The sequence below is a fragment of the Ixodes scapularis genome, unplaced genomic scaffold (assembly GCF_016920785.2).
Source record: "Ixodes scapularis isolate PalLabHiFi unplaced genomic scaffold, ASM1692078v2 PGA_scaffold7__128_contigs__length_106722199, whole genome shotgun sequence".
NCBI classification, from domain to species: Eukaryota; Metazoa; Arthropoda; class Arachnida; order Ixodida; family Ixodidae; genus Ixodes; species Ixodes scapularis.
Genome location: NW_024609882.1, coordinates 74,234,365 through 74,306,453, shown reverse-complemented (window position 1 = coordinate 74,306,453; position 72,089 = coordinate 74,234,365). Strand labels below are relative to the sequence as shown.

The 72,089-nt window shown below is 42.3% G+C and overlaps 1 protein-coding gene across 1 annotated transcript; it reads left to right on the top strand.

Annotated features, from left to right (window-relative positions):
- The first annotated feature begins 11,823 nt into the window (after window positions 1-11,823).
- LOC120842841 lies at window positions 11,824-65,673 on the top strand. The gene is made up of 5 exons (XM_040214027.1): window positions 11,824-11,875; window positions 22,985-23,073; window positions 51,337-51,438; window positions 51,784-51,840; window positions 65,560-65,673. The coding sequence occupies exons 1-5, from the start codon at window positions 11,824-11,826 to the stop codon at window positions 65,671-65,673; spliced, it is 414 nt and encodes a 137-aa protein (XP_040069961.1).
- The last annotated feature ends 6,416 nt before the right edge of the window (window positions 65,674-72,089 follow it).

Genomic DNA, 72,089 nt, shown 5'->3' with positions numbered 1-72,089 from the left:
CTACTCGTCCGTCGTTTTTAGCGCTTTTAACCCCTAACATGTTCAACCAACGAGCCCAAGTCCAAACCCTTCTAGAATCTGTGGTTTAAGGAGACTGAGTTTCATTCTTCACTTCCTCGATGGGTAACGGCTTACGGTAAAGGGCTGGCTTTCGCTGGGGAAGATTGATGAATGTAGGAAGAAAGAAATGGCACTAAAAGCCGATTAACAATTGATAGAAGAGAACTAGCAAAGTGTGATAATAATCAAAATTCGGTGATGTACATGATCAAAGGAGAGGAAATACTTATAGCAAATGGAAAGGGAAATAGTGTAAACGTCTCCACAAAGGGTGGCGCAAGTTATAACCATAAGCAAGGGTATAATTATTACCATTTATTATCTGTATTTGTCTTATGATAACATACATGTTTTACTGGATGTGCTCTGGTTGTTTTCACAATCTCTCAAACAGAAGCGGCGGTCCACTGAGTCTCAGCTTTTTTGTCGAGAAAATCGGACGCCGCGAAAGTATAAAATATCAGCTAGGGATTGAGATGACGAGTGTGATCTTGCTTTCACGACCAGTAGCTGAGTGAGGGAAGAAGCGTCGTCTCAAATTATTCCGCAGAATATGACATTCACAGAATAAAGATATAAGTGCTATCGCATTTCGACCTACTCAGCAGGGAAGCACCACAGAAAGTGCCCGTTTGTTAATCGAGACTTTACTCCCATCGTAGATCATATTGGTGTAGGTCCTCAAATCTGAATTTACATTGTGCTCAAAGTTGAAATAAAAATATTGATAAACCTCTCTTTTTTTATTAATCCAATAAACCATTGTTGCCTTTTTTTTTAAATCGGACTCATGGTCCGCACGGTGAAAATAATCATAATAAACGTTCCATTTTCCAATGAATCTGGACAGACTATAAGAGATTCCCAGTTTAAAAAGTGGAATAAAATACATGTTTAGAGTCACTTTTTGTGTTTATTTTATTTTATTGTCATCCCACCTATCACAAAAGTACAATTACAAAGCGATTCGCAAGCACAGGGATTCCGCGCATTGCGATTATAATATGATACAATTATATTATAATACACTGCATACGAGGGTGGAATCAAGCTATCTAGGAAAAATGTAAAAAAAAAAAGAAACATTATGAGCAAATCCACGTTCTGCTTCAGCGCGCGGGCGTGGGCGCACATGTGCTTAGCGAAGAATAGCTTCTTCTAGTGTATTATGGCGAAGTTTAGGGGCATATTTTGTAAGAATGGTTTCCGTACATGGGGGCCGATCACGAGAATACTGGCGGTACATGTTTGATGCTTCACTACATATAGCACGTTTGGCACATTTCCCACGCTTCGCTACCGGTAGCGCATTTCGGTTTCCTACAACGCTTCGCTTGATAATTACTACCCAAAGGAAAATATACTTAATATGCAATCGACCCATTGCTGCCACGCTACCATTTTCTTCAAGGTCAGATTTGCTTCAGCTTATATTTTGTAATCACCCCACTATGAGTGTTGGCGCGAGACATTCGGCAATTTGACGACCTTTAAAATATGGTTCCAGCTTAAGCGATACTCTTCAAACGCGAAAATAGTTTAGATATAAATTGAAGAGCTATCGGCGCTGCCGATCAAAATATGTATGGAAGTGCTCTAGAGTAAATATGATGCATCTACATTTATTTGGTTTGATGACTTGGGTTACGCGCACTGTTTTGTCATTTAATTTATGTTTATCTTTTTTTATTTGCACAGCCAATGAGTGCGGATTAATGTTACTCAATTACGTGTTTTTAACTTACGCTTATAGGCGAAACAAACCATGAGATACAAATTATGGCGAAATGTATTGTCGAAAAGATTGGCAGAGCTTCCTTCCGCACTGCCTAATCCGGTTGTTTTCAACAGTCCCTTCGGAGGAGCAGATGACGTTTCGTCGGGAAGAGTAAGCGTTAAGCACCCTTTCGAGAGCCGCTCTATAAGACGGCTCAGATGCTATCGCATTCCAGCAACAGGCAGTAAAGTGATTTCGGTAAAAATTGTTAATTTTTATTTGTTTAAAAATCTAAGGAGAGTTAACGCGTCATTCTTTCTGTTTCTTTTTTCAATTCAGATTCTTCGGGTTATTGTGCGGCGTTGCCGTTGTGTAACAATTGACGGCTCCATTGGCGTCATCTCGACGATAATGCTGCGATTTGTGATCAATTTTCAATCCGGTAATGTCTACGGTTAACAGACTGAAATTTCCAATATGTTTCTCCGGACACGTTTTGAAAAAAATGGTACAAAAGACACTAACTTCTGATGGCCTACATTGTAATCTAGCTGGATATATAAACTATTATATTCATCACTTCGCGAGGGCTAAAAATGGCCTCATATTTAGAAACATGTATTTTTTTTATCAAACCCTAAACGTTTTCCGGTGCATAAAAAATGTATTTTTTGTTTAGTGGACAGTCGATCACGAACCGTCTTCACGGTTTCGTCGCTTTTCGTTAACATTGAGATTTCACTGAAACGTGATCATGGAAATTGAGAGAGATCACAGTCTCGTTGGGCGATTACACCTAGATTCATCTCACAATCACCGTCTTTAGGGATTACATTTTATGCTGTTACACAATGTGCTCATGGGCTGAATGCCATGCAAGAAGGGAAATGCTCGAGTGTGACGAAACGCGTTACACGTAGGCCTAGGCACAAAAAGCATAGTCCAAAGCACGCAATGCAAAATGATCAAAATCACACAGAGGTCATACTCAGTCAAAACTTACTGTACATTGTCATGACTAAAGAAAACTATTTAACATCCAGCGAGGTTCTTCATGAAGCTCTGTTGCAATCAAAACCTGGACCTTGGTATCTGCGCCACAAGGAGGACATAATTGAAAGATGAAGAAAAATGCGAAATAAAACTTGCCGCCGATGTTCACATGCGCTAGCAGGCGATTTTCCGTAGCGAGGGACACTTCAAACACCATACTTCGCCTAGCGTACTTTTTCCGTAGGCATCCGTCGGCGGAGTGTCATACTTGGAAGAGCGTACCGAATCAGCGCGCAAAATTCGCCGGAGAATCATATTCAATTCATCATATTTAGACCGAAGACGTCTATCGGAAACAGGTCACACTAAATCCAGCTTATTAACTCCGCAGACGACAGTCGGGCGAGAGTCGCACTTAATCTGCATATTTTATCCGCAAGAGTCAACCGGCGATGTCTTGCATAGTCTGCATGCGACCGCCGTTGTTGTTTTATACTAGTCCAGCATACTTTTTCCACAGATCAGTGGGGGCAGCGAGTCATATTTAGTTCAGTATACTTACAACGCAATAGAATTCCGACGGCGAGTCATACTTTGTCATTGTTAATTATTCGACAGGCGACTGGCAGCAGTGTGTAATACTTTGTCCAGCATACCTAGTCCGCGTGCGATCGTTGGCTGCCTGTCACGCTTATTTCAGCACATGCACTACACAGCTAACCAACGGTGCAAGTACTTAGTCCGCAGGCAACTGTTGGGGGCGATTCATACTCAGTCCAAAGCGCCGTGTCATTCTTACTTCAGCACGGTCTGTCGGGAGGTGACCGTCGCGGGTTACGCATACTTAAACCATCTTACATAGTGTGGAGGCGACATTCAAATGCTAAGCACAATTAGTACATCATCTTAGTCGGTCGGCGGATCTTGGGCTGTAATATATATTTGTTCCAGCTTTTTATATTCTATTTGACTTTTATTGCGACCACAGACGACGCTACAATCGGGTGGTTGATTTAATTAATCAGCGGCTAAATTGTATTCTCACGGAGCTTGTTTTCTTTGTGGGGATTGTATCGTCAACTCAGCCAATTAGGCAATGAAAAAATGCAGGATCACGGCGCCTTCACTGTGCGTGAATTGTTTACTCTTCGATTAGAAAAGTTGGAATATTACGAGGGCCGTGCCGATCAACCTCATTCAATCACAGGGGAAACGCTTCGATATTGATAAGAGAAGAAAAAAGGGCAATTGGCCTGGTTCCTGAGGAAAGTAGCAGCCTCTTGCGCAGTTCAGTGTATACTCTGGGCTCGGTTAACGTAGAATGGATCTGCAGATTGAGATAAATTTATGTATAGATTGGATTTTTCATGTTAAAAGACAACTTTATTTCGTTCTTTTCCTTAATTAAATAAAACTGGCTAGGGTTTTATTGCCATTTAGAAACAAGAAAGCGGAACCGTAACCACAACGAACCAAGAGATAGAGCAGTGGGCATATGATGTGGCATCTTCAGGCAGCACTCGAATGATAGCGTAGAATGCGGGACAAGCCATCGTGCCACGCGATGGCTTCATTTACTGCAAGAGGTTTCTGGCAATACACGAGCACCGAGAATTCAAGGTCCTAAACGCACAAGTTATAAAATAAACAGAACTATATACGACTCCTAATTAAAGAGTGCTCGCGACACACTTAACTCTTGAATAGATTTACCGTTTTGGAAACCCGGAGATCAGAAAAGGCCTTGGGGGTACAGCTTTCGGAACAACCCAAACTTCACGTTACCAAGCGTAGCAAATAATAAGGCGTGTATTATACACGTAGGACGCATTCTGCTCTCCCAAGGTTTATGAAAAAATTGAAGGTTTAAATTTTTAATTTTCCAATATATATTCTTCCTTCTACCACAGTCGCAAAGCCGCTGTGCTGAAACTTTAATGTCAAATAAATGTCTCTTAACTGACAAAAATATCAGGGTCTGGTCTAAGTAGGTGAACTGCTACAAATATCATAAAGAAATTCCTGGATGCGATGAAGCGCTTTATTTAAAATGTAAGAACTTGAAGGTTTGGGAAATTATACAGTGGTTTCGGGAGGGGTAAGCTGGGGACGTTGAGACGGGATTTTGGAGGATGGTTCATTGCGTGCTCTAACCCACCATCACTCAACTTTGGGTGCAATGTCTAGCTACGCAAGAAGACAAAGAAACACGCGCATCTTTGTGTCCTTTTTCAACAGCTGGCGAGGTATTGATTGCTCTGATGCTATCTGAAGATGTTACTTCAGCTTTGAAACCTACAGTGAAGGCTAGGATGCGCGTGTATGGTCAAAATACAACTCTGCATTTTTTTAAAGTAAACGTCTTCGACAGAAATCTGTCTGGTTTGGGGAACAATTCAAAAAAAGGAAAACTCAAACCAAAAGTTTAGAAACAAAGGGTTTCCAGCGTTTCGGGGTCGACTTCTTTTTCAAGGGTGACTGAAAATGGAATGGGACACCGCGAGCTTTGATCTCTCCTTCCTCTTCTACCGATGTGATATTTTGTGAACGTGAGGCAGGCCATGGACGAAAGTAGATGGTAAGGCCCCGAGGGACCTGTTAATATTCCCCGGTGTGTTCAGGACATGCCACGACTCCAAGAACAGGCGTTTTCGAATATGTGAATCCGTGTATATCACGTGTGCGTTCCCGAAGTCAATCCGATGATCAAATAGCTCACAATGTTTCGCGACGGCGATACGCTCGCGATCGAAATTGCGCGCATCATTCTGGTGCTGGCGCATGCGTTCGGGAAAATATTTAGTTTCACCGATGTAGGCGGCGGGGCACTCTGCACACGGTATCTTTGTCACAGAAACCGGCTGTTCTAGAAACCGACTGGGGTCGTGCTGACGTCTGCGGAAGAATAATGGCCAGTGAAGTAAACGACCGCCTTGGGCGGATGAGGTCGCAGCCAGGCGCGTGTCAGGTTACGCAGGGAGCGCTTCGTTGAAGCGACCGCATGTTCGGTGTTTCTTCGTATACACAACCTAGAGTGGTTTTGGGGGGTACACAGGTCTCTGCAGCCCCAGATTTACGAGGCGAGCTGGCGGCTCGCTGTTTGTATGTGTTTTTGGTCAGCGCTCGAATTGCCTGGCGGGTCTTAGTGTTTAGACGAACCCTGCTTTAGGGTCAGGGGTCAGACCGAGGGGGCAACAACCTACCGTGGGAACAAAGAGAGTGCGGGAACCGCGGGGTCGCCAGGACTGACAGTGCGAGAGAGAACTCTAAGGCGGACGGACGCATCGCGACGTCGAGGGATGCGGCGAGACCCTGTCGACGGCCCCACGCCAGGCACCGGACGAAGCTTCCAGTGAGTGTGCGACCGCAAAAAGTGGGCGTGCGGGGCCAGTGAGCCGCGCCCACGGTGTGCCAAGCCACCCGCCGGAATTTCTCCACCTCGGACGGAGCGCGCAGGGAGACGCCAGCACCTCTACGCCAGATGAGACTTTTTCTTTGCACTCACCTATTCTCCTATTCTAGTTTACCATTAGGACTCTCTTAAACTTAGTATTTTTCTAGTACTGTCTAAGCAACCCCGAGCATGAAATTGTAAACCGTTATACTGTGTGTACCTGTGCTATCTGCCGTTTGATGTCTACGTGATTTTTGCATATTATATAGCGCCTAATTATCTACTAAACCCCTGTCAAATTAAACGTCATTTATATATCCGACAAACGCCTCCGTCTCTTTTTTTGGTAAGACTCTCCACAAGAGCGTGGCCCTATCGCTCGGTCAGCGGTCCCCTTCTTTCACACCGTCACTCGGGAGGCCTACCGCCTTCCTGTGACAATCTTATAGACCATGCCCTGTGCTTTCTTTTTTGGGAGGCGATCTTTTGGCCTTGGCAAAAGCCGTCCTAATGTTGACACTGGCTTGTGCCCAACTTGGATCCCTCCTTTTCGGAGCACGCCCGCCAGAGTCTCGCTCGCCTCTTTACATAGGGGACGTTGATGCGCGCGATGGGGCGGGGCTGTGTGTCACCCGACGATCCATGGTTATTGCGCGTGCAGCACTGTCGACGGGCGACGTGTTAAACAAAACTCATTGAATAGCCGTTTTTTTAATAGCTCTGGTGAAAAGGCAAGCAGACAAGCTGGGATTCACAATCTACAGGAAGCCAACACACACCGGACGCTACCTTGATTTTGGCTCAAACCACCCAACGAGTCACAAGACGTCGGTGGTTTCTACTCTCTTGTCTAGAGCAATGACGATCTGCTCGTCGGAAAGAGACAGAAGAAAGGAGAAACAGACCATACTTGTTTACCTCCAAAAAAGGCGGCTATTGAAGGAGTTCTGTTCAACGCGTCGCCCGTCATATACGTGAAGGCAACTTGGGCCTCGCTGAATGAGTTTTAATTTAATCTGAGCATCAAGTTGTCACCGCGCCTAGTCGTAACCGCCGATTGTTTGGCCAACTAGGCTTTGCAATTGAGAAAATGCGCCACCGCCACGGTGCATTCTTCTAAGCGGCGGTTGGCTGTCGAACGCTCATGTGTATGCCCTCGAAAACAAATATCACGACTTTGCTCACTTCATTCCCAATGTTACTTATTATCGTAAACTCCTAACACTACTCCTATAGCTATTATCACTACTACTACTACTACTCCTACTAAAACTGCTACTACTACTATTATTACTACTGCTACTACTACTACTACTACTACGACTACTACTACTACTAATACTACTATTACTGCTACTACCATTTGAACTACTATGACAGGGCTAGCATTCTTCGGCAAGTAAACATAATCTCGAATACAACAAGCACACCAGCCGAATGCTCGAGACCTATCCCTCGACCGTTACCGACAAGGCTGATTGTGGTTTGGGAAAGCACAGATTGTTAGTAGATTAAGAATATGAAGCTCACAGGAACTTACAAGGTTGGACGCCAAATAAAGTCGAGTATATATTTGTTCATTGTCTCTGCCTAGAGTGACTTGTAGAAGCAACACGCCGTCGACAGCGCCGAACCAAGCCGCAAACGTAACACGTCCCTGAGTGTGAACATAGGATTCCCATTATTCCCAAAGGGGAGCCGGAGAAGGCGCAAGGGGGTGCGTTTTTTTCCGCAAGGTCTATTGATAAAAACGTGTTTATTCAGACATGATTAAAACAATTTGCCCCTCTCCCAACAATACCAAGGACCAGTCGCTTCGAAGCTGGTCAAGCTCCGTTGCTGCACTAGGAAAAGTGCAGTTCTACTGACAGGATATACTGTGTTTTTATGTAGACAGAAGGCAGAAGAAAAACATGGGCTACGGACTCGCGCCCCTAGGACCAGAACAAGGCACGCTGAATACAAAATTTCAACAGTCTAATTCTAGCAAATACTTCTACAGTTTCATTTTAGCTAGAACCAAATACAAGAAATATGATTCGCCGAGGTTCTGCACTATTAGGCACCCATGAAAACTTTTCTTCGTCACATGAATGTTATCAAATAAAACGCTTGTTCAATCTCGTTACGGAAGGAAGCAATCTTAGCTAAACTAGTTGGGACAAAATAAAAAGTGAACCAAGAGCAACTACCTTAACACCCAACCCTTATCTCCCCTTTTTTAAACTTCAAACCCTGAAGTCGTTGGTGTGGAGTGGTGTGAAGTATTGTTAATTTACGCTAAACCATCTAGGGTACGCAGCCGTCACGTTCAGATGCCTAAAGATCTACCAAATATAGTTCGAGTCTAATAATTATGATAACAAAGACCTACCGGACGTGCGATATGGGTGAAGCCATCTGCAATGAATGACCTTCGTTATTTGCTCAACCACTTGGTAGGCTTCTGATGTCAAACCCAAAATGAAAGCAGAAATCGCAGGTGTTGCACGATCACAAAAAATTACGATGTTTTACGGACGTGGATGTAATTATTGCCCGGTACAGGTTTCATAATTCAGCTGGAGTATCACGGTGTGGAGTCTGAAAATTACCTCAAATTTTTTTAAGTTAGTACATGATACAATCATAGTAGATCTACGAAACGCTTTTTTGACACATTAACTCAGCGAGATCGAAAAGAAGGCACGTTTTAAATCTGGTAAAGATTAAGTTTAAGGTATACTATGAATACATCTGGTAGCATGTACGTGACACTGTCTAATCTTTTTCATGTATGATTATTCGGCGCAACGCGGTAAACGTTTTGGGGGAAAACATTAATTCTCTCAATTTGCATAATTATAATAGCGCTATACGTACTTCACTCTATCAGGTTTCGCGTGAGGGTTGCGCAAATCGATTACTAGCCTTTTTATCTTTCACCTGCTTCTGTTTGAATGTGCACCGATTTTATTATTGCCGAGTGATGGCGACGCTAGAGAGGATTGCCGTACAACCGTATGGAGTCTACCAACTGCCAAAGTTATTTTCTATATGCTTCTCTGATAATAAATGAAGCACGACGACCATGGTTAAAGCGAGTGCAATTAAATCTTGCGTGGTGGCGTTGTAGTGACCTCGCGCTACTAGCCAGCCAGGGAAATTGTGCCATAGTTTGGTGTTGTGCTAAAAATTCTAATAACGGATTGGGTTTATGTTCGAACCAAGCGGGCAACCTCATGTGTGGACCTCGGCAGGGAAGCGGATGTTGGGCAGAAGGACCGACAGGAGCGTTTGGAGCTAGGACGTCTTCAATAGCCAAGCAGTGTTCATTGACATATCTACAGCCCTATTGAAAAAACCAGCTTAAGCTGGTCCCAGCTTCAACCTGGGTTATTGCCCCAGCATGCCCAGTTTGGTTGATCTGGTCCCAACTTCAAGCTGGGTTATTGCCCCAGCATGCCCAGTTTAACACGCTGGTCATGCTGGATAAACTGGTGGTGCTGGTGGACTTCACAACCAGTTTAACCTTTTTAAATTAATACACACTTTTTTCGCACTTGCGGCCTGCTCACATAAGCTCAGATGCTACATATCCTCGGCGCTGGCTCAGTACTAACCGACGCAGAGACAGTAGTTCTCAGTGCAAAGCAATATTAATAAAAGCAGATTGCTTATCTCTCAACACGAAAAATACGAGACACACGCCAAAAACAGGCAATAGCAAAAGAAAATACTACACTGATGAGAGAAGCGAACCTGGGTCCTGCCAGTAATGGGGGCGAGGCGGCCTTTTGCGTGGTCGCCAGAGGCGACGAAATCCCTGTGGCTGATGGCATTGGCGATACTCCTCGGCACCACCGTCATTCACGAGCACACACACGTTCTTAGACACGAAGCTACGCCTCAGTTGGGACGTCCGACCTCTTCTCGCACTAAACTAACTGCCGCTCGCTTTCTCCTCAAAACCCACTTCGCTTGCTCCGTCGTTCAAGTAGTCTCCAAATAAAGGCGCACACAGCCGTCCCTTCGAAAATTTGCCCAAGCCAGCCAAACGTACCTCAAATTCTCCGTTCCTACGACTCTCTCTCTCTCTTCTCGCACACAATAGCAGCTGGAAGCGCGCCTGAAACGCCCGGTCGTCTACCAAAAACGAGAGGACAAAAAACAGGACGTGGCCTCGTTCCATCTTAAGCCGACCTTGGCGCGCGCGCTCCCAGCAATACCATTTCGACCATCTCTAGCGGACCTTGGCGTGCGCGCTCCCAGCAAGACCAGTTTGACCACCACAATTATGAGTTCGACCAGCTTCACCAGCTTGTCTCCCAGCTTGACCACATTGGCTCTATGGAAGACCAGTTTGACCAGTTACGACCAGACTGAGGCCCAGCTACGCCAGATACCAGATTAAATCTAAAACGAGATTCTAGTTAGACCATGCTGGTCTTTACCTAAACCAGAATGACCAGCTTAAATTCGAGCTTGCCCAGCTTAAACCAGCTTAATTGCTAGTTAAACCAGTTTGACTACCACTTTAACCAGTTGGTCCAGCGTAGTTATCAGCTTGACCAGTTTGATTTTCATGCTGGTTTTTCCTATAGGGAGACGTAAGGATCCTATCAGAGAGGTCTACGTAGCGAAAGTTTCCTTCTTTTCGAAATGTCCGGTCTTTCTCCGTCCCTAAGTAGAAACCCCCATAGGTTAAGATGGCCGGTCGGCCAATTCCAGTAATTGGGCCAGTTTAGGCATCCCCCTACATTCCATTCTTTCTCACTCATACTGGGAGGCTGCAGAAACTGCATCACCTACATCCTTTGGTCCATATGCCGTGCACTCGCTGAGAGCACCTTTAGAATGTCGTTGGAATGCCGGATGAGAGAGGCTGGTCATTACAACCGTCGTTAGGCGCTGAGGCTTACTGTAACTTGATTACAGGTTCAAAGGAGAACATTAACATATTCAGCTTCTAGTGAACAAGTGTCACTAGAATCAATATGATTGTAAGGAATAGATTGTCCTTTTTATAGGGAGGCGCCTGAATGACTATCACATGGCAGTGTTGAGTTGTAATATGTAGGCTAGTATAATAGTTTAGAACTTCTCAGTGAAATCATTTTTTTTATCGCAAGTATATCACAGCACTATTGTATCCCTTTCAAAAGCACACGCATTTTCGTCATTTCGCTGAATACCTCGGCAGGATTCAACACGCTGGGGTGTCGACAGTGCTGCTTCGGTCTGTGTCTAGAGGTGCCTCGAGTTGAGGTCAAAATTAATCAAAGAGCCATTTGTTTTTAGAACGAGGATCACCTGTCGGTGCAAGCCCAGATGGGAATGATGGTCTTTGTTTAACATATCAATGCATTGTGCATGAAAACTTAGTATTCACATCTGCGGCGATTGAAAATGTATAAGGTTTTTATTTTACTTATAAGCCTTTTTTGTATGAATTTATTTTTCCAGATGTGTTTTTGACTAAAAGTAAACTTAAAATGCTAAATTTGGAAATTTGGCAGAGGTCTGCAAGCGGTACACAGGTTGATGGCTAGCAAATTGCAGGGGGACAGGAATCCGCTTAGCCATCTCGCCCTGAGTTCTCAGTATTTGCTAAGCATGAGCTTTCTTTTTTTCAGAATCCAACGGTTGGGGCTTAACTGTTCCTAAGAAATAAACAGAAATGCTACTCATACTTTTTACCACGGCGCTCATTGTAACTGAAACAACCAATGGTAAGAAAGACAAAACAAATTGCTTCTTGTTTCTAACAAAACTGAGTTCTCCATAATGTATTTTCTTTCCCTGAACCTTTTTTTTTTTTAGTGTACTGTGGCCAAAGAAAAAACTGCTTGTGTGCATGGTTCTGCAAACTGTGTTTCCTCCCTTCCGAGATATAGCATGAATAAAGACGCAAAAAAGTTTACTAAAGTAGACGATGACCTTCGCAGATAAATTCGCCATAGACAGAGAGGACTGAAGAATGGTGTAACTTATCATAGCAGCTCTTTTGATGACCTCTAGATAATACAGGACGAGACCGAAGAAATACGATAGGAGATACTATACCTTGCACAACAAATCAGATGCTGAAAAGAGCGAACCAGCAGCTAAATAACAATCTGGATTAATTAGAACAACAGAACAGGGTAAACAGTCTGGAGGTCAAGCCAGCCCGGATAACGGGGTGAACAAAATGACTCCATAAAGAAAAAATTGGTGCCCTTGTGGGTGAACTTTTGAGAACGCTGGTATTGATATTTCCCATTGGATTCCCGCTCACAAAAACCACGAGAAAACATCATCTTACGTTTCTTTCAGCTATCAAAATAAACGCGTTACGTGCAAAGTGTAATAACAAATGCTGCTGACGCTATCGGATATTTATGCAGTCGGATTTGCCACTCCCTAGCATGTTAACGAACATTTGACGAGGCAAAACAAGCAGTTCTTGGTGCAGGAACCTTGGCTTGGCCCGAAAGCGAGAGACTCGCTGGAGAGCTGTCTGGGCAGTTAGAGGAAAGGTGTATACACTAAGAAATCACACATTGGTAAACATCAAAATTGCAGGCCAAAGCGATATCGAATAAATAATCACGTAATTCACTCTGACCGAGAAACTTTACCATTCGATAGCCTTGCATATACTTCGCGATTGCTACGTTTTCGTTTGATTATAATTGCTATACAGAGTCCTTAATTAAGCGAACATTTTATGATACTGATTATAGCTTAAGTTTTATTTGCTTTAAAATAAAAATAAAACATCAGCAATAAACTAGATTATCTTACCTTGCTCCCCGAGCCGTTGTTACTTAATGTCGACGTTCTGGTTTCTACGCAGAGATGGTTGCCCAAATACGTTGAACATAAGGTTTTGCATAAGTTGGTTCACGGATCAATAGACAGTTCTACTTTGCTTGCTTCTTGACATTTTCGCATTCCTGTTAACACAAGTTCCAGAAATCGTAGAGTGTTTTATCCAGACCACCTTAACTTGTCACCTGCATCACGAATTCATCATGTCCTTAACACGAAGTATTGCGGCATTGATATTTTTGTACAACTTTGCCCTATATGTTTTACACATGTGCATGATTTTAAAATCGGCTTGATTATGAATGTATTTTTTGTAACGGAAATGTAAGTTTTACATTGTGCTTTACCGCAAAGGCCAGCCGGCTGTTGGTAAGCACGCAAAATAAATATTGTATTGTATTGTATTGTGTCCTTGTTTTACTGGTTATAGCTCTGCAAATCTAGGAAGAACAAAAAAAGGAGGTGGTGTTTCCATTTATTTGTTAACAACAGTTTCATGGCATGCACTAGATGAGTTTTCTATAATCACTACTAATTTGAAATGCCTTGTCTTTTAAGCTGGAAACGTCGTATGTGTACTATGCAGGTTTCCTGCTGGAAGCTAAGCCGTTTTTTGTTCTATTTTCTTGAGGACATTCCTGAATTTGTTGCTTCCACTTCCAAACTTATTTTATTTATGAGTGATGAAAACTTGAATCCAATTGGAAGTTGAAATTACTTTAATAAAAAAAGTGTCTTGTCCACTCGTGGTTGTTTGAATACGGTGACACCGCCCAGCATATAGACTGTGCAAACTTGCGGCAATTTTCAATGATTGTATTCCTAATATAAGACTTAATAAGGTCTCCGTTTGCATTTTCGCAATTGGACTCAGTGACCACTTACCAATAAAATATACAATGCATCGTTGACAGCTTTTCGCGTCTTATACGTTAAAATAGACTGGAGCAATGGATATTTAGATAACGACCTTAATTTTGTGTACGCCACTTTCTTAAAACAGTCAGCAGAGTTAGGACACAGCTTTCACGCAGGCAACTAGTTAAAGTAAAAAATAGCCTGCGAAAACCCTTGATCACCACTACCTAAAACAGACGAATGAAAGAAAAAATATATTGCGCCATGCAGGGATGGGCAAGATACATGCAAATATGCATCGAAACACAAATACACAATACTTCTTCAAAAATGTATTTAATTACAAATCTAATTACATTTCCAAAAAAGCATTTAAGTACAAGATACAAATAGAACCAAATGCATTTGGTCTCCTCCAAATACTTTTCCAAATACATTCTTCACAATTTGCGTAATTGAGTTCAAGGCATCCGCAACGGTTTTCTGGGTATCTTATTGTAATTTTGCATCGCACACTCGGGAGTTAGTGTGCAAGGCTCTAGTAACGTAATAGAAATATAATTTAAAAAAAAAATGTAATCAGCTAGGACGAAATAGGTGAAATAAGTACAGAGCTTCAAGCAGCTTTTTTTGTCCATTACACTTTGGCATAGACCACCCAAAAACCGAGACGACCAAGACGCGCAGCACTAGCTAGAGAATCTGTTATTGTTGCAACTCGCACCAGTTACGAAAATCTGGACGACCCGCGCATTTAGAATGTTCCAGGCAAAAATATGGATAGAAATCAAGCTGGAAAGCATCACAAGTTGTCCCAGGCACTTATTTAGCCAATCTGCCTGTGAACGTCGATTTCGTCACTATTCTTGCCCTAGACTAGCACCATAATCACAAAGTCACTAAACGTTTGTACTTGATTGAGGGACACTGCATTCGGTGCAGAACATAGTTTTCTTCCTGCTCTGGACAGTGACTTTAAATTAGAGCGAGGTATTTTGTGCCACAAAATTGTATTTAATTACAATTGCATTTGAAATACCCATGTTTTAGTATTTAAATACACACGTCAAATACATTACCCAATTTTAATGAAATACAAATGCAAAATACACACAGTATTTGAAATATGTATTTCAAATACTTGTACTTGAAATACTGCCCATCCCTGGTGCCATGATTTCTTCCAGTCTAGGGATCCAGATATTCTTGCAGCATTAAAAAATATCAAAATAAACATACTCCTGCTTAAAAAAACGCGAAATGAGAATATCACCAACGCCTGTTCTGTCGTATTTAGAATGACCCCAAAGAGATATGGGATGCCGTTAACACACTAGCAAAGAAGCTTATTCATTTCCTGGAAACACATGACGTCAATGGTGATGAGAGTTGGTCTGGACTTTGCAATATAATAAACGAATATTTCTTAAAAGCTTGGCTACCCTTATTAACTAAAAATGAACCCTGACGCTGCCTTAAAATACCATATATTACTATAGAAACTAAATAATATAAACGTCATTTTCTCCTCAATCAATACACACACCTATAAGGGGAGATAAAAATGAACTAGCCTGCTGTGCAGGCGGTTTAAAACAATGATTTATTAAATATGTGTCCCAAGGTATCAGTAGCAGTTTAGCTCATTTCATTATTTGTACTTTTGAAGCTGGTGAATATCGCTTATGCTTAAAATTGCTAGAGTTTCACCGGTATTCAAAGAAGGCAAGGCATATATACAAAATCTACTGACCAAATTTGACTTTCCACATATTTCATTAATAGTTTGAAGACAGTTCCTTAGAACAGATTACAAAAGTTATCCTCAACGAATCATGTTTTAAATAAATTTCTATCTAATTTTCAAAAAGGTAAATCAATGGAAATTGAGGTTCTTCAGGCAAAACAACAATAGAAAAAACATTTAAAATAAAACGTACACACAAAATGTTATCTATATTTTAAAAAAGACTACGGCACTATACAGCCGACAATATTATTACATAATCTTCAACTGCACAGTATAAGTCAATTAGCTCTGGTTTTGATAACAAAAGTATGTACAAAACCGCTGTCAATTTGTTAAAAATGCTTAAAGGTGTATGTATTTATTACATCACATGAGTTTATATCAGGTGATGTATCACGCAGTATCAGATATGTCGCTATAAAATTATTTTGACTCACAAGTCTTCCATATCGCTACTTTTATACATAAATTACACTGCAGTTCTTCCAAGATCACCTGAGATTGCTTTGTGCCCAGACGAGGCCAAAGCATTTTACCTCTTCTGAAACGATGCCATAGGTCACGAAAAAAAGCTCTCAGGCTGACTTAGCTGTATGCCCTAAATTAATATAACGCACCTAAGTTCGGAACAAACAATATTTATAATGCTTGCACCAATAAAAAGGAGGATAATAATTTATATAAAATTATATTTTTAATGCATCTCTAGACCAAGTCCAGCAGCAAAAGGTATTTGATGTCTGGTTCACCGAGAAGCTTTGATGAAAAGTGCATCTAAATAAGTTGAGCTCCGAGCCTTCTCGGGCAGTTCGTTGTTTGTATTAAACAGAAAAATCTAATTCCCACATGATTAAAATTACATATATATATATGTATATATATATATATATATAGGATAAAGGAGTTTAACATTGAACGCAGAAAAAACTGAGGTGTTTTCATTTACCTATATATATATATATATATATATTAATAGTGTTGCTACTGTATTTTAGAATGGGCTACCAAGAAGCTTACAACCTACTATAGTATGACCTAAAAACATGTTGCGGTTGTCAAAAAAATATTTAGGAAATGTACAGAATCTGCCCACAGAAACTGTTTTCGCAAAACATGAAATACTCAAAGCTAAGATTTGTGATTTCAATCTAGTACAACTCGTTCACGAAGAGAAGCTGTTTGATATAAACACATGTGATATAATGCACACATACATCTTTAAGCATTCTTTGTGACGACTTTCACTAATTCGTACATAATATGGGAAGCGAAAATCAACACTACCACACATATATTTTATAGGAGCCTTTGTAGATCTAAATATATTGTTTTAAATATGAAAAAAATGTAAATGCAGTTCGGATGGGCAGTGAAATTTACTTGTAGAATTCTTAACAAATCAAAATTTGTTTGCTCATTATAAGAACTTCTTTTTTATTTATGATCTGTATGAATACTAAATAGAATCTCTGTTTTGTTTCATGTGCAGCAATATTTGTATAGTAGATCTGAATAGTTTCGCTTGATTGTTGTGCACGGTATGCACAAACTTCAAAGGGACAGATATTTTTTGTCAGGTAGTTATGACTTTATCCTCTGTTCCTTGCTGCTGTTCCGAAAGAAACAAATTTCAATTCAATTTATTTCAAACAAATATTCATATTTTCAACATAAAGAAACTCAAGGTACACACACCTAAACACTTTTTATGAGTTATGAATGCAAAAGCATGCATGTCGTTGTTCCGCTCCCTTTGTTTCTCTCCAGTGTACTGGCGTTTACGGGCAGGTTGTGTCACTGCCGAGGTGGCGGGCGCCGACGATGTGTGCATGCTTGAGGCGGCGCCACGTTCGTCGGTGACAAGACGAGCAGAAGCCGCCGAGCGCGCGCCACCGTATCCGTTTTGCCGGTGCGGGGCCCGTAGCGCCATGGGGTTGCGACGCTTCGTTTTACCGGCGCGCAGACGGCACGTGGCCAGCAACGCCATGTGTGGCCTTCCTTGAAACTGACGCGCACCACCCAATGGGAGCATCGTAGACATATTTGAAAGGGATTTTCGAAAAGAACTAAGAGAAATTAAAAACAGCATGACGTTTATGAACAAGGAGTTTGAGGACATAAAGGACGAACTGAAAGCTATTTGCACCGAGAATAAGGAGCTAAAAGCTCAAAATCAAAAGTTGCACCTCAAGTGTGATGAGCTCGCCAATGAGCTAAACAACACAGCGTCCCGGATTGTCCGCTGCGAACAATATTCCCGAAATGCTAACATAGAGATCAAGGGAATCCCCACGCAGCCAAATAAAAACCTTTACGCCATATAATCAAAGTTTGGTGATAGGATCGGTGAGACGATTCTGGATACCGACATCGAAACCTGCCATCGTGTAGCTGTCAGCAATAATCCGGAAAACAAAAACATAGTTGTACAATTCACGCACCGATGGAAACGGGATTCAATTCTAAAAAAGGCACGTCGCCTTAGGCTGACGGCCCATGACGTAGGACTTCCGTTAACAGTGCCTATCTACATCAATGAGCACCTGTGCCCCAAACTTAAGAGGCTACTAGAACAAACCGTCGCAAAGAAAAAGGAATCGAACTGGAAATATGTGTGGGTTAGGAACGGTGAAATCTTTGCAAAGAAGGCTGAGAATACGGTTGTTGTCAGGATACAAACTAGCGATGACGTGGCAAAGATTGTAAGCGCCTAAAACAAAACAATATGAAAAACCCAAACTGCCTAGCACATACGTTGACCCTGCTGACTTGCATAAATTAACCGAAAAAGATAACCTAAATTTGTTCCACTTATATGTTCTCTCAGTGAAAAACAAAACTGAAGATCTTGAACTGCTGTTTAATAATGTTGGAGCTTTGATGTAATTATGTTTAGTGAAACATGGCACAATGAAGAATCATTCTACTTCACCCTCCCTTATTATCAATATTTTCATTTAAATCGTACAGATAATAGAGGAGGTGGAGTTTCTTTACAAGTTCAGTTTCCTACAACTTCGGTGTTGAGTGTAGATGCTTGAGCGTGTTGGTTATTAATTTACGATAAGGAAAGAGGGACATTAAAGGCAAACAGACAAGACAACCTGTCTTGTCTGTTTGTCTTTAATGTCCCTCTTTCCTTATCGTAAATTCGGTGTTGATACCACAATTTACAGTACTAACTGTGGATTACGAGTCACAATAAGAAATGAGTCAAACATCTATTGTGTTGTTTATCGTCGCCGGATGCCTGTTTTTCCAGATTTATAACCTTTTTTGAAACTTTGGTGGATTTTGCCTGTGTTCATAAATATATGTTATATGTAGGTGGCGATTTTAATAGTGATGTATTGACCCCTTCAGCTTCACAAGCAGAATTAATGAACTTGTTAGAAGTATTATCTGTTCACAACGTCATTAGTATACCGACACGTGTTACATGCTCTTCCTCTACAACAATTGATCTTTCTATCACAAATCGTGATGTGGCGCATATCACCGCTGGGGCAATACTTGCTGACATTAGTGATCACTTTCCAAGTTTTTTGCCTTCTACCAAAATTGTTAGGAAACAACACAAACCAGAACTATGTCCCTCTTTTCAACTAATCACTACTTTTACGCTAGATAAGTTCCGTGAAGATATTCGTTGCGTTGACTGGTACTACATTTCGAACGAGGAAACTGTGGACACAGCGTGTAACAAGTTCATTGAGATCATTGTCGAAATATATAACCGAAACTCTCCGTACAAAAAAGTAAAGAAAAATAAAAAATCCCGTAAGCCGTGAATTACCGCGGAATTACTGCAAAAATAAATATCAAAAACAAGATATTTAGCACTTTTATTAGAACAAAGGACATAAAATCATTGGAAAATTATAACCGTTACAGAAATAAATTAAATTCAAAGTTAAAACATGCAAAAAGGAACTACTATCATAAACTGTTTAACGAAACTATACAGGGAGATATTTTGTGGAAGCGACTCAGAAACGTTTTGCACCCAGTTGCTGAGTCGACCATCCAAAAAATAATTCTGAACGGAACAGACTACGATGGGGAGAGTTTAGCCAGTGCTTTTAATAGATAGTTTGCGAATTTGGTCCCCGCTAGGAATACTGTGTTGACAGGAAATCACATAACCACTCATGCTCGTGTAAGTGACGCCTTATTCTCTTTTCCCACAAGCGAAAACGAGGTTGTCAATACCTTTCATAGCTTAAAAAACAGTAAATCTCGTGACATAGATGATTTCGAAATAAAGCCAATAAGATACGTATTAGATTTACTTGCCCCTATACTCACACACATATTTAATCTAGTGCTAGAAACAGGTACCTTTCCTTTACGAATGCAAACCACTAAAGTAACCGTGATTCATAAAGGAGGCGATATAAATAATCTCTCCAACTATAGGCCTATTTCTATTTTTCCAGTATTTTCTAAGGGACTTGAGAAAATCATTCATTCACCCTTAATTAACTTTTTTAACAAGCATATGTTGTTGTCTAATCCACAGTTTGGTTTCCGGAAAAATATGTCGACTGAGATTGCGCTCATAAAGCAGAAAGGGATAATTATTGAAGCTTTTGAAAAAAAAAAAACTGGTTTCACTCGGCATTTTAATAGATCTTTCTAAGCCGTTTGACCACTTTAATCATAACATCTTAATTGCTAAGCTTGACATGTATGGTGTTCGTGGAACAATGTTATCACTAATTAAATCGTATCTCCTAAACCGTAAGCAGTGCGTATCTCATAATTCATTCCTATCATCTACTGAGGATATTAAATCAGGCGTCCCACAAGGCAGCTTCTTGGGTCCCCTTTTATTTATTATTTATATGAATGACATTTTCAATATCAATACTGAAGTACAGTCAATAGCATATGGTGATGATATAACCTTGTTTTCTGCAGGCACTGACCCCGATAAACTTATAGTTTCTGCTGACAATTTTCTCTCTTCCTCAAAAATATGGGCTGACTTGAACTGCTTAAAAATTAACGCCAATAAAACAAAGGCCTTATTGTTTAGATCCAGAAATAAAATAGCACGTGTGTCTACAAATCTTTGCTTGGGCGGAAATAATATTGAATTCGTTCAGGAAATTAAAGCTCTGGATGTTTTCTTCTCTGAACATCTTACGTGGTACCAACACATAAACCACGTTGGCATGAAATTAAAGAAACTTAATGGCTTCATGAATAAACATAGACATATTTTGCCACAAAAGAGAAAAAAAACTCCTATATAATTCTTTGTTTCTGCCGACTCTCACTTACTGTCATGTCATATGGGGAACAACTACAAATCAGAGCATGTTAAAGTTACTCGTCGCACAAAAAAGGGCTCTACGTATTATAACTAACGTTTCATGGTTTAAATCAACTCGTAAGTATTTTAATGAATTAAATATTATAAATGTGTGAAAAATGCATGATTTCAGACTAGTTTCTCTTTACAAAAATGCAGTAACAATAAACAACGCACCACTGCTAGAAATATTTAATCTAATCAAACATATACCATCGTATAATATAAGATAGCCCGAAATCTGGAAAATACCAACCGTCAGAACCTCGTATGGACATCAATCTATACTTCATACTTTGGCTGTTCTCCTTAACAACCTCGCAAAACAAAGCATTACACCCGAAACATCAACAAAATAGTCCCTGAAGTTCCATTTCATATTTTACTGATACGACGTTTTCGAATTTTTCTTTATGCTTATATGGTTTCTCGCCGTAGTATTTTTCTTGTGTGACCTTGTTGTATAGTATGTACGTATGTTTTTTTTTTTGTGTGCATCATGATGTCTGCAATTTCATCACCTTATGTTTTGCTTGTCCAGGTATGTAGGCATGTATGTGATGTATGTATGTGTGTATGTATGGCAGGTTGCATGTATAGTGTGTTATTTATGCTGATTCACCAGTTATAATAATTGCGTTATCATTACTTGATTATTACTTGACCCGGTATATATATTTTTGTGTGTTTATGTCTGTATTATTGTCACTCTACCTCTTCGTCGGTTAGACTTTAAATGTTCTGCTGTGCTTTGAGTGATTATTTAGTTTGAATTTCATTGTGTACTCTATGTCAAGTGCTGGGGGGCAGGGGCCTGTCAAGCTGCAACTGCAACTTTTTTCTCTGCTCTACACACTACTTTGGAGTGAAAACAGACGATTGTATTATTATTATTATTATCGTTTCTTCAAACTATGACGCGCGCCAGCTAATGGGATTCCAATGGCAATCCATCAGATTTCGGCTTCAATTCGCTCCATTGGGAGAAGGGAAACTTGGCGCCTATTGGCTAGGACTTTTGCCCGGATTCAAAGCAGGGAGCCATCTGATTGCGGCTTCACTTAGTGAAAGGAGTTTAGGTGCCATTTGGCGCGACATCAAATTTGATGACGTCGTCTCGCTCCATCAGACAGTTAATGTGTTCGCATTAATATTTAAGTATTCCTGAGCCGATTAGTGTGCCCGTTTAGATACAGTATGTATATTTTAGTATTTTATTACTGATAAAGTTGATTTTTTAATATTTTATTTAAAAGCTTAAATGTTGCGATTAGAGTGATGTATAGGCTAAAGAAATCTGCCAAAAAACGAAAGAAATACTACCTTGTATTTTGGGTAAAAACTTTCACGCTCTAGCAGGGTAACAATAACGTAATTTCATCATCAGCTACCACACTGCAATACCAGTATATAAAGCTAAAATACTGAAGTTTCCCGTATAGTGGGATTCAGAAAGTTAAATGCAACTTACTTCGATAATTTAAACCCGAGGCTGGGGCAGGAGGAATACATTTTTTTCACACTGGAAGAAAAGGCGACAGTAAAAATCGTTCTCTCTCCCTTTTATTTCGTTTTTCACTGTAAATATATTCCTTTCTCGGCCCCAGTCCCGGGTTGAAGTATTCATAGTAAACTTACAGCACCTCGCCTGCGCAAATGCTGTCATTTCGCATTCAATTTGACCGACTGCTCATTGGAGTTTGAATGTTCGGACATATACAAATATATATCTGATATTTAAATATGTTCTGTCTGTACCGCATAATATTTAGCGTAGTACTGCCTCGGTGGGTTTTAGGCAATGCGCCAGCGTGTGAGTCCCCGTTTCCGGGTTCTAATATCATTCCAGGTTCCCTCAAGTTAAAAGGGGCTTTTTACGGAGAAGACGCCTTATGATGGAACGTTTGGTTCCACGTGAACAAATTACCATGAGTTAGAAATTAATGCTCAGTTTTTTCACTCGGGCGTCCGACATGCCCGTCGTTGGTTAGGCACGTAAAACCACCAACTGTGACTCTTATTAATTACAGCGTAGTACTCAGTGATTAGGTGTATACAAACAAAGCTTAAGACTTTCGTACCAAACATCTTTTTCAGGGTTCAACTGGCTAAACTATGCCAACAACAGCTGCATAGAGCTTATCAAAGAAGGAGGAGAGATTGCATGCAATCTTACAGGACAGGGGGTGAGTCTGACAAATCAAAAAACAAATATTATAAGCACAACAATATTATAACGTCAAGGGACGGTTTTTTTTCTTAATAAAGTATCAAGTTTTGAAAATGATTTTCCAGTTAGAGCTTGAGTTTTGTAAAAATATCCTTAAATGGGTGTGCAACGCGCACAGAAACAAGCTGATTGACCTATCGCATCTAAACAGGTTTTGTAGTTCTGTCAAAGTACAGTTATCATTTATAGATCCTGGTTGCATTTATCACATGCAATATGCTGTGTGGCGAACCTGAAATTGGTAACAATTCAACATAAGAGTCATGCTCTTAGGTATTGTAATACAGTTTAACTTTTGAAAGAAGTTTCGTCTCAGTAAAAGTTTTTACTCGCGCACGGAACATCTGGGCTGTTTTTTTTTTTTATTTTTGCAATGCTATATAAATTAAGAAACAGAGAATGCCGCACACTCTTAAACGACGGAGGTGTGCAGCAGTAATCTCGTTTGTGTAAGTACGTCCTTACTAAGATGTTGCAAAGCTTAATTTCAAAAATAAAAAGATTACAAATTATAAAGACAAAGACGAAAAAACTCTTCAGACTTCTAAATAACAGCAAATATCACTCGATCAATTCGGGTTCACACATCCGAAAGACACACCACCTACTTTATTTTCTTCCCCAGCTTACTCCAACCATGGCAATGACGAACACGGCTTGCAATGATGGTGGTTAATGTCGCAGTTTATCACCAGAGAAAGTTCTGAAAGTAGCCGCTGAGTTCAGAAACCTCGCGCTTTCTTCCTTTGTTAACAAACAGCTCGTTTGTAGGCTGGGAAACGTCAAAAGGGTATTTCTTAGATACGGATCATTACAAAAAAATGCACAAACCACTGGCGACAACAATGCACAAACATTGGATGTAAGCATATTCATCTGACTAAGATGCAATACGATTTTTTTAGAAATGCTGTTTGAGTTTATTTTTGGGAAGCAAACGTTTTCGGGAGTTCGCAAATTAAGTAAATAGATAAGACGACAAGGAGACGAAGGCACACAAGTGAGAGATAATTATATATCTACACTTCCACGATCTGTGCTATATCGTCATTCATGACTACAGTTGAAGTTCAGAGACGGAAAGCTGACATCTGTAACACCTAACTTAGTTAGACAATTAAGGAACGTGCAAATCACCTTACATAGTAACGTTGGCGGAATTGTAATATTAAGTCTGCCAAGTGAGTGCCAGCCATGAACACATTTTATTCGGGAAAATTTAAATATATATTATTAACTCGTTATGTTCGAATTGAAACTGAATATTACCAACTGCTGAACGTTAGTTTTGTTTGTATTAAAAGATGCAGGTTATTCGTCAGACCGTTTTTTAGAAGTTAGAAAATATTAAAGGCGTGTAGTGATTTGTCAGGAATGGCGTATTTGTTATGGATCAATGTTTTTGATAAGATATGTGACCACGTGGTCGTTTTGATTTATGACTTGTATTTTGCGCAACGATTCATGAAAGTTAAGAAACAAATTAAGATGATTCTCATAAAAGTTTTGAACACACATTAGGATCCATAATAAATATTTATAGATTTCCAGCATAAACATAAATCAAGTTCTCTGAATGAAGACTACACTATTTTCAACAGTAAACTCTATGAGATGTTCTAACGTCCCATTACTATTTTTATTCACTTTAGAATGCCAAGAAGTAGCATACCTTCATACATTAGATGAGTTACTACATTGTCTCAAATGCTTTCAAGCATTAAGTTAAAAACGCTAAGACAAAATTGAATAAAAAGACGCAAACAGAAACTTTGCGATTCGGTCCAAGAAAGGTAAGGCCTGAAAAAAACGAGCGCAACCTCATACCTAGTTAGCGAACGACTTTCGTAAGTTCAGAACAGTGACTCAACCAACGTAATAAAATAATCTTTTTTTTTTATTTCACTCACAGGATTTTGAACTTTCCTCCGTGTAAACTTTACGCTTCAATGTATTTAAAAAAAAATTAAAAACTTTCGGATTGGCAGATTTCAATAGAAGGAAAACATCTATCCAGACTTCTTAAAGTTATGAGAGACCCGATATCGCCAGTTTTAACTGTATTTCTTACCTGCAAAGCTTCGCATCCTCGTTTTCTTGACAGGGCAAGTGTCCTGGTCAAGTGTAATCTATTTATAATTATAAACCAATATCTCTCACCAGCGGACTCATGAAACACTTCACATATACTCCTATTCTAGCTCATCTCTATCGATTCCACTAATTGTCTAACTATAATGCTTTTATAAAATCTCCATCATATATAACAAAAATTCGGTTTCATTATTTACCTTTATTACAATACTCACGATAACGACCAAACCGGCGTAAATTTCATCGTCCGTGACAATGCGTTCGATTCTGTCTTACAACAGGGACCTCAACCTAAAAGTCTAATGTATACGCATTGAGCCACGCATTCGTGATTAGATGATTTTACTTAAATTTTATAGAAGTAAGTTGAGGACGAAAAACAACATATATATTCTTTACCAATATCCAGCATTGCCTGATTATTTACAAATAAGTGTTATTTACATTTCGTTCAATGGGATCCCGGAAAACTCCATCTAGAAGCGCTTTCGGCAGTCCTATAGACGTTGACATGATTTTATTCAGGCCTAGCAACGTTACTTCAGGAATAAATGGCCATAATTCTACAGAATCTCAAAATATACGAATACACATTCCGCATAGTTTTCCAACTTTGTTTTTGCAGTAGCGTATTTTCAGGGAAAAAAAAAGCTCCTCTAAATAATAATCTCTGCAAACAGGGTTGGAAAATACCTAGGTACAAGTAACTGGAAATCGGTATCTAGGTACTTTTGTTGTACCTGAGGTACAAACCTAGGTACTTTAATTTCTCGGTATCTGTATTTGTATTTTAGGTACATTTTCCAGTAACTTGTAACTAAGTGAAGCTACTTTTTACAGGTACTTTTTAATTCACTTCGTCAAAATGGTAGAAACTATAAATCTTGAAGTATTAACACACTACCATGCGCCGATATTAACGTTGAGTTGGGAACGACATCGGAGGCACTGACTTGATCGAACGACGTTTTAGCGAACGAAGCCCCTCCTATGATGTTTCATCGAACGACACACTTCAGTGAATGTAGGTGTTCATTTGAGCGAACGGTGGATTAGCGATGCCGTTCTAGCGACACCAATTTATTTAATCGCTTCGGAACTCCGTTTAGTGAAAATAGCGACCTGTTTCCTTCATCTCAAACCGAAATGGATTTCATTGCGTGTTTGAAGTTTCTCTGACAGCTATACAAGGAAGGAGATAACTTGAACGATGGTGCGCAGTTTCTGTTGCCCGTATCTTGCCTTGGTGGTGGCACTGTTCTGCCATAAATACAATATAAAATATAATTGCAAATAAATTTTAATTAGAATCGTAAAGCAATGTCAAGCGATCATCAAGCGATATTGTTGTTTTGACAGAAACGTGGCTTTCAAGTGTTGTCCGTGATAATGAAATTGTTTACTCTGTTAAATGCTACAATTTTTATCGGTGCGACAGAACCGATAGGCGAGCGGGAGGTGTTTTAATCACAGTGAATAAAGCCATTGAATCTTATCACGTGAATATTGTTTCCCCGTTGGAGCTTGTTTCCGTACGCCTACAGTGCGCTTATAGAAATATTATTTTGTGCGTTTGTTACCCTCCTCCCAACGCTCCTGCAAATTTTTGCTCGGATTTGCATGATGCTTTAAATATGATTTGTTCAAGGTTCCCCCTGGCACCCATGTTTTTACTAGGTGATTTTAATCTTCCCTTGATCAACTGGTTTTGACCGTTTCCCGCTGCATCTAGTAGCTCTTCTGAGTACTCGGATTTTATTTGTCTCTGTTCTGATTTTTCTTTTTCTCAATGTGTCACTGAGCCTACTCGGATTACTGATGCGACGGCCAATGTGTTAGACCTTATTCTTACAAGTGACCCTAATCTCGCTTCTTGTATAACTTATTTAGCGGGCATTAGCGACCATGCTATTTTGAATATCAGCCTGCAAGCTTCCTCGCATGTTGCTAACAAATCTACCAAACACTTTCTCGATTATAGCAAAGCAAACTTCGGTGCAATAAATAACGAGTTGGCTTGCTTTTTTGACGAATTTTTGCCTGCGTTGTCAGAACGCACTATTGAGATTAATTGTGACATGTTTAAAAACAAAGTAAATTCTCTAAATAATTTATTTATTCCGTGTAGGAATATCGTATCTAACCACATGTCTCCCTGGTTTAATGTAACTCTTAAACACCTTGCTAATAAGAAAAACGCCTTTTCCGCTCTGCAAAGTCGTCTGGCCTCGCTGAGCGCTGAGAGCTTTAAAAATCTCTTGTCAATGCCTATAAGGCAGCCATCAAGCAAGCAAAACTGACTTTTTTAATGTTACCCTTCCTTCAGTGTTAGCAAATAGCCCTAAACAATTTTGGAGTGTTATGGACGGGCCTAAAAGAGTGGCTGCATCGCTCACTAATGTTGAGGGTATTGACATTCCGAAAGCTCAATGTGCATTCATTCTGAATGACGTCTTTGTCAAGGCGTTTACTGATAATGATGGTTTAGATTATCCTATTTTTCCAGATTATGCATTCTTTCCCATGGATCCGCATGCTTTTGATTACGACGGGATTGTAAAGTTGATTGATAAATTGAAAGTTTCTTCCTCGTGTGGTGTTGACATTACCTCTAAATTTCTTAAGAACACTAAACATTACATGTCAATTTTTCTTACAAATATTTTTGAGCAGTCACTCAACCTTGGTGTCTTACGGGATGATTGGAAAAAAGGAAAGGTGGTTCCACTTCACAAGACAGGTAACAAACATAATCCTCTTAATTACAAACCGATTTCGTTAACCAGCACCCCCTGCAAACGTTTAGAGCACATTATTTATTCTCACTTAGTTAATTTCTCAGGTTCACATCCTTTCTTTTCACCCTCACAACATGGTTTTTGCAAATCTCTTTCTTATGAGACTCAGCTTTTGTCTTTCACTAATGACTTACTTTCCACTCTTGACCGTGGGTCCCCGGTTGACTGTGGGTTTCTTGATTTCGCCAAAGCTTTTGAGAAAGTTTCTCATAAATTATTACTTTTCAAACTTAGCGAACTTAACATTGATCCTAATGATTTGCCGTGGATTACATGTTTCCTAACTAATCAATCTCAATATGTTTGTGCGAATAAAAGTAATTCTTGCCTTAGTCCTGTTACCTCTGGTGTCCCACAAGGTTCCGTTTTAGGACCTCTTTTATTCCTTATTTATATAAATGACTTACCACTGTGTGTATCATCCTCCATAAGTTTATTTGCCGATGACTCTAATTTATCGTGAAATAACTAACGATTCTGACGCAACACTACTTCAATGTGACCTGTGTGCTGTATCCGAATGGTGTAACTTGCGGAAAATGACTTTTAACACTAACAAACGCAAATCCATGAGGGTTCCCCATCGGAACACGTCCCCATTACCATACTCACTTTTTAAGAACCCACTGGAATCTGTGACGTCTTACAAATATCTTGGTGTTCACATTACTCCTAACGTTTCATGGAAATTACATATTGATAATATTATCGCTAACGCTAACTCTATGCTTGGATATCTGAAAAGAAACTTCTCTTTAACACCAATATCATTAAAATTGATTTTGTACAAAACTCTAGTTCGTTCAAAATTAGAGTACGCCTCATCAACCTGGGACCCCGGTCACACAACGCTTGTGACTAACGTTGAAGCTGTTCGAAATCGTGGAGTACGTTTTATCTATTCTATCATCGCACCGCTAGTGTATCATCTATGAAAGCCTCATTCTCCCTGCCTCTTCTTTCCTTACGGCGAAAAATATCTCGTCTATGCCTTTTCTACAAAATGTATCACTTCAACGCTTCACTAAAAGATAAGTTATTCCTTAACCCCGCATATATCTCTTCACGCATTGATAGTTGTTTCAAGGTCGGCATTCCTCACTGTGAGACATCAGCATACAACGACTCCTTCATACCAAGAACGTCTTCTGAGTGGAACCAACTTCAAGCATCTTTAGTAGCTATCCCATCACTTGATTTATTTAATGAAGCGCTTACTAATCACTTTTGTTAATATTTTGTCGAATTGATGGTGTTTTAATCACTGCCTTTTACGTTTGTATTTTCTTTTGAGGGAATTCTTATATGCCCCACCCCCTCTGTAATGCCCTATGGGCCCTGAGGGTACTGAAATAAATAAATAAATAAATGTAACATCGCGTATATAATACAGTTTCCATTCAATAATCGGACTCAAATTTTGAAGCAATCAAAACTGAAAAAGTTCCGAAAGAAAAAAAAACAACTCATTTTTCTTCTGACTAGCGAAAGAAAAAAATAAAACGAGGAAGCTTGAAGCCTTTCTCTCGTCGTCGCGAATGTCAGGTGCATATGCACTCGACTCATGCGTTTCTTCATACGGACGACGTCTTCTGAGCCCGTCGGCGTCAGCACCGGCTCTGAGGGCAAGAACTTCAATAAGCGAGTTTCGGCGGTTTCGGTGTGACATGGTAGAGAGTGGAAGCTGTGGCCTCGGTGAACCAATTGGAGCATGGGGGACAAGGCACATGAGGAGTCAACACTGATGTGGTCATCGCATTGACACAAATAAAGCACATTTACCGAACTCGCTTTTGTGCGTATCCTTAGTATAAAAAGCCTTACTTCCAATATATTTTGACAAATTTGGGGAGAATAAATAAAGGCAGTCTCTTTAAAGTAACTGTACCTGTACCTAGGTACGTCTTTAAGCGAGTACCTAGGTGCGTACCTAAGTGCCTTTTTGTATGAGTAACTGTAACTGTATCTTAGGTACATTTCTTAAGTAACTTTTACAACCCTGCTCTTCAAGTACCGACATGCTGTCCAAATTAATTTGTAATTATATATTTGCTCCAGGATTAGAGCCGGGTTTCGTACTTTAGTGCATTGGAGACAGAACCCCCCTCCCCCTGGACCAAAATGGTTTAATTGCAGTAGTTTCGCTTTGGAAGCAGAGCAGTGAATTAAAAAAAAAGAGAGACTGGCTTTGCCAGTTTCAAGTGTTGCTGAACACATGTATGGGGATGTAGCCGTATCAATTTATATATTTTCTATATGTGTTGCTCTTCGTCTTTCACCTTGCTGTTTATTAAATTCCCAGTCATCAAGTGACGAAAACATTCCCGCGGTTTTCACACAGCATCTCCAAGTTTTTAATAACGTACTGAAGCCTTGTAGCCTACCGAAGTTTAGGGTTGGATAGTTGATCGGTTAACCTAATAATTCATCAATTAATGCTTTAATCGCGATTACTATTTTTACCGGGTTAATCGGCAAAGTTTTGGCAAAAGAAAATAAATTTAAAACGTAGACGCTTGCACTACGAGGTCCTGTATAATTAAATCTGTTCAATTATACAGACTCATACAAAAATTCAAACGAATGCAGATTGTTACGTCTCGCTCACTTCAACGCACTTCAAGTTGTCGTTTTTGCCAACGCCGTTTCTGCCTCTGCAGCTGAAGTAATATTATCTAAATATGAGTGTCTTTGGACCATTCTCAGCCGCACATCGAGGTTCATTCATGATTGGAACAATCCATGAATTTCTCAATTTCGTGCTCATTTATAAACGGCAAAACAAAAATTGAATTATCACTTTTTGAAATATTAAGCGTGGAAATGAACATAACAGATTAATTGAATAATTATTCGATTGCACGTTGGCGATTAATCCGATTAATGTTTTAATCGACGTCATTGTTTCATTTCTTTTTGCTCAATACCTTTTACAGCACCATAGTTGTTTACTTTTTTTTTCTTCTGCTCCTGCTAAACACCACTGGCGTTCCAGGTATATGAAGATAAATATATAAATAAAAAACGCCGTGCGGGTCTCTGTTTGGAGCAGCAGAGTCTATTGTGAACAATCAGGGGAGCTTGCTTTTGCCAGAGAATATAATTAAGCCGCTTTGCCTCATGTAGCTGAAATAATAACCTGTGAGTGTATTTGAATTGTTCTCAATGCACATCAGGGTAGGTTTATATTCAAAATTGCATATTGCGCCCTTTATGACATAGCAAATAAGGGTGATTTTAGGAAAGATTGACCAAAGGGTGGCTGGTCGACATTTGTAAACCAATTGATGTTTTTTTTTTATATTCCATTGTCTAATGTCTGGTATAAGCGAATCCATACTTGGTCTTTACAGAAAAATAATCTGGAGTAAGGAAAAGTCGTAAGGCATGAAGAGGTGTAGAGTTGCATTTACGTGCACTGATGGAGTGGGCACGTTTGAAATGGATTAACTAAAATGGTAAAATTAGAAAATACTAATATTTTTTTAGAAAGAAACTGTGGGTACCGCTTGCATGTAATATGTAGTACTAAAGTTTATTTAAAGTATACTTCTTTTTCTAAAAATTGACAAACATGCCTGCTCGAATGACAAATTAAAAAATTTGGAGGCCTGTATCTCATAAAATAATTTAATCAAAATCATATACTTTTCACGTAGTATTCTACTTATATATGGCTAATATTTAAAATATATATTACGTATCTCAGTCATACAATAGTCGTGATATATTTAGGCAAAATTGGGGAAAATAGAAGCACGAGAAATTCCGATGCAAATAAAAAATAACACCTTTGATTTCTTTTAAATTTAGTACCCTGTCATACTTTATTTGGGCATTCATTTCTATTAAAAACACGTTGAATTATTTGATTGATAAAGAAGACATAACTCCCCAAGGTAGGGTACTGTTTTAAAGCCAACACTTAGCAGTGCCCTATACGAGAAGTGACTCGGAGTTCCAGTTTCATGACTCTAACACACATATTTTATATATCTTTATTCAGACGAAGCCATCGATAACTATAGCAGTCGTTCACATACTAAATGTGAGGAGAAACTGCTCTGTACAAAGAGATCATGTTGTGGACAATTGATCCGAGGAAAGATCCTGCAGCCATCGGCCACTGGGAACTTTGTTTACTTATATGTTCTACGACGCTATATGTTCCTTTTTCTTCCCGTCTATCTCCATCTCTATCTTTCTATCTCTCTCTATCTCTGTTATACATATATCCTTGACTTAAATCTAGAATAAAAACATATTCAAGCATTCCCTTTTTGCGTGATAGTGTTCTGTAGCTAGCAATAGTCATTTCCTTGCAAAGACCACGATTATGGCACAGTATTTGACGGAAGTAGCAGAAGACACTCCTCGCTAGTTCTGAAAAAACGCAGATACATTTTTTTTTCATTTTCTCCCTTGCCGTCAAAGAAAATGGAAAATATGGCCGCCGACTCGCTGGCGTCAAGGGCGATAATATCTGGCACAAAGGGGCGCACCGACATAGAGCAGAATCCACACATTATCGAGCCCCGCCTAAATGCAGTAGAGCGTAAACACTGCCGCCATGTTATCCTGGGAAGTGTTAACGTTGTGACAGTGTCTACGCTCTGGGTAATTGAAAGCATGGCGTGTGGCATGAGCCGGATCCTTACACGAGGTCCAAGGTGAGCCCTGAGAACGTCTCTGCTGCCCTAGAGTACTTCACGAAAGACGGGCTACTATGTTTGCGCCAAGGTTTCAACAGAAGGACGTGATCTCTGTCATGCTAGACGAGGAGAAAACGTTCGTGCCAAAGTGCTTCCCAACAAGCTCAATTCGAGAGGCCTTTCGTGTGTACCAAGAGGAGCATCCTGATTCCGGCGTTGGGCTCACGAAATTTTATTCCTTGCGCCCGTGATGGCTCAAATGTATTCCACACCAGGAAGTGTGCGTTAGATTGCGCTGCGCCAATTATTACCTTTGAATTGCCGCTCTAGAGAACGTTGCAGGCTTAACATTCAACACTGGCAAAATTTTCTCAGCATTTATATGCGACCACTCACAGGTCTGTGCTTTTAAGGAGACTGTGATCACTGCCCAAAAGGACAGTCTCTTACACACGAGAAACCTCATATCCCAGGTGATGAAGAGATTGCGCTTACAATATGAAAGCGACCCTGTGAAAGAAAAACACATTGAATCCTGAGATTTTTATAAAAGCCACTCAAGTAACGATTGAAAGTTGGATATTTCACAACCATATCAGACAAACGCAAGCTAAAGCAATTTACGATGAAAAGCAGTGCAAGCAACGCGGGAGCATTGTCTTTCATTTTGACTTTGCTGAAAACTGGGCCATCGTGCTTCCTGAAAAAGTTCAAGCATATCACTGAAAAGAAAAAAGTCACGACATTTACATGTGTAGTGACGACAAGGAAATCTACAAACAGCTTTCCTTATATCAGTGAGGACCTCTGTGACGACGACACTCACACGTGCTTGGCTCTAGAAAAGGTGAAAAAGTGTGTTGAAGGCAATGTTGCGGTATACTCGCACGTGACGTGTGTAAATGACGGGGCCGTCAGTCATTTTTGAGAGTCGCTACTAGCTTCATTAGTTTCCACAGAACGATTGCCCACAAGCCCAATGGTTATTGTCTGCATCTGACATGTGAAATGCATGCGAGAGAGTTGGCGGACTCGTGGAGCACCAGGCCACGCTGAACAACCTGAGAGAACGTTCAATAAGCGCCCTTCAGCTGGCCAGGAGAATAACGAGCGTTCTATCTGAGAAACGGAAAAGCGTACATGTTGTGTAACAGGACGAAAGGAAAATTATTCGGCATGGTAAAAAAAAGAAAAGAAGAAGAGTGGTTGACGGTGCGTGCCTTTTCTGGCATTCCGTCTTGGCACGCGTGGCGGCTGTGCAAGTCATCAACAGAAGGGACTTGTGACATATATGTAGCACGGACAGTCGGATCTGGTTAGAAGAAAGTTTATTAAATGAGTAAAGCGAGAAAAGCCTTAGCTTAAAGTGCTGAATTTGATTCCCCAACGACTGCTCATTTTGAATGCAGGCAGATCTTATTTTTTAGTTTTCTTCGCGGGGCATTTAACCTACTGTTTTACTTGGTAATTGCTTATAATCTTTATCTGATAATCATATGAAAATGACGAAAAGTTATCCTCGAGCAGGATAAAATATCTTGGTTTGCCGCGTTCCATTCGTACACCGAGAGTATATCGAAGCTGCTAAATTCGCGGTGGCGCCCTTCACCTGAAATGGTTTGTTCCCGGAAATACATAGCCAACCTAAACAATTTTAGTATTCTATCATTACTTTTGTGACCGGAAGTAAAGTTTTTTTTTTTTTATTCTAAATATAAAATATACCGGAAAGTAAAACTTTGCACTGCATCTCTTTTCTCGAATCACTAGTCTTTAATATAATACCTCTTTCTACGCTGTATGTATAATACGGTATATAGTTTCTCCTCAATTTTACTGTGTAACCGATCGCTCTTGTTGTGAGTGACCTGATCTGAATAAAATATATGAAAGGCGTGTGTTAGTTTCATGAAACTGGAACTCCTGCAGAGTCACTTCTCGTATAGGGCACCGCTAAGTGTAGGCTTTGAAAAAGAACCCTAATTTAGGGAGTTATATCTTCTTTCTCAATAGAATAATGCAACATGTTTTAATAGAAATTAATGCCAAATTGGTGTAAAACAGGGTACCCAAATATAAGAAAAAATGAATGTGGCGTTTTTTATTCGCATCGAATTTTTTTTGTCTGATTCTTTCAAACGTTTGCCTAAATATATCACGAATATCTTATAACTCCGATACCTAATATATATTTCAAATGATAGCCATACATATGTAAAATGCTACATCAAAAGTAAATAATTGTGATTAAAGTGTTTCATGATATGCAGGCCTCCAGATTTCGCCATTTGTCGTTCGAGCAGGCATGTTTGGCATTTTGTATAAAAAGAAATCTATTCTAAAGAAACACAATTACTATATATCACAAGCAAACTGAATCAATAGTTTGTGTTTAAAAAGTATTAGAATTTTCCTACTTTTTTCGTTTTAGTTATTCAATTTCAAACGTGCCCCCTCCATCAGTGCGAGTTATTGCAACTTTCCACCTCTTCAATCCTTACGAATTTTCCTGTCCTCAAATTTGTTTTCTGGTCAAAATTAAGTGTGAATTCGGTTATACCAGACGCTAGACAATGATATCAAATACATCTGTTGATTTAAAAATGTCGACCAGCCACCCTTTGGTCGACCTTATCTAAAATCCCCCATAAACACAAGGTTTGCTTTTCCATAAATATTATGCATATAATTGAACGGGATCGAATAATCGAAATATTAATTGCTTAAAGGTTGGCAAATAATCCGGTTAACATTTTTCGTCGACGTCCAGCCTCTAGTAAGATTGCGTCTGCGTTCTTGCAGCCTGTCTTCAAATAGCCTTTCCAATTTAGACAATTTTATTTAAAGAATTTCCAACCTATACGTGCCGAGATGTTCATTTGTTCAGCAATTTGCGAATTATAAATATTCGATACGAAAAACATTTAGCTTTCGACCTCGTCTTATATCTGAGGGAATAGCTTTCCAAGGGGTGTGTCGGGGTCATCTTCAGAAGACAATCTGCCCTCAGGCCTTCGTCTTCCGTCATCTGCCTTGATGTAGAAACCAAGGAAGCAGGTACTCATTTTGAAGGCTTGATTACTATTCTGTCCTGGACGCCTGGACGAACGCCTACGCGTCTAATTTCCTGGCAAGGCCTTTTTTGTCTCCTTCTTTGCGATTTTAATTGTGTTATAAGTACGGACCACCGACTTCCTAACACGACAGGCGTTGACAAAAGTCAGAATTTATTCCTTGACGCAAATCAACACTACGATTTCATTTATTGGTGAGATAAACGCTTCGTTATAGAGGGTTTATATTTATTTTGAACTCAAAAAAGAATTAAATAGATATGCCGTCAAACCGATTTCCTTTACAGACCACTGGGTGATCTCTATTACACTTGGTCAAATTTCTCAGCAAAGTACATCGAATAAAAGCTATAGACGCTAAGCTCTCAGCTACTTAGATACGAATCGTTTACAAGTGACACATGGCAGCTCTACAAAGCAGTTGCAAACCGGAACCAGCATTATTGCATGCTTTGGCAGCTTTTCAAGAAAGACGTGAATATACTCGCAATCCAAAGACTCACTATTATTAATTTTCATAAATGTAAAACAAAAAACACACTACTGAACGAGCTGCGTCTTTCGCACCAGCTGAAATGCCCAAATATAGGGCCAGGGGCGAAATATTTAGTTTGCGTCAAGGCTCAAGTAGATAGTCAGCATCAATAGCGCTATCAGGGTGCGGTCGTGCGCTCCCAAGTGGAACAGTTACTCCTTGGTGAGCTGCCGACAAATAAAGCGATGGCAGATGAGAAATGCCTCACCGTGACAAAGAAAATTTCATAAATACAACATACGCATAGGATAGTTACTGAGAAGCAAGCGATAGAGCATGCGTTTGTTGAACATTACCGCATTACCGCCCACTCTTCGAAGAAAGGATTGACGTCCGCAACAACGATTGCAACTCGGAGGTGGTAGAGGCGCTCATGCGATTAAGCGAGCACCGCATTTTAATATAGGAGGCGTCATCAATCTAACAGAAAAAGAAAAAAGCCATTGTCGTCCTCCCAAACGGAAAACCGTCTGGTATTAACGGTATTATTGCGGAGTTCTATAATGCATATAATTATGGAATCAGTCATACTGCGCGAAACGTTTTTTGACAGGCGGAAGATTTAAAACTGCCGCACTATCTTCTACGGTAACACACTGTCTCAATCCCAAAAAGGTAAAGATTAGAACGAACTTCTTGACGTCTTTGGATACCGTCCCATTACTCTGTGCTATTTGGATTAAAATAGTTTTGCCAATTTACTGTCATCTAGGTTACAAGGAGTCATCAAAGACCCAGTCGGAGAGCTTGAATCACATAAGACTAGGGGAAGGGCTATACATAGCAACATTCACGTAGCTCGTATCATTTTGAAATTTCTGTTAGCAGGCCACCCAGGTGGGTATCTTTCAAATTGATCTTCAGGAAGCGTTAGATCGTGTTCAGCACGATGTAATTTTAATAATTTTAGATCACGTTGGTGCTGAGAAAACAATTCTAAAAGGCGTTCAAATGTCGCGCACAAAGTGCCTCAGTATAATAATACAAAAAGAAACAGTCCATTGGAAAGCATCTCGGTTACCTCCACAGTTAGACAAGAATGCCCCCTCTCTCTCCTGCTTTTCTGTTTGTATTTGGAGCCCCTTTCCGAAAGCATTACTCAGAGCGTGAGTGTAAAACCTGCAGGGCGCGGAAAACAAAGTTTGAACATAGATAATGTTATTGCCATTTTCTGCAGAGACCAGCCAAGTGTCAGTCGCGCTTTTGCGCTTACACGCGCTTTCTACGCCACCAAAGGAGCTGCGTTAAAGCTGCACCAGTGCAGAGGGTTTTGGAACAAGTTTTGGTAGTCGACCCCTTCTATAAATGATGGTATCTAGTGGAAATCTACGCCGTTAGAGTAGCTAGGAGTGTATTTCCAGCATTATCGAAAATGTATGACCTGGTGGTCGGATGTAACAGCAGACCTAGAACAGCGCGCCAAGCGCTGGGCACACCGATAAGTATCCATTTTCGGAAGGTCCACCTCTCACAACCTTTTTCTTGTGGCTAAACTCTGGTATATCTTACAGGTTCTGCACTTTAGCAGGCGAAACATCCAAAACTTCCAGAGAATTGTCGCTGTATTTCAAAATCGCACTGGAAATTCGATCTGACGGGACATCCTCTTGCGCCGTATTTCAGCCGGAGGCATCAGAATCTGACACCCCTTTATCCGTCAACTGGTAGCGCGGGTTTTATTTCCAGGATCATGAGACTCCACATGTTTTGCAACTAATTCAGACTGCAATGGCATCCTACATTCCGTCTGTTTTGATTGCATTGGCTGCTGACCAGTCCCCACAGTTAGTGGGGTACTTTAAGGAAGTGGTCGACGCGTTAGACTTTTTAGCTGCGCGATGTTCTCTGGATTACCTTAAAACTGTGTCAAGGAAAAAAAATCTCGAGATCTTGTATACGTCATTTTCCCAGCGCCAGTTTATCGTACAAAGGTCAGCAACAGCCAAGATCAAAACCCTATTATTGCTCCTTAAAAAGATGTGTATCCACCCAAGGAACAAAACCTTATTTTTTGAAGTTCCATATTTACATCCTACCGAGCAAAGTGTAGGTGAAGAAAAAAAAGTTCTTGGAGTGCACTTTGAATAAAGACCATAGTATTTCACAAGCGTTAGTATGTCTTCTGCCGGTCTTTGACAAGTTACAATGCCCCGAATGAGCTCATTGTATCCGTAGCTTTAAATATTAGATGCAAATCAAGAATCGATGTCCGAAATGTTGTGCCAGCACCCAAATTTGTTTGATTTTTATACATTTAGCTTGTTACACAAATCAAGATTGTAATCTGTGTCTCGAGAGTGTGCCTGACTAGTTCTCATTGTTGGGCTGTTTATTTAATTTAAGAAATTATTAAAGTGTACTTAATATGAGTAATGTGTGACATGTTGTACTCCTCCATACTTCCCATGCAAAAAAAGAAAAAAACAATATGTGCTGTTTTACGTTGAAAAGAAACTTGCATAATAATCTAGATGGTCTAGGTACGATCCACGCAGTGCACTAACGCTTTCTTACTGCCATGGTCTCTCCCTCTTTTTCCTCCTCCCCTCAAAACCTATGAGTGTCGAACCGCGCTGACAAGCCTTTTTCTGGACTTCGCGAAATGCCGAACACCTGACCAAACTATATTTCCCGTTTAATATGACTAGATGAATGTTTATTTTACCAAGCGCGTTTGAATGCGGTGGCTTATTATAATAGGTGGTGCACTTAGTGCGGGTCGTGCCGAGGGCAGGAATACCCTTAGTTGTTCAGTGCCTGGGGTTGGTTGTGTTCTCAGCTTGGGTGGTTCTTTAAGGTAGGGTTTTGCATGGAATCTACCTACGGCAAATAATTGTCTCTTTGTGCAACATCGCGTTTTCCTCAGCACCAGCGAGGTACAAAGCCCTTCCGCTGCATTTTATTTGCCTCGAAGAAGAGAAAAACGCGATTTCGTGCCATTCCAACTCGTCGTTTCGCGCAATTGTTCTGCACTACTGTTTCTGTTCCTTTCTTTTTTGTCATTTTACACTCCTCTCCGCTCCGCGCTCTTTATCACACTAAATGCCTCTGCTCCACCCTTTACAGCGTGCTAAATCCGTAGCTCATTCAGCTGCGCAATCGGCTTCAACGCCGGTGACCGGGGCTCAATCTCCAACACCGGTTGCCGTTCTTTTTTTTTTAAGATTGCATATTTATTAGAAACTGACTCAGCTACACACTTCGTACTTCCGCGTCTCCTCCGGCTGGTTGGCTCAATAAAACTACCGCATTATGCCGCCGCTTAAAAAAGAACTCATTCTGGTAAATGGTGGAATTTAGACAATTCAACTTAATTCATTGAGCACACATATGTTTTATGAATAAAACAACGTCCCACGTACCACGTATTTTGTGTCAGATTATTACCGTTGGCGAGTAGATCATGCATTGATTTTTTTCCTGCTTGTAGCATTTCAAAGTGTACCACCATACAACAACCCCGAATGGGGTTAGTGGTAATGGAAATAAATAAATAAAATAAAACTTGTGACGATTTTGCAACTGTGCGGAGTCGTATGGAACTCTCATACTATAACTTGCAGAATATACTGCCGTAGCTGGTAAGGTTCACTTAGGAAGAGCGGCACTAAAAACGACGCCGGTAACCACGGGCAGTTTAAGTTTTTAAAGGACGATGGTAAAAACTCTTATATTTCTAATTCTTTCAACATAGAAGTTGGTTTAGTATATTTTCAAGCTTTAGGCTTTGCATATGCCATTTTACTTTTTTAATTGAGAACACGGCTCGGCTAACTCGTATTTTTCGCGACCCTTCCAACTATCCGTAACATGAGTATGACAGAGTCTAGTGGCTTTCTACCACTGCCCACATTTAGGAAGTTCGTAGTTCTTTTTCGACCTGCATCAAACGGTGAATATTGGCGTAGTGGAACGGTAAGCCGACGGTGCTTTTATAGTGCTCTGAATGCGAGGGATGGTCGCATTAAATCAAAATTAGGTAGCACTAAGTTTAAGTTCAGTTTTTGAGTACCTGCATTTTGTACATATTTGTCATTCATACTCAATGAATTGTTTTATTTGTTCACTCACATTAGTTTAAACACAAAAATTACTCCTAGAACTGTTCTACACAAACGCCGCAAACATTCAGAAACGTTAAGACGACGTTTTGCAAACGCAAATACGGTAGTTGTTGATAATGCTGTTTATTGTCGTTTTTTATTGCCGTAAGAACATTAATATAGCTTGCTTTTTATTCATTTTATTCTGCGCCTGAAGATGTTTTAATGTTCTCACGAGGACACTGGGGTTTCAGTGTTTAAAACGAAGTAACCAATAGTTTCATCATATTAATGGCAAAGATTCCATCCCAAATTCTAGCCCCACAATGGCACCTGCACTAATAGGTTATGATGGCACCACGGAACCCAAAACACGTAGGTTCACCCTCTCAAGCTTGGCTGTGCTTGGCGAGCATGTCTCAAATAAAAGGCATCCTGACGCTTGAGCTAAATACGGGTTAGGTTCCAAGAAGAATGAACCAAAAGCCACTTGCTAAACTTTCGTCCTTTCTGGAGTTTAAAGCAATATAACATATTGTCGGTGCAAACATCAGTGCCAGATAGATTATATCAGGAGACGTACTCGTTCAGGTAGACACGAAAAAGCAGAAGGACGCATGGTTAGTGTGACTCAGCACAAAAATCTTTAACACCATCAAAAGATCATCATTTGAGGTGACTTGCTTGACAAAACAGATGCAGAGGCTGTGGTGGTATACTCAGCAGGAACTTTATTGCAGCGCGACGTATATAACCTTTCGTAGTATTGGTCTAGAGCGCCAAAGTGGGCATCTTTTGTCGACCTATGAATCTACGACACTCCCGGCTGCCTTAAAAAAAATCCAGAGAAGTGTCCTGTCATAAACGCCGGAACCTCTGTGTTGCTGTAGGTGCCAACGTTTTGGCCAATGGTCCGGGAGTAGTAGGGGAGCTGATACTTCAGCCAAGTTCTCTAGTGGGAAGGATGCTGCTTATACATATGAAAAAAATTCCAAATGTGTGAAGTGCGATGATCTCCACCCGCACTTCTAAATGTGTCCAGTCCAGAAGCAAGAAAATGAAATACTCCCCGCGAAAGTAAATGCAAATAAATCATATTTTGATGCAAAGAAGTACCTTTATTTCCTTGCTAAAGAAGGCTATGCGGAGTTGGTCTGTAGGTGAGTTGCACGAACAGTCATGGCATCGGCGAGAACACACACGTCTTCGACAATCTGTGTGTTTCGTCGTCATGCCTTCTTAAACCAGCACGGACGGTGCCAGGCACTGTGTCCCAACCACAGGGATAATACTTCAGTACCAGCAATCACCCCAGAGCATAAAATGGCACCTACCTCTCCCCTTGCTGTTTTGTGCTCCCGCGGCCGTATCAACCAACTCGAACCTTTGCCCCGACTTCGGAAGAATCATTGTAAGCCGTCAAGGCAGTCTACCTGCAGGCGTCTGCCGACGGCTGGAACCGAAGAGCCTAGGGGGAACGTGGCAAAAAAATCTGAGGAGGAGGGAACCATTTCAATATCAAGCTTATCTTTCTGTCACAAACGAGTCTACTAAAAGGCAAAAATAAGTCATTAAAAAAACGATCTACATATAAAACAAAATTTTAAAACATTGTAAGTGCTTTGCGCAGCTCTTTGGCGGCCATTTCCGGCTTGAGCGGCGTCACCGTTGCCGTCGCCTTCGGTGTCGACGTCACCGTCGGCGCAACCACGCGTTGCATTATGGGATGGTTCTCATATTGACGTAACACGTAATGTCACTAGGGTGACGTGGGAGTAGGAGGACGGGAGCAAAAGGTGGAAGAGGGGAGGGGAGGAAAGGAGGAGCGAGCAAAAGAAGGGGAGCAGGACAGGAGGGGTAGATGAAGAGCACAGGAGCAGAAGGGGAGATGCCAGCCACCCCCTGGGCAGACAAGTGCTATCCCCATTCATAAATCACTGTGAGGGACGTATGAAACCGTGGTGTACTCGTTAGGCTAGGGGCCATCTACATGGGTAAGGGTCTGTGCTGTACCCATCGATCTCTCTGGCATTTGTCAGACGAAGTTGGTAAATTGTGTGCCGCCAAGGTCGACAACGGCTTGCTCGTGGTAGCCTCTCTCTCGCTAACAGCACTCAGCAAATAGTTCGTTCAAGACATAGAACATCATATAGTCATGAAGGAAAATATCCCATTCGCGCCGAAGGACGTGCACTCGCTGTTCTGCCATGCCATCTCGAGGGAGCGCGCTCAAGACTAATGCCGAGGAAATCAAAAACGCCAAGCAGTCTTTACAGAGTCGACAGCAAGAAGGATGACATCGAGAGAATCACGTGCGTTGTCAAAGTGTTGACTCTAACGGTGCATCGTTCTCCCGCCTTGCCCTTGCTGTCCTGTTTTGTGGCACCGGCTGAACTTAGAGTGAAGCTTCCAGATGTGTGAACGGGTACCCGTGTGAACTACATTTTCTTTTTCAATACAATTTGTGGCAAGGAATTCTATAATATGTATCTATATATACAGGGTGTTTTTTTTTAATTCTTACACATTTGTTAAAAAAAAAAAAACGTTAAAGCTATGTTAATGCGGTTTTTGCAGGTGGGTTATACGGCCAGGCGAACATTATGCGGGTGGCTAATGTTTGCGATATGTCGGCTAATTAATTAAAATTTGTTAATTAACGTTCTAATTACTGAAAATAAACATGTGGTTTTAATTAGAAACTTGCTGAACATCATCGAAAGCCCCTAAATCAACTATTTTTAGCAGGATATAACGCCGGGGCAGCATTTTATGGCATTCTGTTAGAAGGGTGGTTCTCATTTGAACCCGTTCGCATTTCTACCTTCTCGTTTTTACCTTCTCATTTCAACCCAGCGCAAAACAACTTTCGCATTTCTCCCTTTCTCATTTCAACCGTTCTCAAAACAAACTTTCGGGTTTTGACCCTTCTCAAAACGACTTTTCTCATTTTAACCTTTCTCATTTCAAATTTTCTCAAAACATACTTTCTGGTTTTGACCATTGTCAGAAAGAGTTTTCTCATTCTAACCTCTCTCATTTCGAACCAAAATTAATCTAACATCATGATCTCGCAATCTTTCTGCGGTATTTATGACGAATTCGGGGAATTAATTGCCTTCGAGCCCTTGCCTGTGGCACCGGCGACCAAAAACGCGCCAGCGGCGCATCACGTGACCCTCTCCACCCGAATGCAAAGCACAATGAACTGGCGTTTTTATTTGACTGGGTCGCAAATGAGCTCTGTTAACTTCTTCTTCGATCATTCTATGGTACCATGAGCACGCTGCATACGCCAACAACATAAATTACGACTCTTTGAGATGTGTGTAAACAGAAGCGGCTTCACAAAACTTTTCAAAATATTGGCATTAGCACAGTCCATACAGCTGACAGAATATTAAAATATAAAATCAATGAAAGGGCAGATGTATAAATCAGTGTGGTGCTGCCCGCAAGCGCGTCAAATTTCAATAAACTTCGTTTGGATTTCGATTAACTTTAGCCACGGAGGCTTGCCAGCGTCGCTTTCCATATTCTGTTTACTGTTAGTAGAGAGTTTTAGTAGATCGTTCCCATGACTCCGATAACGATACCCGATACTCCGCCACCGCCTCCCTTGCGCATGCATAGTGTCGTTATCGGGGCTATCGGGGGTATCGGAACGATCTACTAGAACTCTCTAGTACGTTTTTTTTGGAATCCTCAGTCTTCTCATTGCACCCACCCTCCTTGAAATTGTAATGCGTGTTCAAGTTTCAAACTGCATCACTATGCATACTTTTTTTTTAGAGCGCAGCTCTTAGGGGCCCGTTTCCGGCTTGAGCGGCGTCGCCGTCGGCGTCGGCGTCGCCGTCGCCGTCGCCGTCGCCGTCGGCGTAACCGCGCGGTGCATCATGGGAAATGTCCCATAATGCACCGCGCGAGCCCCCCACCAAGGTCACGTGACCTCGTGGGGGTCACGTGACCCCCCGAAGTCACGTGACTCCCCTGAGGTCACGTGGCCCCTCCTCGAGGTCACGTGACCCCCGCCGATGTCGCGTGACCCCCCGATGACGTCATCGTCACTGATGACGTCACCGGCATCCACATCGTCATCGTCATCATCACTGATGACGTCACCGGCATCCACATCGTCATCGTCATCATCACTGCTGACGTCACCGGCATCCACATCGTCATCGTCATCACTGATGACGTCACCGGCATCCGCATCGTCATCATCACTGATGACGTCACCGGCATCCACATCGTCATCGTCATCATCACTGATGACGTCACCGGCATCCACATCGTCATCGTCATCATCACTGATGACGTCACCGGCATCCGCATCGTCATCGTCATCATCACTGGTGACGTCACCGGCATCCACATCGTCATCGTCATCATCACTGGTGACGTCACCGGCATCCACATCGTCATCGTCATCATCACTGATGACGTCACCGGCATCCACATCGTCATCGTCATCATCACTGATGACGTCACCGACATCCGCATTGTCATCGTCATCATCACTGATGACGTCATCAGTGACGTCACTGATGTCGTCACCGGCATCCGCATCGTCATCGTCATCATCACTGATGACGTCATCAGCGACGTCACTGATGACGTCACCGACATTCGCATCGTCATCGTCATCATCACTGGTGAAGTCATCAGTGACGTCACTAATGACGTCATCGGTACCCGCATCGTCATCGTCACTGATGACGTCATCAGTGACGTCAGTGATGACATCATCGGCATTGGGGGTCACGTGACCCCCAAGGTAACGTGACCCCCCCCCTGGTTAGTTTAACCCCCCCCCCCAGTGCCCTTCCCTCCTCCTCCTCAAGAGCTGCGCTCTAATTCGGCGTTACAGGGAGTTGTAAGCGGCTTTCATTTTTTCAGCGGTGTAATAACTTGTTATTACAGAGTTGTAAAATAAAGTGATGTATGATGCAGCCCGTGTCTCAGGGCAAACATACCTTGCTCAGGCTGGATAAATTCTTCCAAAAATGTTGACTTTCTTTGAAACATAAATTATCTTTCTCTTCCTTGTTTTTGCTATCTTCTCTCAGAGCACAAAAGGGTGTCTGTCTCGATGGCTTCGGTTGCCACTCGAACCCGCTATTTGCCGCCTCAGCGAGCATTGTCTCGTTTGGTTCCCTATCCCGATTCGGATGTGACGATACCGGATACAGTCTGGCAGACAAGCTGCCCGACCTCTTGGAACTCGGGAAAACTTCTGCTGGTAAATTGCCGGTACACGCCTTAGAAGCGCAACCCGAAAAGCTTGCACCCGCCAGCCTTTGACCACGCGAACGCCCTTGCCGAAGATATGGGAAAACTTTTTTTCAGGAAAAATTACCACCCGAATTGGCCATTACAAGCATTAACACACGACTAGCACAATGATCCATCCGCTCCACACGACGTCATCTTAACGACATACAGCGACAGAAGAGAAATGAAGTACTGATTCTGCGCTAGCACTTTTGAAACCACGTCACCATGTGACCACGTAGCTACGTGAACAGACTCGGGGTGGCACGTATGGCATAATGAAAATTGTTTCATGTGCTATACAAGAGATGGGGCCGCTTCGCTTCATCTTCAACCTTCATCCTCAACTGTTTTTGCTTCTTTCTATGCCTCACTACGGTGTTCAAATGACGACGGATTCAAATAAGAAAGGGTCGGAACGCGAAAGGTTAAAACGCGAAGGGCGTTTTGGGAATGGGTTCAGACGAGAAGGGTTCAAATGAGAATGGGTTCAAATGAGACGGGTATAAATAAGAAAGGGTCGAAACGCGAAAGGTTAAAACGAGAAGGGCGTTTTGCAAATGGGTCCAAACGAGAAGGGTTCAAATAAGTATGGGTTGTTTCGAGATACACCCCTGTCGAAACGCTCCATTTGGACGCGTTTCTAGATTTCGGTTTCTTATGGGAGCGCATCTACGCGCCCGCGATCCTGCTCCCCGGTGGTCGCGGCGCGAAGCCACCTACCTCCTCGCCTCCCTCGTAGAATGGAGGGAAGTACGGCGCACGTGTGTTGCCGTCTCAGCCACTGGGGAGGAGGACTGCGGGCGCGGTGATGCGCTCCGATAAGAAACCGAAATCTAGAAACGCGTCCAAATGGAGCGTTTTTACAGAACGCTGTAAAATGCTTCCCCGCCGTTATATCCTTCCAAAAATAGTTGATTTAGTGGTTTTCGATGATGGTCTACAAGTTTCTAATTGAAATCATATGTCTATTTACACTAATTGAACATTTAATTAACGAATTTTATTTAGTTAGCCGACTTATCACAAAGATTAGCAACCCACATGATGTCCGCCTAGCCGTACAACCCACCTGCACAAACCGCATTAGTGTAGCTTTCACGGTTTTTTTTAAACAAATGTGTAAGAATAAAAAAAACACCCTGTATATATATATATATATATATATATATATATATATATATATATATATATATATATATATATATATATATATATAATCTGCCTCAGAGTGCTTAGCACGGCGAATCGCAAAATCGAAATAACTCAAGAGAGGAGGATCAGAGGAGGGGGAGGAAGAGGACGGGAGGAGGAGAGGAAGAGGAGAGTAGAAGGAGGAGAGAAAGAGGGGCCTACGCTCCTCTCCGTACCCTTTCCTCTTCCTCATCAAGAGTGGAAAATTTACCGAAACTTTCCCGCTAAATGGCAGGGGAGCAGGAGAGGAGTGTTCGGAGACGAGGGTATGGCCTTCCTCCTCCTCCGTACCCTTAACTCCTCCCTCTCAAGAGCTGCGCGCTAATTAGGCATTACCGGGAATTGGAAACGTTTTTTTTTTAATTTTTTGTCATGATCTTTATTGTAACATAATAATGAAGAAAATGCTACAAGTCAGGCAACGAAACAACCGCGGACTTCGTTACATAGATGACGTGAATTAACATTTAACGAGTTTGGCGCTTCGGCCATTTGTTTACATGGGACTGTTGTTGCATCGCATGTTCACATGCGATGCAACACGTCGCCGTTGCATCGCCAATTGTTTTTTTTTTATTTTTTTTATGAAGGATCGCGTTTCCTTAAACCCGTCGGGTGGCATAGCAGACGCAGTACTAAGAGGAGTTGAGTATGCTAAGGTTCCTCTCCGGCCTCCACTGCAGGTGGTTGCAGTTCGTTCACTTCTCAACCGCCTCATTTCTGCCTTGACACAGATGATCTCACTATACGTTACATGGCAGCTCCGAAATCTGGAAGCCCTCATAGATCACCTCCCGAAGCCCTTTCTATTTATTGCTGATTTTAATACCCACCACCATTTGTGGTGTACTTCTGGCCAGGATAATGGTGGCCAAGTCATTTAGCGGCTTTTTCTATCACCCAGACTGTCTTTTCATTAAAAAAAAACCTACTCTTTTTTTCGGTTTGCCCACAACGCATTAGGTCCATCGTCCTTTTATTATTCCGAAAGTATTGACTGATTTACGTCAATCTCAAAGCGCCTTTCAATGTGGAAGTTGGGAAATTCTGATCGGACCTCCTTAAATTAGAATCCGTGCTCGATTCATTTCTGTTTTTCCGAGGATACGCACGCCCTAGTGAACAGAGGACTGTGCATCTACCCAGAAAGTCCTAAACACAAACCGGGGAATATATAGCCGTACAACACTACTTGAAACCGAAAATCGTTTAATAAAATTAGGGCCGAAGTTCGTTGGCGAGAATAAGGCCAAGCTAAATTTATGAACCAAGTACATCTCCTGTATAAATAGCTTGGTCTTGTCTAGGAAAGTGTCTGATTGCTTTAAATGTTAGAGGCGACCACCAGACCTTACATATCCCTCTTTTTGCATCATCATTATCTTAGAACTGAACCAATGTTCTCGGTGAGCATTTTGAGTGCATATAGAGTTCAAGTAACTACAGTGAATAGTTTAGGAAGTTCATTTAAACGTCAAAGAGAGAGCCTGCTTCTCTGTATGTGCTCATGGCGCAGCATAAATTAGGCCATTCGCAATATGTAAACTCGGAGAAGCACTACCACCTAAAAGGTAGTCGCCACCTGGACATGACAGGATCAACTGTGAAATGCTAAATCAGTTGTCCCCCAAACGTGTGAGTAGTTTGTTGTCTTTCCTTAACTTTTTTAAATGCTTCTTATTTTCCTCACTGCCAGAAAATGATACACATAATACATCTGCTGAGAACCAGTAAGAATATCTTTCTAACAATGAACTACATATCTGTTGCTGGCGCAAATTGCTTTGAAAAAGCTCCAAGGATCTCATTAATCCACTCCTCGTGCATTCATAAAGGCAGGTAATATATTTAGCGTTAATCAGTGCGACTTCCGAGCAGGACGTTCTTCTGGTTTTCACCTAGTCCACCTAGAAACATTCAACAACGAAGCGTTTGTGCACCGTCATCACTATGTCTCCGTATTTTTCTATTTTCATGAGGCGTGGAACACGACGCGGCAGTATGAGATACGTAAGGATTTTTGTAAATACGGTTTTCGAGGCCGCATATTACGCATTATTAGAAGTGTTTTGACGAGGTGAATCTTTCAAGTTATGCTAGGTTGCACCTTATCGAATCTGTTTTCCATCAAAGTGGTATTTTCTTGCGAAGGATGTCAGGTGTGACACCCTTTGCAATCAAAATGAGTGACCTGGTAAATATGACAGCACCATCACTATTTTATTTACTACATCTGCACGATGTGCACAGGTCGCTTTCTACTAGCAACTTGTACAGATTTGAGCGGCTGCGGCAACTTACAATCAGTTAAATGAGAAAATATACACAAGAAAAGGGTTTTAAGATTGGCGCTAAAAGGCTGTTCTTAACAGTTTCATTGCGCAATGGGCAGTGTTTAGATTCGATTTTTATTATAAACATAATCGTTATCTTCGCATATTCGACATATTCGTTATTAGGCGTAGTTCTCGATAAAATCCTCACATTTATGCCAACATTAAGGAGTTAAAAAAATACCTGTGCTCCTCACACATTCTTGAAGTCCTTTCACCCATGCCCTTAGTATCGGACCCATGATGCCTATTGCAGATTATATCCTTTGGTACGGTCTCGCCAAGACCATTATACATTGGTTTTTGCATCAGCACGGCAGTCTGTCCCAAATATGTGTGGTTATGGCCATCACCTAGGGCGCAGACATCTCGATGGTAAATTTCACATAACGCCGAGACACACCAAATGGTAGTTGAAAGAAGACAATAACTTAGCCTCTGATATGCATACAAAGTGAATAGTTATCCGTACCAGTCGTTTTCTGCTCTTCAAGCCTTTAGATATCCCTGACGTTTTGAAAACAAAACTGATTATTGATCGACCGCCTATTTTTTTGTGTTGAAAGTTTGAGAACAGCAATGACTCCTTCTCATACGCCGGGTACTATGCCGCCAAACACCGTTATAGTTGCTCCATGTGATTTCTGGACTTTATAGTTATTCTTCACTATGTACACTAAGGATGACTCGCTACTCCTTCTCCAGCAGGCGTTCGCTGCCTCAGAACAGAAATATGGAGATAGCATTCATTTGTATACAAACGGAGAGAGAACATCAACACTTCTAGGGTGCACAGCTTATTCCAATACTTTCAGAAAATCTAAAATATTTTACTTTATGGCTGTCGATTTCACTGCTGAATTGGATAATGTACTTTTGGTTATTCACTGTAAAGTGTTATATTAATATAATATAACGAGTTCCATCAATTCCCAGAGCACTCACACATTCAAATTTCGTTTAGTTGAAGAGCAAGAACCCTCTTTTGCAGCGCGAGCGACTACAGGTAAACGAGGCCCTTCAACTTAGACAGGTCATACCATTCTGCGGGGAGCCCAAAAACATGGGTATTCCAAGCAGGGGTAATGGAATCGGAGACATGCTTGAATTATAGGTAAATGCGCACAAGATAACACACACGCAGAACAATGGCACAATGGCAAAAAATAACTTCTTTTGCACGCTGCCGGTATGCGTGTGTTTCCCTCTGATTCGCCGGTTTAGTTTTCTGTGCGCGCGTTTGCTTGTGTGTTTGTTGGTTTGTGTTTGCTGAGGGTGTGCGTGTGTTCTGAGTGTGTGAGTTATTTCGTGCGCTAAGCCATGAATACTCAACACGCCCAGCCTCCATCTCAGGCGGGTAAATCTCCCGCCTCTCTCATTGAAAGCATTCAACATTTTCTCGGCCGACCCCGCCAGCCTCTAAAGTTAGTTTTCTGGAGTCATTTATTACCTTTAATTAGACATGAGGAAGATACATAGAAAGGGGGGACGGACAACGAAGTCTTCGTTGTCCGTCCCCCCTTTCTATGTATCTTCCTCATGTCTAATTACCGTTACCAACACGCTCGTTTTGTACTTAATTCATTTATTACCTCTTTTACGTTTGACTGGCATATAAAAACAGAAAACAAACTTTGTCATCCAACCTGACTTGGGGATATGGGAGGGTTCACCTAATTTAAATCGCCCTTTTTAAGGTCCTCCTGTGTCATTCAGGAATTCCTCGCTGTCGTCCTACTCATTTTTATTTATTCTGTCGTTGGGTTTGAAAATATCTAAGAAACGTGGGAAAGTATTTACAGTCCGGTATATTTTATGGCACTGCAAATGTATAGATGCTCAACGCGAATTCTCTTTCCCAGGAATTTTATTGATAATCTTTCACTCCAATCCTTTGCCTTACTTAATGAACAAGTTCGAACACCGTTTCAGCATATGTATTACTTGTAAAGTTGACTGTTTATACCAGCTTCTCCGTTTAGCTTCCTCTCAGATGCTTTTAGGGCCTCTTGAAACACTTGCGGTTTTCACACTATATGGCCTGTTGCCCTTCTGCCACCGATGTTTCAATTATGGTCCGATATTGAAGTATTTTATCATATACGTTTACTTTAAGGCACAATCATATACGTTTTCTTTATATCCGAAGACGAACTAAATATTAAAACATAGCTAAGCAAAGCATAATGAAACAAAATGTTAAAAGATATATTTTTTTTCAGCATTATGGTGGAATGAGTATTGGGAATTGCTGGGTGTATTGCACACAACGCCATCACGATTTTCTCTTACCCCCAAAACAATGTGAACGAATATTGAGGGTGGTAAGTCACTTTAAAATTACTTTGTTTTTTGCCTACGATCGGGAATGCAAGTACCATTGATCGGTGATTCTGGATATATCAGATACTTTAAACAATATATTTTCTGCGAGAATCTATTTGTAAATATTTATATCACAGTCAGTTCCCGAACTCCTTGTGGCGCGAACAAAAATGAAAAAAAAAAACTCTTGTAAATATAAGTCAGACGTCAAGGTCATTTAGCATCATTAAAACTGCGCTAAACGTGTATTCAAAGCAAGCACTTGATAGTGTGTAGATACTATCAGCATTATACATAGCATATATTAGCTCAGAAACGGCGAAAATATATTTTTTTCCCAATAGCAGTCCTGGGCGACGTACCAGAAGATGTTTGGTGAACTTCCGCCGTACGGATTTGAGGTTGGTTTAATTATACCTCTATATATATTTCGCTGCAGTGTCCGCTTGTTTCTTGAAGTGTAATATCCACACATAACTCTGCGTTCAGGACGTAGTAAATGCAATAAAATGTTTTGCTTTCTATTCGTTCAAGAGGAGATGGTGAGCTGAGAAATGCAGCCTGCATGTTGGAAGTAAGACATTGCAGAACACAATGTTTCTGCTGATGCGTTTCTTTACTAACATAATAATATACTCGTGGTATTTGGAATTACTATTCAGTAGAACATTTTATCTAATTTAAGGTATCAATCTATCAATAATGTTTTAAACCATTTAAACACCACGCATTCAAAGCAGTCAGAAAAGCAGTAAATAGATAAAATATAACATATTTGCGCCGCACGTGTCAAATGTTTAAGTGCAGCTCTAAATTTGGATAATTTGCACAAATTGGCATTGCTACCATAAGGAAAATGCCATGTGAAAATTTTAAGAGTTTGGGTCAGGACGTGATTACTAAAGATTTGATATTCGTCAGCGCGTGGAGATATATGTTTTGCAGTACAATATTGTGTCACTAAAGCACTGGTTATGGTTAGGTTTCATTCGAATTACCCTTACATTTCCTCCTTGTGAACCTCATATTATACATACATACATCATAGGGACCGGAGGTCCCTGAACACGATCGGTCTTTAACGATACATTTCAAAACAATTCAGCTTAAAAAATAGAACAATTCATTGTCTGGTTTGAGGATAAGCAACAAAGCTACCGCTGCACGAAACCCGCATGCATTCTTGGTGCAGCTTTATATAGATCCCTCTGAGGAGAGCAACCAAATCTTCTCTGTAGAAAACTACAACTGAGCCCTAATGTCTCAGCCGTCTCGTTGAAAAACTAATCAGTCCAGAAAGCGCGTCTGTGAGCGATTAATAACCTGGGTAGAAGTTTTCAACTCAGTCATCCTCCGGCTTACATAAATGATAGCATGAGACCCACAGGCGGAAGCTTCTTTTCATCAAAGCCCTTACAGCATAAAAACCTTAACCGTCTCACGGAAATCAAGTTAGTCATCTTGTGATAAGAGAAATTCGTGTTGCCTTCTTTTTCAACATAAAGCGGTTCGGGCTCGTAATACGAATATCTACCCGCACACAATAGTACAACCACTAGACGTGCAGCAGAAAATAGGCGTTTCATAAACATCAGAGTGAATATTTCTGTAAAATTATCTAAGTGAATAGCATTTGTGCGTGCTAATTACGAACTTTGGGGAGTGATAAAAAGGAGTCGAAGCCGAGTATCGACACAAAACAAGAGCAATGTAAAGATCCTTCGGCTATATATTTTTAGTGTCATCCTTATGCCCGAATCCCCCTAGAAGAACAGCAGAAACAGCCGACATTGACAGGCCTTAAACACGCGAATTAGGCACACCAAGCTATGTTTGGCAGGCTTGCAATCACTCATACTTACACCACGAGCACTGAGAGAGTGCGAGCCTGCCAAAGGTGCCTTCCTGGGCGTGCTGCGCATGTATGAGGATTCTCGCTATCGGCTGTTTCTGTTTGTCGCTGTAGTGGGCATCTGCCATGATGAAACTTACAAGCTTCTATGAGCAAGACATTTGACTGTGTCATGTGAACCCTTGAAATACTCGGCATCGGCATGCGCAAGACAACGCATTGCCATAAATCGTGGGAATTTTGTACTCGCACCTGATAAATTAGGTAGCATACCCGTGACTCTCAATCTCTCTCAGCGTGGTAAACCACATCAGGTTATTAGTTTTTGATTAGGCTAGTTGTACAGCGTGGCAGCGTCTTGTTGCCATCGAAAGTGAAACACGTACGTAAAGAAATCTACGGCGAAGAGCGATGACATATTAGCACGTTCGCCGTTGACATGCGCAAGTGAAAGACCCCGACTATAAAATACATTGTACTAACATTAGCATAAACAATTTATATTGGTTATGTTTTTGCTTACGCTGCTATACTCGGGGACAAATGTTTGAGGCTACGAAATGAGAGCTAGAGGCCAAGGTGTGATATCTTACGGGGGACTACAAAACACAGGTTTCCCAAATTCAGTAATCGCCTCGGCCGCGGAAGCAGTAGCGAAAAGCATTAAGGGTGAGGCGCGGGGAAAAGTACCAATATAGTATAAAAAAGTAGGTCACAGTCATCCCTTATGTGCACCACATGTCACACGGCTTTAAAAGAGCCGCCTCGAAGTTCGGTGTAGATGTGGTTTTCTTGGCACGTAACAAGTTAAGCGGTATTCGCTCTGCAGTACAAAAGCGTGTTAACAAGAAAGAAAAACAAGGGGAGAGGCCGTGCGGCATAAAACACCGCATTGCGTTCGTGCCATGCACCTAGGCTGTAGTATACCATATACCCTACACGTGCTGGAAGGTATACATCGGACAGGCGGGGCGGTGCCTCAACATTCGCCTGCGGGAACACCATATTTCTTTAACAGGAACAGCAAGCTCCCACTTGGCGTTACACAGCAGGGACTGCGCCTGTACACCGTTACTTGACAAGGCCATTGTTTTGTATAAACACAGGGACCAAAAAGCTCGAGATATTGTCGAAGCTCATAGAATAATGAAGGAGGGGCCAGCCTGCATGAGTCAGGCTTCCTTGAATTTGCTCGACAGTGAGGTCGAAATATTAGATCGGGGATGACGCCTACAGAATTGTGTAACATATAACGCCCAGCTTTGTGAGGCGCATGCGCATTTTCATCGTGATTAGAAAGTCGTGTTGTCGTATGTTTTCGTCCTGGGTTCCTGATAATAAACCTTTCAGGTGTTAGTCAGCGCTCGTCCTGTCCAGTTCCTTCCTCTGTCCCTGTAAAATTCGCGCTGTTTCATTATGAACACAAAACAAAGCTTCATTATATACCTTAGGCACGTTAGCAACGAAGAGGTTATTGAAATCGCGAGATTATCTGTGCTTCATTAAGGATACTGTACTTTGTGTACTGCTAAATGCTTAGAAGAAAGAGTCGACACATTCTAGTGGCCATCGCCCACCTAAACATTTCATGGCTGTTGCTAAATCAGAACTAGCATGTTAATCATCACCATGGTCTTCGTTTAAAACGTGTCTCTACGCTTAAAGAAACTGCAGTGTCTTCTAGTGGAAACAAGGAACAGATTGGATACAATGTTCAAACAGTGTGCATGGGCAAACATGTTTTCGGCTCTATACACGCTCTGTCGGAATCTGAAACGAGTGCTGTATTTTCTCTCTTTAATAGGAGATTGGCCAGAGCGTTTCAGTAATAATGTTGACATCCTCATATAATAAATCTGTACTTTTAACGCCACTTTATGTTTTGTCCAAGTAACTGTCGTACCGTAGCAAACTGTACCCTCGGAAAACCGGTATGTTCGTCGTTTGCATGCGTATTGAAGATGAAACTCGGTATGTGCTGCGTCTCACCAAAATGGTGCGTAAAATATACGGAAGTAGACAATTTAGCTGCTTGAAATATTTTCCCGTGAATCACATATATAGTCCGGAAAAAAAAAACGCCGATGTTACGCTTTCGCGTAAAAACCACGACGAACTAATTGCTTAGAAATAAAAGTTTCTTTTAATTTCAGTTTATATTCACTTCAGTATCACTTTCAATACTTCAGAACATTGACTGAAATCGTTAATCACATCATTGAGCAAAATATCAAGCTTCCTCATCATGAGGTTGACGTTTGGGACCTGCGACATCGCCAGCAAAAAAAGCGACCGGGAACTTGCGCCTGGTGCCGTTACACAGCGCCGCGAACAACTGGCATGCGTTCGGTGATCTGCTCGGCACGGCTTTCCTTATATACACCTTAACACTTGGCATCCGGGGGTGCAATTGCTTTGCTCAGAGCGTCTGCTACGACGTTGACGGAGGCTAGCTTGAACACCGCGCCAGAGATGTTACCGCTTCAACGCGTTCATGAAACTGTTCTTGGCGCCGTTCATGCACGACACTAGGGCCATGGACGAAGCAGTGTCTAAGCAAACGGTGCAGCGCAAGTGCTGAGTTTTACATGACGCAACAAACGCAGAAAGCCACTTTAAATACAAGCACGTCTCCAATGAAGAAGCATGGGAAACCGGCCCGCGACGGGCTGTCATTAAACGCATAACGAAGAACCATTTCGTGGTGCCCCTTGTAGCCAAAAAAAGATTACTCCATCTGGCATCTACGGCCCCCGCTGTGCTTACACCTATATATATTTTACCCCCTGCTATGTCGTTGGGGCAAACGCGCACCCAGCCCCGCAGGGGGCACCTGTGAAAGCAGGTGTTTGGAGAGTGGCGTCTCCACGGACCCCGAGCCATGCGGGTTCGCCCGCCCACGTCTGGCTGTGCGTGGCTTTCCCGTGTCTGGGTAAAAGGGCATCCTGGTGGTTCAGCCGAGCCCGGGGTAGGTTTGGACCCTTCGGGGCCCCCCGGGCGAGGCAATACACCACTTCGGCCCCCGCTTCTCATAGACGGGAGTCCTGGTAAGGCCCGGCCAGGATGATTCAGTCTAGTCGCCACTTCTACTATCCCCTCTCTACTTTCACCCTTGTCTTCTCCTCCTTTTCACTCTTCTCATTTCTCTTCTTTCCTTTTTCAACTTCTCTGGCGGCAAGGGCTAACCTTGGGTGGCGACAGACCCCTTGTCCAGAACCACACTTCGGTATAGTTCCTGGGCAGTGCTAATAGCATAACGTTTCCAGCAAAGCCCTTTTTGTTATGGTGCGTTATCTATTCCCTTGTTGGGCTCCGTGGTGGGCGGCACACCACAGGTTCCGAACAAACTTCGCCTCTTATGGCAACCCCCCAAACCAAAACCCCCAGTTCTGGACGTGCCGCTAAGAGGCATCGTCCCGAACGAACTGTCATAGTAAAAGATAAAGATGATGAAACATTTTCCAGATTCATGGTGATTCACTCCGAGGTCCCTGACAAACCTCTCTCTAAGATGTCACCGTTTCTTGTGGCGAAGGTTCTTGACAGCCAGATTGGTGCTGATTACAAGGCAAAGAAACTGCATTCTGGTGATCTTCTTGTAGAAGTTGCCAAAAAGTCCCAGAGCATTACGCTTCTGAAATTGACATCCCTAGGTGACATACAGGTAACAGTGAGCACACATAGAACCCTCAACACCATTCGAGGGGTGATTTCAGAAGATGATCTTCTTTCCAGTAGTGAAGATGAGATCTTGGAAGGCCTGCGGGCATCTAGAGTAGTGGCGGTCAAATGTATTATGAAGAGGCGTGACGGTGCAGAGGTGAGAACTAAACACCTTATCCTGACGTTCGAACGTCACACGCTTCCTGCACTCGTCAAAGCTGGCTACTTGAATTGTCGTGTCAGACCGTACGTCCCGAACCCACAGCGATGCTTCCGTTGCCAGCGTTTTGGTCACGGGTCGCGCAGCTGTCGGGGGAGGGAGACATGTGCAAAGTGTGGGAGCCACGACCATGTGGCCGACGTCTGTGAAGATCCAGTTGCCTGCGCGAATTGCAAGGGTTCTCACCCTGCTTACTCTCGGTCCTGCCCGCAAAGCGACAAGAAAAGGAGATCCTTACCTTACGAGCCAAAGAGAACCTATCGTACCCTGAAGCAAAACAAAGGTTTTCCTTCATTTCTAAAGGTACCTACTCCGACGCGGTGCGCAGGGGCCCTGCACTACGTACGGAGTCCACAGCTACTCAGTTCTCTCTTGAGGACTTGGCAGGCCCCTCTCAGGCCCCGAAACAACCTGCGGGGAAGCAGGGTGCCCCAGGTAACGCTGGGAGCACACAGACTCCCCAGTCGATTCAGGCACGACCTCCGGCTGACCGGCAGCCTCGTGCCAGTAGCTCTTCTCAAGGTGGAGAGCGAGGCCGTCGTTCAAATCCCTCGGAGGCGGCCCGCCTTGTTTCGGAGCAACAGGGCCCACCTGCTGCTCCATCAACGTCAAAAGACGAAAGTGTGAATGTGGGAGGGTCTCGGCCTGGTACGTCGAAGACTTCTTCGGCGGGGTCTGGCCGTGGCCGGAAACTCGTGGTCCAGGTCTCCGACCACGTCGGAACTGGCAAACCTGCGTCCAAGGTTCAGGATGCAGAGGGAGCTGTTGACATTGCCGACTCTTCAGCTCCTTCCTCGGATCAGGAGGACATGGAATGGCAAACTGCTAAATCAAAACAAAAAGGAAAAAAGCCGGTGGTTCCTCCTTAGTGTGTAGCACATGTAGGATTGCTTTAATTCATTTATGAAATCTTTTATCCTTTAAAATGGGCTCTGTAATTCTTCAGTGGAACTGCCGTGGCTTATTCACTAACCTTGCAGATGTTGAGTTCCTTTTAGAAGAGTATAAGGCATCTGCCTTATGCTTGCAGGAAACGCACTTAAATACATCTCACACTAACTTTCTGAGACGCTATAGTGTGTTTCGTAAAGACCGCCCTAGCATGTCCATTTCTTGTGGCGGCGTTGCGATGGTGCTTCCAAAACATATTTCATGTGCAGAGGTTCCGCTTCAGACGCCACTCGAAGCTATCGCTGTTCGTCTCTTGTTGCATAAAGCCATAACTGTATGTTCAGTGTATTTTCCACCTTCTCTTTCTTTGAAGCGACAAGATCTCGACTCTCTTTTAAGCCAGCTTCCAGAGCCCTTTCTTTTACTCGGTGATTTTAATGCACATAGTACCCTCTGGGGAAGTGATCATACAGATACACGTGGAAAGATAATCGAATCCATATTATTTTCACAGTCATTATGCATTTTTAATACTGGCCATCCTACATATTTTAGTCCTTCATCCTTGTCATCTACATGCATCGATCTTTCTATTGGCAGCGCAGATTTACTGCCCGATTTTTCATGGACTGTTGATCACAATCCCCATGGAAGTGACCACTTCCCCATTATTTTAAAATGTAACGACACTCTGCAGTCTTCACCTACGTGCCATCCACGCTGGAAGTTTGAAAAAGCAGACTGGAGCCTTTTTAAGCAGTCATCACTCCTGGCCTGTTCTCGCCTCGATCAGCTTTCGATTGATGAGCTCAGCCATCTTTTAACATCTCATATTCTCACTGCAGCGTCACTCTCAATCCCTCGGTCATCTGGACTGCTCCCTAGACGACCGAAGCCATGGTGGAATGAAGACTGTAAAGAGAGTGGCAAACAGCAAAACAAAGCTTGGAGTGTTCTAAGACGTTATCCAACTCGGGACAACCTGATATCTTTCCGAAAAATGAAAGCTCGTGCTAGGTACATTCGTCGGAAAGCGAAACGCGAGAGCTGGCAAAAATATGCGTCCTCTATCAGTAGTAGTACTTCTTCCAAGGAAGTATGGGACAGAATTCATAAAGTAAATGGCTCATATCATGCTTTCACTATTCCACTTCTTTCCAGAAATGGAAAATGCCCAACCAATCTTGAAGAGCAGGGCAACATCCTTGGCGAGCATTTTGAATTCATTTCCAGCTCGCAGCATTACTCGCCTGCTTTTCTGCAACAAAAAAGGAAAGCCTAAAGTATGGTACTGAAAACATCTGGTGGTGAACGCGAAGCTTATAATGCCCCCTTTACCTTACACGAACTGAACATAGTGCTCCAAAACTGTAAGTCATCGGCTCCTGGTCCAGATGGTATTCATTATTATATGCTTCAACATCTCCATCCTTCCACACTTAATATTGTTTTATACCTTTTTAATCGTATTTGGTTTGAGGGCTACTTTCCATTGGACTGGAGAATGGCAACAATCATACCCATACTCAAGCCCGGTAACGATCCATCCTGTGCAGCTAGTTATAGGCCTATCGCTTTGACTAGCTGCTTTGGAAAGACTCTTGAACGAATAATTAACAAAAGATTGATGTATTTCCTTGAACTAAATAGACATCTAGATGTGAACCAATGCGGCTATCGTTCGTCTCGGTCCACTCTTGACCATTTAGTACGGCTGGAGACAGTCGTGCGTGAGGCCTTCGTTCATAGACAACATTGCCTATCTGTATTTTTTGACCTCGAAAAAGCCTACGATACAGCCTGGCGTTTTGGTACACTGAGAGACTTGTATGATATGGGTATCCGTGGTCGAATGCTTCGTACCATTGAGAGCTACCTCAGCAGGCGCACCTTTCGTGTTCAGATAGGAACAGCTTTATCTAAAGTGTTTGTCCAGGAAAATGGCGTCCCTCAGGGAGGCGTTCTTAGTGTCACTTTGTATATTGTCAAAATGAACTCCCTTGCATTGGCTATCCCCACATCGGTGCAATATGCACTCTATGTAGACGACCTTCAGATCTGTGTCGTCTTGCAATCTGTCACTGTGTGAGCGACGAATTCAGCTAACTATCAATAAGCTATCAACCTGGGCCAATCAAAATGGGTTTAAGTTTTCCTCAGATAAAACAGTTTGTGTGTGCTTTTCTCGGAAACGCGGACTACTTCCAGAACCTGTTCTTGCACTAAACAACTCCACAATTTCTGTGAATGGCGAGTACAAGTTTCTGGGTCTTACATTTGACAGCAAACTAACCTTTGGTGCCCATATTAAGAATCTAAGATTAAAATCTTACAAATCACTTAATATTCTTAAAGTCCTGTCCCACCGATCCTGGGGTTCTGACCGGACGTGCCTTTTGAGGATATATCGCTCGATAGTGCGATCACGACTGGACTATGGCAGTATTGTTTACGGTTCAGCTAGGCCTTCCATTCTAAAAATGCTGGACCCTATTCATCATCTTGGATTGCGATTGGCGACGTGTGCCTTTCGCACGTCTCCTGTGCCAAGTCTGTATGCAGAGGCCAACGAGCTGTCTCTTGAGAAGAGAAGATTTTCTCTGGGCTTTTTGTATTCCCTGAGAGTCAGGTCCATCTCTGATCACCCTGCGCGAATGGCTGTGGAAGACATGCGCTCTGAAAGGGTGTTTCAAAACAAAGCCACAATTGTGCCTCCCTTCTCTGAGATTGAAAAGTGCCAGTGTGAACATGGGACTCGATTGGAAGCCCCCGGTAGTGCAGTCTACTGTTGCGGGAGCACCGTGGGAGCAACCTGTCATTAAGTGTGACCTTTCACTCACGCGATACAAGAAAGCTGATACTCCTAATGGTGTGTTTCTTCAGGAATTCTTAGCACTGCAATGTCAGTATTCCGAATATGTAAGCTTCTACACAGATGGTACAAAGACGGAATCTGCTGCTGGGTGTTCCATGATTGGCCCAACAGTTCAGCTTGTTAGGCGAATCAACTCCTCTGCTTCTATTTTTACAGCGGAGCTCTATGGTCTGCTTCTTACCATAGGCTTCATACTTGATAAAAAGCTCTCTCGCTCCATCGTATACACAGACTCCCTCAGTGCATTGCATGCACTGTCTTCACTAACACCCCTCAAGCACTTCCTGCTCCTTGAACTGCGAAATAAGGTTGTTGCTGCCTCAAGACAGGGATACGAGATTGTGTTTTGCTGGATTCCCAGCCACGTGGGCATTCCGGGCAATGAGGCAGCAGATCGCGCAGCAAGTACTTGTGTAAAACGAATAGTTGACCTCGACAGCATTCCTTATACAGACTACAAAGGCCTTCTCAGGCGTCACGTTAAGTGCAAATGGCAGGCTGAATGGGACCAAGAAATCGGCAACAAGTTGCACATGATCAAACCTCTTTTGAGCGAATGGCAGAGTGCACGCCACCAGGAACGCTTTTTTGAGGTTGTCCTTTGCCGGCTCAGGATTGGTCACACTCATCTGACTCATGGCTACCTCCTTCGTGGGGAAGATGCTCCCACTTGTGAGCAGTGTGACAATGCCTTAAGCATTCTTCATATTCTAGTTGAATGTCCTGCTTATCATGAACAACGGCTTTTGTATTTTTCGCAGCTGTATCAAGAACAAGTTCCACTACACCCAGCTCTGCTCTTAAGTGTTGATTCTCTTGTGACACATACTAATGTTTTCAAATTTTTAGATAGTATCGGCCTTCTGCACCGATTGTAGCTTTCTTAACCTACAGATCATGCCCATCACCCTTTTACCTTTTGGTACCCCATTACCATCTTTTATCTAATCACTGGCTACTACAGCCTCTTTTTTCTCTCCAAACCTTTTCCAGCAATAGTCTCGTTTTTGGCGCTCTATGGCCTTAGTAGCTTTTGCGCCATAAACACCAAATCAACCAACCAACCAACGCGCACCCAGAGCGCAGATAAAAGCTGATTACGTGCACTCTTCACTTATGAAATGCCACTGAATGTTGTTCGTGAATATATATAGCGCTTTATTACTGAATGGGTTAATCAAGCTGCACCATTTGATTTGAAATAATCTTTGCATTATTTGCTTTCACACCTAGGTTTATAATCCTTAAAAAATCCTTCCACATACGTAGGAAGTTAGGCTTCGTCATTCGAGCTGAAGCTTAATTTGGGAGCAAGCTCAATCGGGGGCCATTTATCTGCTGCGGTAGCCGCCAGTGTGTCACTTTTATAACGATAGCTGTTAGTGAAAACCTCCCGAAGAAAATGCATCGTTGTCCTTTAAGGTCATTCCAGGTGACTTCGGAAGACGTCACATAACCGATCCCAGCAGAAGCCGCTGAGTTTATACAATGGTTCCTGAAACGCGTCTCCGACTTCTGTATTTACCGCGTCCAAAATAGTGGTCCCTCTATTTTTGCCTGATGACGTCATAGAAGTGTCATGCCATAGCCTTCCATATACTGAAAAAGCCTGGCATAATTCCAGGAGAAGCAGCCGCTGAAATGGAAAAGGTGGTGGGGCAGACAACACATTAGAAGAGAGCCAAGTGACTGGCGCCCCGCTGCGGGGAGACGCCAAAACACGTCTCATGATCGAACAAGTGTGTTTCAGATCCTCGCCGCTCCAAAAGTCTGTGCGCTGACGTCCAGGTTCCTATTTCAAGCTCTGCTACAAGACCCTGGCCAACGTTACTAAAACACTCAGTTGGGAAACTCCCATAGAGACAGCTTTGAAAAAGTGGCCCCAATCTGTCTCCGAGCACCGAGCTAATGACGAACACAACGCCACCATTTCTCCCGCAGCGGCCTCTCGAAGAACTGCACGTGACTTCTATTTTGGCTTAGGAACAGATACAGCGGTAGAGGTTACAGGGGTGCCACCCCCGTCTCCCCGGCGGACGCGCCGCGTTCAGCTACTGACGTTAAAATGCACCTAGGTCAGGACGTGCTACCTGAAAGGCCCGCTGAGGCATGGTTGTATGAAAACAATATTAATTGTTCCGCAAAACCTTGCGAACTAAAGATGATAAAAACATCATGCGCCCATCATTTGGTACTAAACGCCAATAAATTCCATACAAAAAGAGTCTTTTCCGTTTGTTTTTACGCAAAAATAGGCTTTCAAAAAGCTCAAGGGGACCACAGTACAGACAAACGATAAAGAGGGGCGCTGTTGTCGCAGTTAGCTCGGTCTCGGTGGACGCCAGCGGCCCAGGTTTCGACGGCGAGTTTCCCAACTGAGTGTTTTAGTAACGTTGACCCTGGCGCTCCAAATCTGCGACCGGCCACTCTATTGCTCCGTCGTCGAACTACCATGCTTCGTGTTTATAGAGAAATCTATGGTCATGTCACTAGCGATCCTGGTGGCGTGCCAAATAGTGTGGCGCATGCGGCAGACGTCTGTCCTGCTGCAGGTCGCTCTCAAGCGTGGGATCCCGCGGAAGCTTCGGCAGTCATAAGTTGGGACTCCTTGACGACAGCGACACTCACCTTAAATTGCGCTACTTGCAGCTTCTCATTAGCATTTCTACGACCAACCGTTAGGATCGCGACGTGGAAGTGTATGACACTTCGTGTTCTGTGACATCATATGGTGTCAATTTGGGACCACCTTTGATGTATGGGCAGCTTAGCACGCCTGCACCCCAGTCGACGACGCACTCCAGGCACTATTGTTTATACCAAAACAAAAATGTCCTTCTGTCGAGTCGGATTCTAACAAGTGACCTATGAATCTTGGCAATATTTTCCCCCACCATCAACTGCCTCATCATCTGAGCTATCTACGGTTATTACTTTTGTTTATTTCTCATGTTCTACAAACAGTAGAATGCACTCAATCGAAACACTATAAAATGGACTATGTCACTTGACTTTCTTTATTTGGTCTTATCTTAGATACAGAATATTTTTTGGCTGATGATAATAATTGTCTGCTTTCTGTCAGCTTCTCAAAAGCAGTCAAATGTTCCGTCTTAGGATAGAGTTACCGGTACATGACTGTTATCATAAGCAGACTTTCAATAAAGTAACTGCGTTCCTAGCGAACCTTTAAGTGTGCATGACCGTATACTGCCACCCTGCTACTCCCGATGGACGCACAGATTTCGGAAAGTTAAAGGCACCATACATCCCATTTCTCTCTACCTTTTATAACGCTCCGGTGTCTCGTGAGTGTCGAGCATACACTTGACGCCTTAGCAAGGCAAAACGTAGTGAGTGCGTGCTCGAGGTCGGCTCTCAAAAGGGACACAGTGTGGTTTCCGCCTTGTGAGTGACCGCACAACGTGTTGGCTGTAGAATACCACCAGGCAGACAAGGTCTGCAGCTCTGCCCTCCCAAACGTCATCACTAGAGGATCCACGCAGAGCCGACAACCTTGTGTCAGCATCGTGGACAACGCGTATTGAAGGGTCTCGCTCAAAACGAAGCAACGCTAGCACGTCGTTACGCCAAGGCGATGGCGTCTGCCGCTTCACGGATGATCTGATCGAGCTTTAATGTGTATATCGCTTCGGGCGGGAAAGGGGCACACTAAAGATGACGTAACGCGCAGACCTTATCTTCTATGTGGTATTGTAGCTAGTTCACACCACGTTCTGCCGGCGCGTGCGCAGTACCATCCGGGCACACGAACTTGCACACCCTGTGCCTTGATTTCAGAGAGTTTCGTAGCCGATCCGAAGGAGAATTTCAGTTGCAATTCACTGAGAGGCTTGTTGTAAGCAATGTAGGGAGAACTATCGCGAGAAAAATAAAGAACACAAGCAAAAATGGTCCGATAATTCACAAAAAGACGCTCGAAGGGCAACGCAGAGACGACAACGGCGTCTCAAGGATAGCTATTTACGCAAGCGGCGAGCTGAGTTGCAGTGACACACAATAGGTAGAAGCATACCTGCACTCGACATTTTCCAGCCGCTTGGACTCCTGCTTGCAGGCACGTCCTGGCGCTGAAACCGGTGTCAGGCTGTGTATCTTACTACAGGTTTGACTTGAGTTGGTTGGTAGATAATGAATAGGGTCAGCTGAACAGTTACAAATTAGAAGAACCGAGAGAAAAATTGGTTACTGTTCAGCTGACCCTACTCAATGTGTATCGCACGTTGGGGTGTGCGATTCCCACTAAGCCGCTCCGTAGAAATTGCTTATTACAATTCATTATGATCAATTATGATATTGTAGAAATACGTACGACAAACTGTGTCATGTGTATATTTTGTGTACTCATGCGTTGCCTGCTGTGTGTTATTCATGCTCTTCATGTTAGATGTTGGCTTCACCCGTGTGTATCTGTATGTCCGCGTAAGCGTTCTGCCCACGTGTACATCCGCGCCAGCAGAACGCTTTTTGCATAAAATCCACACCTTAGAACGCATTCTTTGTTAAAAGTGATATAGCCCAAACGAAACCTCAAAAACCCCAACATCGAAATTTAATATCTTGTAATAACCCTATTAACATGTTTACCACTCACGCAGTTCTGCAGCGAAAGACTCGAAAAGAGCATGAAGTACTGGGCTGATTCCTGGAAGACATTGCAAGCAAAAGTGAAAAGAACTATGTGCCCAGGAGAAAAAGAAACGGCTAAATAATCCCCAGGCTCCAAGGGAAGCAAAAAGTATCAGTAATATATGTCATTCTTCGAAAGGTGTATTTTTTTTATAATATGATGCGAAATCATAAAATTAATTAAAAAAGTACAAGTTTCTGTGGTGTATTGTTTGTTTTGTCTTTTATGACGGTTTTGTCTATGATGTTGTAAACCAAGTGGTTGTCCGTGTATTTGAGCACGGCTGTACCAGAATCAGAGTAGTATAACAGCCAGGAATTTTCACCCTTTTTTATATGCTATGAATGTGCTCAAGGAGAGCCTGACTTTCAACTTTAATGAAAATAATGATACCGTCAAATTACAGTCCTAATGGTGATCACTGTATGGTCACTCATAAGACCACCCTCACTACGTCTCACGGCACTAGACTCTCTGCAATATCCGACCACAAGACACCTGAAAGCATTTAACATGAACTCTCATATTCGGCCACGTTTTGGGGGTCCTAGACTCTGCTCTTACGGTTTCAAATACACCACATTTTGTATTTTATATAAAAAGAACAGTCATCGGACCACACTAACTCATTAAAAATCACGACTTCCTGACACACTGAGCACAAACTTATTTGTACTTCCGATTATCAACGCTCATGGAAACCTTTGGATGGTCATCGCTGCGTGCCACTTCATTTGTTTCGCAGTAACGGCTGCTATCGCCAAAGGCAACGCACATAGAAAGCCATGATCTTCATTGAAGGAGTACTTCGACATGGGTAACACTCGTCCTGCTCAGCGACAGTAGCTTACAGGGCATTTCTTTCTCACATGCTCAAAGATGCGCTCTTGGTATACAATGGTGTCCACAGAACCAGGTCGAGCGCCCGTATACGGAAAAATAAGCTCAAAGAATCCTTTCACCGTGCCCTTGCTGGAGTAACCTTCGTGTGCATTTTTTTCCCGGACCTCAAAAACTGGAAAATTATGCACCCATTTGTCGCCTACAATTATAACACCTATGTACAGAGTACGGTGGATACTCCGTTTAAAAAACTACCTAGGGACGGTAACCTACCAATGCGCTGAATTCAGTAATATATCCGTCACCCTCCGAGCATCGCAGCATAACTTTAGACGAGTACTTTAAAACACTTCATTTTCGCGAATTGGTCGCAGAGGACCTAATCGCGGCGATTGAATTTCGCGAATTCCAGAAGCCAGCATTGAAACACTTTAGGACCGATATTTTCGCGTGTCCTTAAATTTCATCGAATTTTTCAATTCGCCGAAATTAAGCGCTCGTGAACATAAATAATTTTACAGTATATAAAATACTCAGGAAACACCCGTGAACTCGCACAATGTTAAAAAAATTAGCATCAGCACCGGCGTAATTGGTGTTACTACCTTCGACACTAAGATATTATCTTTGAATCTGGAGAATTGGTAATTCTTTCTTTAAAATAACGGCAACCAGGGTGCTATAAAAATATAAACTGCGTGGTCCCCTACAAAGTACGAAATCAGACGTCGGTGAATTGCGTCGTCAAACCTTTATAAGTTCCTTTGTATCGCCGACGTCGCTCCCGAGAAGTGCCTCATGTTGGCCGGTTGATACCATTCACATTCGTTGACTGACGATTGTAAGAATTTACTGGCCAGGAGGCCCCACTTCACACGCTGAAGGGGGGGGGGGGAGACAAAGAGGGCATGGGAGGGTACTTAAAGAACACCGACGTAACGTTTATCATGTTCAAACTGGCTATCGTCGTCATATATTTTATATTCATTTATTTTCGCTCACTCGAGAGTTTGCGCCTCTCCTTTAGTTTTCTCGAGAGCAGTCACGGAATAAATCTATCAAAGTAAATGCCCCTCTTTGTCCTAGAAACTTATATTTACTCGTCTGGCTCGTTTCAAAGCAGCATTCTGACCTTTTGAAACGAATCGTTCTTGCCCTGGTATAGTGGTAGGAACTATTTGGGTCAGAAGTGGCAGCCATCGCCAACATATAGTCGTTTCCGAACAGCCCATCTCGCCTTAGGAAACACGCCACACGCATGCTGCTAACCTGAGTGAGGGACGTTTTCACACCAGCAACCGATGCACTTTGACGATACTCTGAAGACACTTTGACGACACCAGTACACGTCAGTAACCTGTAGTATTAGATGGGTCTAGGACATTTTAGCGCAAAGTAAGAATACAGGGTGCAAACATACTGGTATGCGCTCGCATTTTTATTAACGCAGCCGCTGTGCTTGAAATCCAATATTCATTAGGCCAGAAGTTGTTTACGGTGGTTGAAGAGCTTAGATTTAGCGAATGTGTTCAGCGTGATGTCGTCACAAATGACGAGATGACAAAAAAGGAATAACTGAGGAAACTGAAACGTTTAATTGAGCGAACTTCTGCGGAAAACAAAAAGGAAACAGAGGATAAAACAGAGTGTCGCTGGCGTCGAAGTCGGCGTAACAGCAGGACCGAACGATGGGGCGAGGCTGACTGCGGATGGCCAGGCGGAGCTTTTTATGTACACGCGTGGGCTTCCGGATCATTCGGCGTAGAGCATTCGGCGCCTAGAACATTCGGACCTCGAATACGCAGCAGGGTTCTCTCCGCTGCCAGGAATCGAATTTGGCCTTTTTCGTGGGAACCAAGCACGATAACCGTTAGACCACGGGCGCTTTTTTTTTCGTTATTGCCTGCTTTGAGATTTGTACAATAGGAGATATACGAAAGAGAGGTTAAAAACACGTCAGCCGTAACTTGACTACCATGGCACCATTAAAATACTTCCAGACAGACACAATCAGCAGGATTGGGCAAACAATCTGGCTGTTCAAGCTGTGCCCGGAACACTTCACGCACGCCGGCAAAACTTTCAACAATATATTCATGCGCAAAGCGGACTGTTCTATCAGCGTGATTTACGCCGACTCTTATTTTCCATAGACTCAAAAGGCCGATGAGCAGTAGCATTTCATAAGGCACACTATTCACATCTTCTATTGATAAAAACCGTATACTTCTGGTGGTTATCGGGAAAATCTTTTTCAGTGTGCGCTGGAGTATATCCCACAAACACACAGCGTCCGTGCAGTAACTAATACGTGTTCTACAGTTTCTGCCTGCTTGCATAAAAGACATTGCGCTGACCATGGCAGAAAAATGCCTTCGTCTTCTATATGCACTCGCTGCCACCAACTTGGCCAACAGCATGACGTGTGCCCAGCAGCGCAGGCAGTTTGCATATGCGGAAAACCACCCCACCGCCTTGAGATAGATGGCTGTCACGAACACCATCAATACGGCATATGCGGGGGTCCTCGCCTCGCGTCCGACGGTACCTGTTCGAGGGTGCAAAAGGCCTCAGAACAACGTCGTAAGCGGTGGGCTGCTCCGACACAGCGCAGGGGGCAACAGCCACAACGGACAATGCTGCACGCAGTGTGAACTGGCCGGCCGCCAAAGGATGCCGGAATGCACGGCAAAGCACCTCCACCTTCCTTTGCCAAACACCATAGTGAAACGGAGGATGCTTGGCAGGCACTATATTCACTGCCGCCACCACAGCGGTCTTCAAAGGCCCTGTCGGTTCCCGTTGCCCGGCCTGGTCGCGCCCAACCCCACTGGGTCTCTAAGCTTAATCCTGATCGTGTACCGCCACCTAGACCTCCACCAGCGTCACCAGAGTCCATCGCCAGGACAGGAACCGTTAATCCACTCTAACAACGACGAATGTAAAAACTTCCGCAGTGAACCCCACTTCTGAGGTAAACGATACCCGTATTGCCGGGCATATTCCCGTATTTTACAATACGGGAATATGGAATGTCGGCAGAGCCGTAACTTCTAGCGAAGTTATGGCGTACACTCTCTTTGTATCAATTTTCTCAGTAATTGGCAGAAGAAGAGAGAATTCGCGCTACATATCCGCCGGTTTTATTACCAGTTGTTGCGTTAATTGAACGTCAAAGACTTACGGTAAGAAACAAAATGGATTTACTATTTACATGGTGAGGTTAATCTACGGCTGTCGGTCATCGCAGTCCTTCCGTGCAGCTTGTTCTTCGATCTGCCTCGAGCCAAAGCGTTCTTTCGTCTTCCTTGTTTTTGTCAACCGTATATTTACCCGAGCACAGTACAGCTGTTTCCCGTGAGTAGGAGGTGTCAATATTACAATTCACAACACCTGTATTACATTTTGCACATCTCCCACGGTTCATTACAGGTCGCGAATTTATGGCGTCGCCTCATAGATTATACCTGAAGAAAACACATACTCAATAAGCAACCAATGTAGTTGCCGCACACTGTTTTGTTCACGTCCATAGCTACCTCCGCATACATTTTATCAGTAGCCGAGCATGAATGTCGATACGTAACTTTCGCCAATTCGAAGGACATTAAAGGGGAACTGAAGCTGCTTGGTGTTTGAGAAAAAACGCACACTTAAATCGTCTTCATTTGACCTCCAGGATCACTGATATTGAGACTATTTTTCAATTTGTTGCACGTAGGCTGCAGAAAATAATTTTTAAAGTAATGTTCAAGACCTCTTTTTGCAGAGCGTGACGTCATATACAGAAATTTCGTAATCTCCTTTCTCAGGCATCTTCAGCGCCTATCAAAGCTATGTACGCGCTCACTTGTTACTTTCAAAAAGGGGGAAAGAAATCCGTCACAACTTGTGTCAGAGCGTGAAGATATACCAGGCAAGCTTAAAACAGCACGTGTTGTCTAAACGAGTGACACGCATATGGCGGCCGAAAGATATGCGTATACCTAACGACTGGTCGGAGGGTTTTCGTGTTTTCTCGCATTTAGTTATAGCTTGGGGAAAAACGAACGAAATATTCAGATTCAAGCGATAAAACTTCTCTAGATTTCCTTTCTAAATACTTTTTGAAGGACCTCTTTAGCTTTCCTTTAAAAATTAATACGAGCTAACGCGACTGATCCTCAACGGCAAAATATTTTAGAGCTAAATGTAAGTTACATTCGCTGCAAGCCAATATGGGTCTGTATATGCTATATAACACATACGGTTCATCCACATCAATATCATTGAACAACCTGGGCCGCACGCGCAGTCCTGACGTTTAATATAAATTTCTATTTTATTTTCACGATCAATGCCATCACAGTACTCCCCTGTCAGATACGTTTTAAACTTTGAAAGATAGGCGAAGCAAGCCATTATATGCGCAAAAAAGTGGTCAGTATTGCGAAAAGAACAGGCGTATTTGCGCAGCGCAAGTTCTAACCCGTTATTCTGAGAGTAGTTTCGGAGGAGCAGACGACGTTCAAGTGAAAGGGTGCTGAGCGCCGGTCTTAGAGTAGCACTTTATTACGGTTCACAATGCTGTCGCATTTCAACGTCAGTAAACAGAGCGATATCGACAACACACATATATATATATATCTTTCCCTAGAGTTTAGAAATTAAAGAATTGTTAACGCGTCATCTTTTGTCGTTTTCGCTGTGAGGATTATTGGCTTCATTGTGCCGCGTAGCCGTGGAGTAACAGCGGATGGGTATTACAATCTATGCTTGCAGTCAGCGTTGACGTCATCACGACAATATTGTTTCAGTTTGCGGTAAGTTTTTGCTCTCGTATTCTTCTCAGTGAATACATTGAACTCTAAGATATCCCCCCACGCTTTTATATTAAAAAAAAAATGGCTTCAGAAACCACTCGTTTTGTTTGTCTATGAATTCCGTTAGCAATTGTCGTAAAACTGACGACGCAGCTCACTTCGTATACGACGACGAATTCATTGACGTCAGCGGCTGCAGCGCAACACGCCACTTGGAATTTGTTGTTTTGCATTTTTTGGATCATTTATTTTTTTGTCTTTGTGTAATCGTTTGATGTTCAAGCCGTTCTCTAACCATCATTGCAGTTTCCTGTGTCGTGATGTGATTCTGTAATACTTTATTGTTTAAGATCTTTCACCTCCATCATTGACCATGTACCAGCTGGCTCAACTCAAGCCAATATTTTCTCCGTAGCTTGGACGCAAAAGCGAATGTGTGCGTACATCCGCTCCGTGAATGCGCGGCGCGGGTTTATCTGCTCGCTAAAACGACATCCTAGAGGAGGACGTCAAAGGCATCAAAGACGACCTCTTCAAAGACATCTAAGGCGATCTCACGGAAAACCTACAGGGCGCGCATGTGTTTCTGTGCGAAAAAAGGCTACTTCTAAAGCACTTTTGTCGAAGTTATGGCGCGCATACTAATATTTATAGAAATTTTATCAGTAATTGGCCGAAGAGCAAAATAACTAGAAATCCGCCGCTTTAGTACCTGTAACACCTTTTTGTACCTGTCCCACGCTTGATTACAAATCGCGAAGTTATGTTTCTTACTAAACGTCACGTGATAGTTACTACCTGAAAAGACAATATACTCAATGAGAAACCAATCTAGTTTCCCCACACCGTTTTG

Coding starts and splice junctions, on each gene's coding strand:
- LOC120842841 (XM_040214027.1), top strand. CDS start 11,824: ATGCTACTCATACTTTTTACCACGGCGCTCATTGTAACTGAAACAACC. Junction 11,876..22,984: donor TGTAACTGAAACAACCAATG/GTAAGAAAGACA, acceptor CATCTTTTTCAG/GGTTCAACTGGCTAAACTAT. Junction 51,439..51,783: donor GTGAACGAATATTGAGGGTG/GTAAGTCACTTT, acceptor TTTTCCCAATAG/CAGTCCTGGGCGACGTACCA.